This window comes from Silene latifolia, chromosome 10 (genome assembly GCF_048544455.1).
Source record: "Silene latifolia isolate original U9 population chromosome 10, ASM4854445v1, whole genome shotgun sequence".
In the NCBI taxonomy this organism is placed as follows: domain Eukaryota; kingdom Viridiplantae; phylum Streptophyta; class Magnoliopsida; order Caryophyllales; family Caryophyllaceae; genus Silene; species Silene latifolia.
Window position 1 is genome coordinate 140,238,813 of NC_133535.1, and position 72,089 is coordinate 140,310,901.

The 72,089-nt window shown below is 39.9% G+C and overlaps 2 protein-coding genes, 3 long non-coding RNA genes and 1 other non-coding gene across 11 annotated transcripts; 4 read left to right on the forward strand and 2 right to left on the reverse strand.

The window, feature by feature from the left end:
* Positions 1 to 17,963: 17,963 nt before the first annotated feature.
* On the reverse strand, positions 17,964 to 21,681 carry LOC141606041 (uncharacterized). Of its 6 annotated transcripts, XR_012526566.1 has the most exons (6): positions 21,296 to 21,681; positions 20,207 to 20,344; positions 19,977 to 20,083; positions 19,797 to 19,850; positions 18,437 to 18,783; positions 17,964 to 18,317 (listed from the first exon to the last, which is right to left on the reverse strand). It is a non-coding gene; the product is annotated as an uncharacterized LOC141606041 (long non-coding RNA). The 6 variants fall into 6 exon arrangements; XR_012526564.1 differs by having other exon boundaries at positions 19,977 to 20,344; XR_012526565.1 differs by having other exon boundaries at positions 18,437 to 20,083.
* Positions 21,682 to 28,770: 7,089 nt separating this feature from the next.
* LOC141609249 (uncharacterized) lies at positions 28,771 to 29,449 on the forward strand. The gene is made up of 3 exons (XR_012527312.1): positions 28,771 to 29,009; positions 29,156 to 29,240; positions 29,416 to 29,449. It is a non-coding gene; the product is annotated as an uncharacterized LOC141609249 (long non-coding RNA).
* Positions 29,450 to 29,489: 40 nt separating this feature from the next.
* Positions 29,490 to 30,349, forward strand: LOC141608358 (transcription factor LHW-like). Its single transcript, XM_074427719.1, has 3 exons — positions 29,490 to 29,530; positions 29,739 to 29,873; positions 29,966 to 30,349. The coding sequence occupies exons 2-3, from the start codon at positions 29,751 to 29,753 to the stop codon at positions 30,347 to 30,349; spliced, it is 507 nt and encodes a 168-aa protein (XP_074283820.1). The 5' UTR covers positions 29,490 to 29,530; positions 29,739 to 29,750.
* Positions 30,350 to 30,745: 396 nt separating this feature from the next.
* On the forward strand, positions 30,746 to 31,814 carry LOC141609251 (uncharacterized). The gene is made up of 5 exons (XR_012527313.1): positions 30,746 to 30,875; positions 30,993 to 31,112; positions 31,204 to 31,321; positions 31,406 to 31,518; positions 31,724 to 31,814. It is a non-coding gene; the product is annotated as an uncharacterized LOC141609251 (long non-coding RNA).
* Positions 31,815 to 31,826: 12 nt separating this feature from the next.
* LOC141608359 (nicotinamide/nicotinic acid mononucleotide adenylyltransferase-like) lies at positions 31,827 to 33,575 on the forward strand. The gene is made up of 4 exons (XM_074427721.1): positions 31,827 to 31,898; positions 32,417 to 32,500; positions 32,614 to 32,880; positions 33,477 to 33,575. Exons 1-4 carry the CDS (start codon positions 31,827 to 31,829, stop codon positions 33,573 to 33,575), a joined length of 522 nt encoding a protein of 173 aa, XP_074283822.1.
* Positions 33,576 to 39,172: 5,597 nt separating this feature from the next.
* On the reverse strand, positions 39,173 to 39,279 carry LOC141609865 (small nucleolar RNA R71). Its single transcript, XR_012527771.1, has one exon. It is a non-coding gene; the product is annotated as a small nucleolar RNA R71 (small nucleolar RNA).
* Positions 39,280 to 72,089: the final 32,810 nt, after the last annotated feature.

Sequence of the window (72,089 nt, forward strand, 5' to 3'; positions counted from 1 at the left end):
CGGCTATCTAGTGACTTTCACCAGGCTTGGCTTGATAACGACTTGTCATGCTCAAGGCATACACAACGTCGGGACGAGTGCAAATCATAGCATACATGATAGACCCAACAGCGGAAGCATAAGGGACGGTCTTCATGTGTTCAATCTCCTTAGGGATGGAGGGAGACTGTGACTTGCTCAAAGTAATCCCTTGGCCCATAGGTAGAAATCCTCTCTTGGAGTCATTCATATTGAACCGGTCAAGAACTTTGTCAATATAAGCTTCTTGACTCAATGCTAGTATCCTCTTGGACCTATCCCTATAGATCCGGATACCCAAGATTCGTTGTGCCTCTCCCAAGTCCTTCATTTGGAAGTGTTTCCTTAGCCACTCCTTAACGGAAGTGAACGATGGAACATCATTCCCAATGAGCAATATGTCATCCACATATAGGACAAGGAATGCAACCTTACTCCCACTAAACTTCATGTATAAACACGGTTCTTCCACACTTCTAGTGAAACCGTATTGTTTAATGACATGATCAAAGCGATGATTCCAACTCCTAGATGCTTGCTTAAGACCATAAATGAACTTCTTAAGCTTACACACCTTCTTAGGGTTAGATGTATCCAAAAAACCTTCAGGTTGTATCATGTACACCTCTACTTCTAGAATCCCATTCAAGAAGGCGGTTTTGACATCCATTTGCCAAATCTCATAATCATGAAATGCGGCAACCGCTAAGATTATCCTAATGGACCGAAGCATAGCGACTGGAGCGAAGGTTTCGTCATAGTGTAAACAATGAACTTGGGTGAAACCTTTTGCCACCAATCTAGCTTTGTAAACATCCACATGTTTATCCATGCCGAGCTTAATTTTATATATCCATTTACACTGAAGGGGTCGCACTCCCTCAGGTAAATCCACCAAGTCCCATACTTGGTTCTCGTACATGGAATCCATTTCAGATCGCATGGCTTCTAGCCAAAGCGAGGAGTCGGGACTAGACATGGCCGATTTGTAGGTAGTGGGTTCATCACTTTCCAAAAGTAATAAAACACCATCCTCTTCGATGTTACCAAGGTAGCGATCAGGTGGATTAGAAATCCTACTTGATTTTCTAGGAACAATAACCATTTCAGAGGAAGAGGGAATGCTATCCTCCACGTTCTCCTCTACCTCATTCTCGGTTTGTGGCTCTCGAACTTCTTCAAGTTCAAATTTTCTCCCACTCTGTCTCCTAGAAATAAACTCCTTTTCTAGGAAGACAGCATCACGAGCCACAAACACTTTGTTCTCGTGTTTATTGTAGAAGCAATAGCCACGTGTTTCCCTTGGATATCCTACAAAAAGACATTTGTCAGACCTGGGTGCAAGCTTATTGCCAGACTTAATCTTGACATACGCCTCACAACCCCAAATATGCATGAATGACAAATGAGGGACTTTTCTTGTCCATATCTCATATAGAGTCTTATCGGCCGCTTTAGTCGGGCTTCGATTTAGTGAAAATGTTTCAGACAAGAGGGCAAAACCCCAAAATGAACTAGGAAGCTCAGTTAGACTCATCATAGACCGAACCATGTCTAATAAAGTTCGGTTTCTCTTTTCGGACACACCATTTAATTGCGGTGTGCCAGGAGGAGTCCATTGTGATACTATACCACAATCGTTTAAGTGTGAATCAAATTCATAATTTAGATATTCACCACCACGATCGGATCGTAGGGTCTTAATCTTTTTATCCAATTGGTTCTCTACTTCATTTTGGAACTCTTTGAACTTGTCAAAAGCTTCACTCTTGTTCTTCATTAAGTAGACATACCCATATCTATTTAAGTCATCAGTAAAAGTAATGAAGTAGTGAAAACCTCCTCTAGCGGTGATGGTTAATGGTCCACACACATCCGTATGTATGAGAGCCAAAACCTCACTAGCTCGTGTCCCTTTTCCCGCAAAAGGTGCACGAGTCATCTTGCCTAGAAGGCAAGACTCGCATGTACCATAAGATTAGAAACCAAATGGTTTGAGCACTTTTGATGAAGCAAGTCTCTTTATACGTCTTTCGTTTATGTGGCCTAAACGACAATGCCAAAGGTAGGATTCGTTTGGATCACCCGTTTTGAGCTTTTTAGTTTTCACATGATAAACGTCATTAACATCATTTAAAACATAAATACCTCCAATTGAAATGGCCTTGCCATAAACCACATCATTTAAAGAAAAAGGATAACACTTGTCCTTAATCATAAAACAAAATCCTTCCGCGTCTAACGCGGAAATGGAGATGATGTTCTTGGTTAAAGTTGGTACAAAATAACACTTATTTAAATACAACTCTAGACCACTAGCTAAAGTGATCACATAGGTCCCCATGGAAACGGCGGCTACTCTAGCTCCATTGCCCATGCGGAGATCCACATCACCTTTTGCTAGTGCTCGCACGTCCCTTTAACCCTGCAAATGATTACAAAAGTGAGAGCCACATCCGGTATCAAGTACCCAAGTGGAAGTGCAAGCATAATTAACGTCTATCACATAGAGAGAGGAAATCATACCAATAGGCGTCACACGCCCTTCCTTGAGATTCTCCAAGTATTTGGGACAACTCCTCCTATAATGCCCCTTCCCATTACAATGGAAACATTCAGCCTCGGAGAATTTGACACTTTTTGCCTTAGGATTGCCATTCACAATGGCCTTCCCCTTTCCCTTGTCATGTTTCTTTGACGATTTCTTGAATTGAGACTTTTCCTTCCCTTTTCCTTTCTTAACTCCAAGGGACATGTTCTTTAACTTCATGGTTAAAACATCCCCTTTGTCACTCCCACTAGCTTGCATATCCCTCTCCGCTTGGATGAGGAGTGCATGAATTTCATGATAACTCTTATCCATGCCATTCAAGTTGTAGTTTACCCTAAAGTGGGCAAACTTGGTGGGAAGTGAGTGGAGGATTCGATCCACCACAAGAGTCTTAGGAATGTTACATCCTAAATGCTCTAGGATGTCGATAACTTCGACCATTTTGAGTACATGGGAACCAACCTTTTAGCCCCTCTCAAGCTTAACTTCAAAGAAGCGTGCCGCCGCATCGTATTGACGGACTTTAGGTGTTTGTGAAAACATAGTGATCATACGAGTGAATATCTCGTACGCATTTAAAGAAATGCATGATAGCTTGAGCTTTGGGGACATCGACCATATCAACACATTCTTGATATCATTCGACATCCTCACATGGTCATCATAGGCGGTCCGCACCGCCGATGAAGCCCTTGGACCGGGCTCGATGGGAGGAGCTTCGGTCTAGTAAGTGAGCACATTGTCGGACAATGCGACACTTTTGATGTTGGATTCCCATTCAAGAAAGTTACTACCGTCATCTTTTAAGATACATTTGTCCATTACGGACCTTAGCCATGAATCTTTGGCTAGTGAAGTAGTCGATGGAGTTGATGAAGTTGCCATTGCGAATTAAAATGCTACAATAAATAAGGAAAAATTAACATCCATTGTTTTAAGAATTACTTGTAAAAACATGTTTAACAAGTTTTAGCATTTATATAATGATCTCCCACTAAATTATATAAATGATTCCAAGACCCAAATATTAAACAAAAATGAGCATCGCTTGGGCGAAACATCCCATAATTGTGTAAATTCGGTAAGTCACGTTGACTAATTCTACCACTAGAACTCTTGGTCGACGAATTTTCTTAAATTCATCTACTAGCCCCGGAACACAAGATCGTCTTATATCCCGTTGAGTCCAACCAATTTTAGCGTGTGATAACCGTTTACCACCTTATTTACCCAAAGTAAAAAGAGAACACCCCGCTTGGGCGAGCGTGGCTCTAATGAACAAGAGATTCATAGGTGTTACTAATTGGTAAGGCTAATCTCAATTTTAGTTATGTGAGAGATCTTGTCAATTTAGTCATAAATTGCCTATAAGTGAACTAAGTCGGTGAATGTAAATGACGTGAATTGACAACCGCAAAAATAAAATGCATGTGAATGGTGATTTTGGCATGCGCGAAAATAAAACAAGCAAACAAGTAAGCATATGAATAAATCCTAGTATGGCCACCTAGTTAATAAAAACTAGTCTATTACATTTCGGAAACCAACTCCTTGTTCCTTGCCTCGTCATTCCAAAAGTATCTCCTTCTTGTGGGATTTGGAACACCTTCCAAAAATAGACCCCGTCTCGATGTAATCCGTCTTTTGGAAACGCCGGTAAGACTAACTATTACAATTGAATTACATAGCTATTACTATTATACATTAATTAATAAAATAAAATAAAACTATTAATTAATTACAAACCGATGATACGAAATCATATTTAGTTACAAACAAATCGATATTCCCATCCATTTCGGGTAATAACGATTAAAATAAACTAGGCCATACTAGGTACAACAAGATAAATACTTTAAATAAATGACAATAATTCATTCAACTTAAATAAATATGCTTAAAAATGCTGTAAAATGATGCCAAAATCGCCCTATCTATCAATCGTTGGTATCCATCTCGGTTTTTGTGGATTTAATCGATTTTTAACATCTAAAAATCAATAATCAACTCTTAAATCTCATTTAAGTCCAAAATAATTGTACAAACTGTTTTGAACCTCAAAATTAGTCCTCACTAATTTTATGATGAATAATTAGTTTGATTTGGTGATATTTGGCTAATTTAATCGGTAAAATCATAATTTTTAAGTAAAAATCCAAAATAATTGAAAATTACCCAAAAAATTGAAATTTTTTTTTAGTATTCTGGAACACTCCCAAGAACACTAAAATGTCAGAAAAATTGCCCCAAAAATCCGGATAAAATTTATGAAGAAAAAGATCGATATTTATCGGTTTTTAACCACTAAAACCAATAAATATCAAAACAAGGTGAAAACACATTTTAAAATCCACTTTTAACATTTAAATAATATTTTTAAATGTACATAAATTTATCAAGGGTAGAATCAATTGTTTAGAAATTATGATTAATTTATTTCACTTTCATCGACTTTTATCTCCTAAAATCAATAAACATGCAAAAATTTCAAACAAACCTTCAATCTTTTGCATAGAATCAGTAGAAAATATGCATGAAATACCATAAAAATGCCATGGCCCGAATCAACTTTTAACTATTTTTAGTCAATTTTTAACTAAAATACGACATTTTGACTCGGTTTTCTACCAAAAATCATTAAAAATAGCAAAATTACATCATAAATCACCAAACTTAACCACAAATCTTTTGAGATCAGTAGGTATGCATGCCCCAAAAATTTTGTGCTAAAACCTCTTCTAACACTTTTTTTGACTTTTTATAAATTATCTCATAATTTATTAATATGCTTAAAATCAACATGCAAATTACAAGCCTAAACTCTGATACCACTTTAAATATCATAGATCCATATTAGACTCTCTAATAAAAATTAAATTATCTCATAATTTATCATTTTGGTGATCTATGTAACATGCATGCAAATATAAAAGCATAAAAATGAAAGTTGAAGGAAAAACAATTTCCTTACATTGATTTTATGGTAATATGGGCACAAACTAGATCACCTTTCTAGTTTGTTCTTGATCTAAAAAGATATGGATGATCCTCCTTGAAAAACCTTCAAAAAGAAAGTCTCCTTCAAGTAGCACCCAAAAACTACACCCACAAATTATCTTACAAATACTAACTAGATACTTGTAAAATAAACCCCTGATAATATGTAAATAATGCTAACAATCTTAGTTATTATTTTTAGTTTACTAACAACTTAGTAAAAATGATGAATATTATTTTTAGAGAGAAGATAGATGAATTTTGTTCACAAGCAAAATGAAGTGAGCAAGCAAGCAACAATTATGAAAAAAATTGGTCTATATGGAGGGAATGGGGTCGGGTAGGTGAGAGGTTGAGTGAGGGAGTGATTTTCTTATTTTTTGTCAATCTTACATTACATGCAAAATTATTATAAGACTAGGTAATATCCCGCGCTTCGCGCGACCTGTTTTAAAATTTTATTATTATAATTGAAAAAAAATAATAAAATTTGTATATGACCTTTAATATTTTTAACTATAAATAAAAATAAATCAATTTTTCTCAAATTTAATTTTTTAGGTTTAACTTCAATGTTTTAAAATAAAATACATACCGTTTTAATTAAAACTAATAAGTGATAATTAATTATGTATGTTCAATGTTTATAAATTATTTTATGACTGATCAAATATCATATTAATTAAAATAAAATTAATTCAAATAATGCAACAATCAGCATTAAGTTCTCAAATTATATCATTTCACTATACTTTATGTTCCAAATCAATTAATATTTGTTCAAAATAATGTGAATATAATTTTATGTAATTTTTTGTTTTTTTATTTATAACGTATGATATTAATGTATCAAACATATAGAGTTCAAACTCAACTTATTCAAATGTTTTCATTGTGTCTTACACGTGTTATGTGTCAAACATATCTATAAGAATTGCACCTTTTGTATTTTTAAACAACTATATATAAATGATGTTTAAGAGTTTACCTGTTAATAAAATAGGTAAAACTTTCTTAAATAATTTATTTTGAGGTTTAACTTCAAAGTATTCAAAGTATTTAGAAGATGCCATATAAAATATTTAACTAAAAGTAATATTTAGCTAGTCATGATCAATATTTATACTCGACGTATACATATTTTAATTGAAGATATTAAATAAAAATATAACACTTTTTCTTCTTTTTCATGTCGTTTATAATTCTATATTATTTTATAATCATTACTTTTATTTTGATTATTTAAATGCACTCGCGATCACTATGTACATACATACTCGTTATCACGCTATTTAAAGCTATCAAAATCTCACTTATATTCAGTTTTTCGCAATATATTTTCTTTCATTCCCACTTAAAAACTTATATTTTAGTAGTTTTTTTTAAGTTATGTTTTTAAGAAATACAATGACTCTTCCAAATATATTTTTCTTAGGATTTAATGATTTAAGTTTTATAACTTTCTCAAAATGTCCTTTTACGTAAACATAAAACATTATGAGACACTCATTTTAATCATTTCTACAAATAAAAAATATTTCAATAAATATAATGAAAATTATACTCAATTTGAAGCATTTTTCGCAATGAACGTAATTATTTACGTTTTAGAATTTATATCAAAATAATTTTTTTATAAATTTAGAATCAAATCACCCTAATTATTTAATTTAATTTTATAATAAAATTTATTAAATTATAATATATTTTCTTTGAGATTTATACAAAGATTTATTATGTTTATATTTAATGTTCAGCTGTAATTAATACTTGTATTTAATGCTGGGTTGACACGTGGCGCATCCACAACATTTCAACCCAGTTATATATATATATATATATATATATATAGAGGCCGGATCCGGTGAGGCACCTCATTATGGCGAGGCGGCCGGTCTCACCAAATTCATTCATTAAACTTGGGGCGGACTGAATGTGGACTGATCTTAAACGGGCTAATTCAATGTGGGCTGTCAATTCATCTTTTCCTAATTTGTCAGTTCATCTTTTCTAAACATCTAAACAAAATTTCTTCATCAACGATTAATATGTGATTGTAGCGATTGTTCATAGATTCCAAACCCAAACTCCATAAACTAATCAACGATTCATCAATTGCGACTATTGTTCATTCCAATTGATGAATTCCGTGAGGGTTGTGAACCGATTAATATCGTGATTCCAATTGCGGCGATTTGCCGATCAACAAGCTACGACAATAATATCGTGATTTCAGCAATTTGAAAGACTTTATTCGATTAATTTGAAGGTAATTTCATCAAAATAACATACAACAACGTGATTTCAGCAATTTCAGAAGAAGATTTCGAATAATTTCGAGGTAATTTCATAATTTTGATCAAAATTGAGCTCGATTAATTTGTGTTTCAGTTTTAGTTTGTAAAATATTGTGATTGTAGTGGAATCGAAGGCTCGATTTTGTGTAATATGAGGAAAGTGTGGTGGGAATAGGTGATTAATTATCATGTGAGTATTTGGTTGATTACTTGATTGTGCGAATTTTAGTGGGTAATCGAACAAACAACAAAATGACTTTACAAACGTCAACTTATTATATAAAATTTGGCGCAAAAATGTAATCTGTTTGATCTGGTCCTTTATATGTAAGCATTGGTTTATCTCTCGATTCTCTTAAACGGAAACAGTTTAGTGAATTTGGTACTTTAAGCTTGTATTATGCGGTTTAGGTGACATGGTTTTAATGCAATTTTCTTTGGTGTCTCGAGCAAGTGAGCAAATGATTAATCTTTGGTGTAGAGGAAGTAAGGGAGGTGCTCCATGACCATGATGGTGTTATTGGAGTGCGGAATTTACGAATACAATTGTCCCGACTATGGGGATTGAGGCTTTGAAATACATTAGTTATCCTGCTCGGTATTGGTTTCGGTCTCTTTTAAGTCTCATTTGCCATTTACGTGTCACTTGCGTGATTCAAAGAGCGATGATTTGAAATGTGATCATCGTTGTTTGTGATTTGTGTTTGAGATTTGTTCTTGTACTTGTTAGTTGATGTTCATTGTTACTATTAGTTTAATCATGATATTTATTTGTATAATTGAGGGAAACGACACCAAATTTGTCGAATTTGGTGTCTTTGATGAACATGTTGCAAAAGATATCTAACTTCAAAGACATTGCTTTCTATTGCTTTGCTTTTCTGTTTTTCTCACTGAAAATGCTAATTGTGTCTGAAGAATCCTTCTCTTGACCGTGTAAAAGACATTGGCTGCATCATTCTTTTAATTAGTTTAATGTTCTCCGTATGCCCGTAATTGACCAAGATTTCCTTTCCTCATTTCACTAAACAACCTTTTCCCCTTTATCTTCTTTTGTGTAATAGCTCCAAAAAAACCAGGTTGACAAGCCACTTCGTTTAGGGAGATACCAACAAGTGCTCCAAATAGGTGATTTTGTGAATCTCGGTCCTTATGTTGTGAATCGTATAGCTTGTTTTGTGAACATGTAAGATAATTTTCTAAAACTTGGTCATTATAGGTGTTAGGAATCACCTATTTTGTTCTTTGCCTTATTTTGTGAATCTCAGTCCTTATTTTGTGAATCTCATACCTTATTAAGTGAATCTTAAGGCTTGTTTTGTGAAACTTGATCATCATAAGTGGTTAAAATCACCTATTTTGCTCTTTTCTTTATTAGGTGAATCTCGGACTTTGTTTTGTGAATCTCGGACCTCGTTCGATGTGAATCTTAGAGGTTGTTTTGTGAAACTTAGTCATCATAAGTGGTTAAAATCACGTTTTTTGCTCTTTTCCTTATTTGGTGAATCTCATACCTTATTATGTGAATCTCATACCTTATTCAAAGAATCTTAAGGCTTGTTTTTGTGAAACTTGATCATCATAAGTTGTTAAAATAACCTATTTTGCTCTTTTCTTTATTAGGTGAATCTCGGACCTTATTTTGTGAATCTCGGACCTTGTTCAAGGTGAATCGAGAGCTTGTTTTGTGAAACTTGGTCATCATAAGTGGTTAAAATCACCTATTTTGTTCTTTGCCTTATTTTGTGAATCTCAGTCCTTATTTTGTGAATCTCATACCTTATTTAGTGAATCTTAAGGCTTGTTTTGTGAAACTTGATCATCATAAGTGGTTAAAATCACCTATTTTGCTCTTTTCTTTATTAGGTGAATCTCAGACTTTGTTTTGTGAATCTCAGACCTTGTTAAGTGAATCTTAGAGCTTGTTTTGTGAAACTTGGTCATCATAAGTGGTTAAAATCACGTTTTTTGCTCTTTTCCTTATTTGGTGAATCTCAGACCTTATTTTGTGAATCTCATATCTTATTCAGTGAATCTTAAGGCTTGTTTTGTGAAACTTGATCATCATAATTGGTTAAAATAACCTATTTTGCTCTTTTCTTTATTAGGTGAATCTCGGACTTTGTTTTGTGAATCTCGGACCTTGTTCGATGAATCTTAGAGGTTGTTATGTGAAACTTGGTCATCATAAGTGGTTAAAATCACGTTTTTTTGCTCTTTTCCTTATTTGGTGAATCTCAGACCTTATTTTTGTGAATCTCATACTTTATTTAGTGAATCTTAGGGCTTGTTTTGTGAAACTTGGTCATCATAAGTTACTTTGAATAACACTACATGCTCTTTGGAATAACATGAGAAACATATGACTCGAATACTCAGGTGAAGTGGTGACTTATAAACTTATATTGTGGCCATTACATCAACTGTAGTGTGTTGGTGGAATATTCAGTTTCTACTAAACTAGCTCATTAGCTCAATTGGTAGAGCATTTGTGCAATTGCACAAAGGATGTAGGTTCAATTCCTACATGAGCTTCTATTATCAATATATGTAACATAAGTGTTACTTTATCAAATAAACAGTGTTATTATATATACGAAACAATGTTACATTATCAAATAACTAGTGTTATTCTTAGCTAGCATCACTTTGTTCGATAATTATTGTTACCACATAGAACAACTAATGTTACTACAAAGTGTAACTAGTGCTTTATATATGTTCGTCTATGTGGGGCTCGAACCCACACCATGTGCAATAACACATTGCTCTACCTTTTGAGCTAATAGACGACAATGGCCAAATCCGATATGAAAGTGGACAATTATAAGTCACACTTGACCCTTCTACGCTTTACTTCTTCAATCTCCTTCTAATTCACCATCTTAAATTACACACCTCTAATGGAGCTCACCAGTCGCCGGAACCACCGGCAGTACCTCTCGTCTCGTCACGGACATTTTCAATCACTTTTGATGCTAGTTATTTGGTGATTCTTCTACACCTGATTTGATCTCATTGTGATAAATGCAGGACAAGGCGGAAAGTGCAGCTAAAGAGGCGGATCATGAAAAAAAGCGAAAGATGGCAATGATTCCTTGCGGACACGTCCTTTGTCGTAGATCCTCATCTGCGGTTTCCAGATGCCCTTTCTGCCGTCTTCAAGTCTCTAAAACTATGAAGATTTTTCGGCCATGATAGTCCAATTACCTCTATTCACTAGTTTCCATACTGAAGTAAATAACAAGATAGCTCGTATAAATAAATCGAGACAAATAGGAACACAGAACTTCGGTTTTGCAATTGTGCATTATGAATCATGTACAGTGTATAGCTAATTTTATTTGTCTTCCATTTGACTGGAAATAACAGTGTTGAATGAATTATACACACATCCCATTCAGTAAAATGATTGATAACCAAAAAGCCAGAGTGGATTCAGTCAAAGAACAAACTATTATTATACCTCTCAATTTCAGAACAAAACTCAATAAGATTCATAGATTTTCTATCAAATCAAAACACATCAAACTAATAAAATAACATGATAATTCTATCAAATCAAAACACAATTACTCTCCTTCTCCTGATGCTGCATGGGCGTGGAAAAACATCTGTAAAATAAAGGATAAACTGAAGAATGGCTATACTGATAATACCTGGACACCTAACACTAAGGGGTACACAGTTAGAAATGGCTATGAATGGCTTAGATATAAGCATCATCAACAGCACTGGACTCCATTGATATGGAGCACTTGGATCATTCCTAAGCATGCTATCATCACCTGGATCAGTATGCATAAGGAACTAAACGTGAAAGAAAAACTGTTCAGACTGGGATGCTGCTCTGATGACAGGTGTATCATCTGTGACGGGGCAACTGAGACTCAATCCCATCTGTTCTTCGACTGTCAATATAGTACCCAGGTTCTGCAACTGCTAGAACAATGGTGTGGCTTCAATATTCATGTCAGTATACATGGTGGTCTCCAACACGCAAAAAACAGTCTAAAACAACAGGTTCATTACCTGCTGTGGAATGCGCTGTATTACCATGTATGGAGCCAAAGGAATGCAGCTCACTTCCATTCTGTTCTCATCAGACCTCAGAAACTAGCTGCACAGATCAAGGAGGAGGTATGTCGCAGGATAAAAGCCAAGGTAGACAAAAATCCCAGCAGGAATGACCGCAACTGGTTGAAGAAATGGGGACTATTATTATGCTAGTGTATGGAAAATTTGATAGATTGGTAGGATGATTAGCTCTTGTGTTTCTATATCTCTTGTATCATCCATGGTGACAGTTTTTTGTTTGCTTTGTTGTGGCTTAGTTTCTTTACTAAGTCCAAAAATTGTATGAACCGAATTTTTTTTGAGCTTATATATACTCTCTCACATTTTACCAAAAAAAAACATGATAATTCTTCAACAATTAGGCAGAAATATCAGCATACACAAAAATTCGAACTCCTTTTGTTCGATTCAAACTAAAATATTCACAGAATTCTTTTGATATTCAACAAAAAACCAACGCAATTTGTTCGATTCAAACTAAAATTCAAACTTATCTGTATAAATGTTCGTCGCCGCAATTTGTCTCGCCGCATTCGTCAACTCTTTAGAAAGATGTTCATGAATCAATCTCACTACTGATCAGTAGTCTCATGTTCGCTAAATCGGCTCGTCATTCTCATTCTCTTGCCGCTCCTCTCGCTTCTACTGTCGATTCTTCACCTAGTTGATCGATTCAATCGCTCTTCTTCATCTTCATTCATCGATCGACGTCGAGCTTTTGTTGAATTCAAAGAATTCGAGGAAAACAATCCAAGTGTTTCGAAATTGTTGAAGATGTTGATAGTAGTGAAGAACGGAATCGTTGCAGGCATTGAAGATGATCGAAATGCGACGAAAATGGTGATGGAAAGCACAAAATTGAAGAAGTCAAGACTGAGATAAATGACAAAGAGAGAGAAAGAGGAGAGTGGAAGGAGAGTTGAATAAATGATATAAAACGACGGGAAATGAGCAACATACCTGAGATTTTAATTAGTGGGACGTGGCACAATCTGGTGCATTCATTTGTTTTTGATCGGATGGTGGAGATGGGTCCAAATACCTCACCCTAAGAAGGGTGCCTCACATGATTCAATCTCTATATATATATATATATATATATATATATATATATATATATATATATATATATATATATATATATATATATATAAAGATAACTTATGGAAGTATATAAAGTAAGGTGAAATGATTATGTTCCTAATCATCCACAACTCTATTTTACACGGGCCACTTGCCCATTTACGGGTCCATATTGGTTCTTATATTTGTCGCACAAATACGTGTAATTTTATTATAAACATCGTTTCATGTTTAAATACTTCCAGAATTAATTCGTTCAAATCACTCCGTAAATATACATGTACTGCTACACATATTATTTACGTACTAGTATTAATCACATTAATCAATTAGTACATTTTTAGTTAATTAACAATTAATTAACTAAAACCCGTCTCCTAAAATTTATTATTCAATTATTGCATAATTAAATAATAACTGCTGTGCCTCGAGTTCGCAACTCGAAATCTCTCTAAAAATAATCGACTAACCTTTTAATCTATAAATCAAGGGACTAAATAAATTCCTTTAATGAGATTTATTAGGTAAACGCACTATTGTGGAGGACACTAACTCCAACATGCACTATGTATCAGATATGGCATGCTAGAAATGTTTGCAGGATAGAGGGTTATGTCCAAAGACCAGAGAGACTGGAGACGAGTGTTAAGGAGGACAGCATTCGAAGAATGAAGCAGTTGGAACTAAGAAGTAAGGATGGTAGAGTCTTGCAGTGGCTTGAGTACATTATGAAATGTTGTAATAGTTGCAAAAACTGTATGTGTCTATAAAAATTGTGATATAATAGTGGGACTTATTTAATTTCATCAATAAAATGCTTACATTTTACCAAAAAAAAAAAAAAAATTTTATGCTTTACGAATGTAACTCTTGTATTTTAAGAGTGTAACTTTGATTTTTTAAGGCGATTTTATGGATAAAAATTTAAATTTATACAATTTTAAATTTTACAAGTGTAACTTTGATGCTTTACGAGTGTAAAGCTAGTATTTAAAGAGTGTAACTTTGATTTTTTTTAAGGCGGTTTTGTCTATAGTGTAACTTTGGTCCTTTATAAGTGTAACTTTGGTCCTTTACAAGTGTAACTTTGTTCCTTTTTAAGTGTAACTTTGGTCATTTACAAGTGTAACTTTGGTCCTTTATGAGTGTAATTGTGGTCCTTATGAGTAGATCTAAGATTAAAATCAACAAATTATTTGAGATCTATTTAGTATATCTAACATTAATATAAAAGGATCTCACATAAAAAACGAGATTTGAAAAGCGAAATCTGAATAAAAGAAAATGTGGAAGACGAGATTTGAGAAATTAAATGACAAGACAATATTTTAAATATGAAATTTGAAGAAAAAAAAAATATAAGAAGACGAGATTTGAAAAAACATAAAATAAGACGATCTTTAAAATACGAAATCTAAAAAAAAAAGACAAACAAAATAAAACAACAACAATCACGACGACATACAAAAAAATAAAAAAAAATGAAAAACCAAGCAGCGACAAAAGCAACGACAACACCCACAATAAAAGAAAAGAAAAATAAATAAGAAGAGGAGGCGACAGGGAATGATAAGCAGGCGGCAGGGGAGGTGGGAGGAAGACGCGGGCGGTAGATCTGGTGGGTGGTGTTGGGTGGTGGCGTTGGTTGTTGAGGGCGTTGTTGTTGTCGCGGTGTTGTTGTTGTCACGTGTTGGAGCTGTGTCCTCCAGTTAGTGCGGATAACGTCATTGCACATACACTTGTACGGACAAGTGGGAGCTTGTTGGGGCTGGTGTCCTTAACAGTTAGTGCAAGGACTTATAAATCTCTAAAAGGATCAAAGGGTATACTTTTGTATCATAATCAGTTGGTCCACGTTTATCAATAACGGTTGGCTTGCTAGATAAGTTTGACGTTATTGTCATACAGATGGCGGTGATCAACTGGTCCCTAAAAGTCACACCTATAGGATACGTTTGAGAGATGTGACGGTATGAAAATACAGTCATGTAGATGCCAAATTTGACTAACCAGTTAGTCCGAGTTATTTGACTAGTAATTAGTCAAAAATGTGATGTTGAGATATTTTATTTAATACGGATTAAATAAAATTGGCTAAGACGAATTAAACGATTAATTCGTAAAATTGAATATAAACGATTTATATTTGATTAATGTATATTGAATAAATTAATTATACGATATTGTCTTTGTCGGACATGTACTAATAATTCAACTAACCCGTCTTATTAGTTGATGCTTTAATAACCGATAACCGATGACGATTTATAATTAGACCGTGTCATATACATTTAGTAATTTGGATTCGGACCACGAGTTTATATGAAGAGGAAATGAAAAAGCCCATGAGGCTCCCTCTCACTCGGTTTGGCCGAGCCAAACATAGACAAAAGGAGCCATCTCCTCTTTTGTTAACCTAAGCATTTCATTTGTATGAAAACTAGGGTTTTGAGAAAAATTGCCTCTCAAAATTCGGATCTCACATCCAACCAAAACTCACAAAACAATCCTCTCTATATTGCAAGGCAATTAGAGGATTCATTCTAGCACAAGGGCATTTCTCGGACAATCTTGGGTGCAACAATTAGGAGGAGATCTACTTTGATCTCTCATTGCCGAATTGCACTAGGACCAGAGGTTATTGCTTAATCTTTATCGTTTCCTTGTTATTTTCGTTTTATGACTATAAATCACGTGTTAAATTTGCGTTATAATCCTATAAAGAAAGGGTTTTATACGGATATTACCCTACAAGTGGTATCAGAGCGAGGCCACGTAAATTTTCTATGTGTTTTTCATCAAACGAAATGGATCGATTAATTTTTTTATGCAAAATTCCACACGGCAGAATTTTTTTTGATTGCACGATTGTTTTTTTTTTTTTGAAAACCGTGTCCTTTTGTTTACACGGCTGATTTTCTTGGAATTCGTGCCATGTTCTTGTTTTTGTTGTCGATTTGATCTTTGCATATTATTTTGTAATCGATATTCATTGTAATATGTTAGAGATCTATCAATTGCTATTTCATTTCTATACGGATTAGGTGATATCGCAATTGGTTTTTATCAAATCGATAATTTTTGTATAAATTTTTTGATAAACCGTGTGGCTTGTTGGTCTCGGCATTTTTTTTTGTGCCACGGCCTGTTTTTGCATAGGAAACCGTGTCCAGTTTACACGGTTGTATCCTTGTCGATTTTCTGATTTGTATTCCTTTTGTTCTTTGCGAATTGTTGTTTTAAACGATAATTACAACAATATGTGAAGATCATGTCAATTGTAATTTTGTTTTAATCCGGATTAGATTAAATTGCAATTGAGTTTTTGCAAATCGTTTTGTTGTTTGATCACTTGTTTGATCTCGTTTTGAGCGGTTGTTTTTTTTTTTTTTCTCCCTTCTTTTTGCTCACGGCAATGAGCAATTTTATAAAAAAAAAAAAATTAAAAAATTTTTTACGGGTACTGTTCACTGTTCACGTCCAGCAGTGAGGAAAAAAAAAAAATTTGTTTTGTTTTTTTTTTCGGCCTTTTATTGCATAAAACGGTTTTATGCTCTCGCTTGATAGTGAAACGGTTCACCCACGTAAAATTAAGTTACTTTAAAACGATTTATTGTAACGGATTATCTCGGATTAAAATTAACTTGACTAAAGCGGTTTTGTCATGTAATTTTAATTATCTTTGGTGGTTTGGATAAAATTTTAACATAATTACGGAATTATGTCACGAATAAATTTAATTTAGTTGATGCATTTTATTTATCGTTATTGTTAATTGTTTTGAATGCTTTTAATTACGTATTTATTTATTTTGCAAACGGTTGTAACTTAGTGTGGCCTTAGTAGAACGTGTTACCGTAATGATGGAACACGGTCTTGGTTGTATTTTGAGATCTCGTATCTCCCTTTTATTTCTTTTAATTACAGTTTTTATTTAGAATGTAAATAGGTTTATATTTTGTAAATTTTAATTGTAATTTTGAGAAGACTAAAGAAGGAGACCGGATGCTCACTCCCGCTACATGGACAAAGATGGAACATCAAGACAAGCTGTATTTTTTTTACTAGTTGTATTATGTTCTTTTTACTAGGATAGGCCACACTAGGAATTTTATTTACGTATTGCATTCATTTATTTATTTTTCCGTAACGATAATATGCATCATATTCCGCCTAAAAACCAAACCACCTAATAATTGTATGAAAACTGACTCATATAGAGGTCACGCGTTAGTTTTCTATGACATTCGTATGTCACACGATTTAAGCCATCACCCAAATTAATTCATTCACGCAGACGCTAGTTATTCGTTCACTTAAAATGAATTAAAACTGAGTTGATGGGATCTTCCTCGTATAAACCAAAATTGAGAACGGTCTTTATAGGTCAAACTCCAATGAATCCCTTCTTCGTCGGTAGGCATAATATGACCCCTTCTACGTCGGGTAAGTTGGAACCGATTGACTTATTTTATCTCAACACTATGGTCACTCGTACGATCCTGTGATTATGCACTACTACAATATTGATGAAAGAGAACGGTCATGCACCGTTCTTAAAGCTATTTTAGACCGTCCTGTGGCCAAGCGTTCTCTTTTACTTAAGAACACGGTTGAAATAAAGTCAACCCGGTCTCTTTGTAACAACAATCAGGACAGTTGCGCTCCATGACCGTGCTTTTTGATATATCATAGAGAACGGTGGCATATTAGAACCGGTCTCTTTGATAAGGCAGGTCTCTTTGATAGAGTTGTCAATTTTTTGGTGCCTTTGTTGTACCTTTTCAAAGAGAATGGTAGTTATGATACAACCGTTCTATTTGTTAAATTCAAAGAGAGTGGGTTTTACAAGGAACCGTTCTCTTCGATCCTGGAATTTTTTTAAATATTACTGTTTTTATCGTACCCTTATACCATTGAACCGTTTAGCTCATAAGAATTAGACCTGTTACAATTCAGAAACTCCAGCAAGTTTTACGCAACAAAAAAATTACAGATTTGATTTGAATCCACAAGGACAAAACCTTGAAAAAATATACAGAGTCAATAATGTTATTAAGAGCCTACAAATATCAAATATAGGCTACCTTGTACAAAATATAGATAGAAATCCTTCAATCCTCATCAGTTAGTCGCTTCCAAGTGCAAATAAATCGAACTTCAAAAAAATTGTAATCACCATCTTTTCATTCACCATTACTTTTAGGCTTAAATTGGAGTGTGAATTCAACTCAAATATTCCGCAGCTCGTCAATCTGCTCAACGGTATACGTCTTTGAGGCGTTAAGTGTGAACTGTATACACACAACACCCAAAAATATAGTTAAAATATACTATATATGATGTGTAAAGTAAAATAATGACCTGAAGTCAGGACTTCATTTTTGTAATTGTAATTAGTTTAAATAAATACCTCGGTCATGACAGCAACAACAGTTGGATCGTGTTCTCGCCAGATGTAGTCCTTAAGCTTCGTTCCCTCAGCAGCAACACCTTTCCTAATAACATCTATTGCAATAAAAAGCGAAGCACCAGAAAAATCGCAAGTTTCATGTAAACAGAGTACCTTTAATGATAGTTATAACGAGTAGAAAAATCCCTCAAGAGACTCGATCTTCAATGAAAAAGAACCACCAATCATGAGAGCTGCATATTTATTATGTTCGGGTGGCTGAAGAAGACAGAGTAGATTATAGACTTCAATTGCATCTTAGACATGAACCTTAATTGTCTCCAAGGGACAATAGTTACTTAGATTACCTGTGAAGTCCACAAATGTTGTAATTCATGAATTATGGCTGCACCAAAATCAGTGCGGAATATACCAACAGCAGGTATTAAGGACTAGACAAATCGTTGCTAAGAATAGCCATAGCTATAAAAGCATAAAGCAATTGATTTCAATGAAAAAAATAATGTTCTCCATATTAATCAAAATAATAAGAGAAGTGCTTCAAGAAACATATCCTCAAAGGCTCAAATAATCAATACATTGTAAACATAGAAATCCATTCATATTTCAGCTACTACCATTTTAAAATTCTGTCATTTCACAGTGACTACACTACATAGTCCCGTTTCTGAGTTCAGCACTTCAGCAATTTTAGGCCACATTAGCACTATTGTCCCGCACGCACACAAAAATGTCTCTTTGATTTTCATGGTACTATCCTCTCAGTAAAAAAAAAAGACAATAGTACTCGCCAATATTCTTAATGGAAAAAGAAATCTATAGTATAGAGTTCATGATTCATTCTCACTGATGGCAAAATTAAAATAAAGTTACATTATGTGAACACATATCATTCTCCTCAAAAAGCCAGAGCACAAAGAACGGATAATATTTTACTAGTTTTCATTCCTTATGTACTGAACTACATTGACGTATAAGCAAAGAAAAGTACCTTCCATATCAAATTTACGAATTCAACATCCAAATTAGATTTTTTGATAAAACTCAATTAGATACACTACATGTCTACACGGTTAAATAATCTTTCTTACAAAAAATATGAACAAGGAACATAAATAGTAAAAGTACAAGTATTAATTACACTACAACATATATAAATTCCTTGGGCCTGTCTATAGTACTATACGGGCAAACAGAATGAGAGTGATAGTAGTTCCTAGACCATACAGTAAATTCCTCCTTTAGTGGTAGCTCACCTTCTACTTAAAACCATTTTTTGGGGGGTTGGTAAGGAGGGAATGAGAAGTAGATGAAGTCATGAAAGTAACAAAAATATAGTATGTTTCAAAGAAATACGTACGGATGAACAGCATCACGGCCACGCCTTGAGCTACTAATTCCATATGCAAGAAGCCTACAATGTGAAGATGAATTAGTTTCTCTGCACTGAATAATAGATAAGAGTCAATTTAAGTGCTTAGAACCTTCAAATCGAGAACAAATAAAATGTAGCCGCGGGAACACAAGCAATGAAAAGTACCTGATTGGCAAAATTTGCAACAGAATATATGGCTTCAGCCAGCATTACGTGGCTTGAGCGAAAAGGCAAGAAAATTGCACTATAATGCAGTTGTTACAGCACGTTGACTACGACACCATTGTTTAACAATAGATTTCAGTTAGTGGCAAGAAGTGAAAATTCATTCTTATTAACCACTTCAATCACAAACGTCCAAGTATGTACAACTATATATCACAGTAATAAGTCACCTTTCTCATCGTCCTTCTAGAGGAATTGAACGCCAGGTATCTCTATCTATAGCGTTCCAGCATTAACATGTCAGGGGCCAAGGCAATTAAGTAGGGACTCAAGGTTCAAAGGAATTTCATGTGCACTTTGATCTGGGCCTGTTATATAGGTTTGGGAACAGATAAGGAATATCATCAGATGGGAAAGTGTGTTGTGCATGTCTGATATACACAGCAGCAGCATTGAAAGTGAGGTTAAGGGAAGAATAAGATGCAGATTAATATACTCGGATCAATATACCTCTTGAGTATAAGTGATGAGCAATGACTTAAAATAGAAGCTTTTAGAGGTTATTAGATTATTTGGATACTCAATTGAAGCAATTTGATGTTGTAGACCAAGGGTAATTGTTCCTGGTTTATAAACAATGAACACATAATTCGTTTATGATGATTGTTAATAGAAAGCTTACATTATACCAATAACAAAAGGATTAGTCAATTAGATGTATACTTATTATTACTGCAAAACAAACAAAACCTAAGTACTATGTATGCCCCTTTTTAATTTGCTCATACCGTTCAATACTCCAAGAGATAACCTGCTTGCTCTATTTCTATTTCTCTCATAATTTCTTTTCTATTTTCGAATTTCAAACTTTGTACTATGAGCCAAACTAAGACAAGTTAACATTTTGGTTGCCGTGACACTTGACATGTAATGATAATTAGGCACTTCATTTTTAAGGTAAAAATTATATGAGATAAGCGTCTATTTTGCGGCTATTATTACGTAGGAATGACAATGAATAAGGTCTAACTGAACATACTTAAATCCTCAGAAAATTTGCTATTCTGGAAATGTATGTGCATCAATAGTTGATTTCTCATTACCGGTCTCACTATGAATCAACTACAAATTTGAGGCCACAGGAATAAAAGAAAGGAACAATATATTCTACTAATCCACATAAAACTAGGGTTAACGAATTCACTTGGGTACTAAATGTAAGACGAATAATTAACTGGGATTTAGTCATAAAAGAAATCACAATTAAAAGTATTAAATGTTCCAGAGACGAATTAAAGAGTTAAGAAATATGGTCATACCCATAACGATTTTCAGCAGTAAGGACGACGACGAAGGCGTGCACAACTAGGAGCAACGTGAGGTGGTGGCCGAAGTGCGAGCGGCCAGCGGACAATCAAGGGCAGCCAAGGACAACAAGGGATGACATGAGCGACTAGCAGACGACCAAGGGAAATCAAAAAAAGCCAGGGAAAAAAAGGATGACGGACGTTGCAGTAGTTGGTGAGCAACGACTAAGAAGAACACTCGGCGATGGTGGATTTTAGGGCGGTGTGGTGTACAAAGGGATGGCGATTATTGTTAGGGTCTGGTGAAAGCGATGAGTGGTTTTTGTGTTTGAGAGAATTAGAAGAAAGTCTAAACGACGAGTTAATAGATATTGAAAAGAGAACGGTTGAAGACTAAGACCGTGCTCTTTGTTTTTTTTTAAGAGAACAGTTCCTTTTGTAAACCGGTCTCTTTGATATATTAAGACGGTTGGTCAAATTTAACTGTGCTCTTTGTAAATCAAAGAGCGCAGTTCGAATAAAAAATCGTTCTCTATTGGACTTCTATCTGCGCGCCCAAGCTCTAAGTATAAAAGAGACCGGTTCCGCTATTAACCGTTATTTAAGTGGCGTTCTTATAGCCTTAAATTGTAGTAGTGATGGTGGACTATAGATAGGATTTCCAGAAATCTATCGACCAAGAGTTTTTACGGAAGAACTAGCTAAACAGTTGGCTTATCAATTTACGGAAATTGAGTCTTGGGATCACTTGTATTATTCTTGAGGGAGATCAATTATACAAGTGCAATGAGTCTACACGATTAAAATGAATTTTAAAATAGACTTAAATCACCTCGATGAGTTGCTTATTTCGTTCTTGTTTTCCTTTCTTTTTCAGTGTAGATCGCGAACTTTTAAACCGCTAATAACAAATGGTCGGTTCTCACGATAACCCAATGCCAAGTGCCACATTGGACCGTGAGTCCTGCCGGATCTTCATGAATCGGATGAATCGACTACTCGATCAAGAATGATGGATCAAACTTCGCGGATCGGGAGGCGGCATTACGGAATGTCGCGCGCCGCCGACGGAAGCTCAAATATCTATTAGAGCCCATCCCGGCAAAACCCAGGTCCCACTGGCCAGAGTCTTCTTTGAAATCACCAAGTTTAATGATTTCTGTATGGAAGCGGGTGCGATTAAAAACGTACTCATTTTTGCAATGGAACCCAATTTGCTGAAACGCTTCATAGCCCATGGTGCGAACAAGATTTTCACCACGCTCACCAAGGAATTCTCGAAAGCACCGAGAATCGTGACCTATGAGCATACCACTCGCTTCTTTGATGCGAGACTCCGAAAGGGCCAACTCATTAGCCCACACATTCTCGAAAGATGATTGAGAATGTCGAGAAGTCGGAGACCTTTGATTGTAAGATCGGCGAGAACATTGTGATCGACCGCATGCTTCACTCACTCCACGATGGTTTTTCGCAATTTAGAGCGAATTACTATATGAATGATTTGAAGAAAAGTCCCCATGAATCGCACTCCTTCTCGTACATGCACGAGAAGGACATGAAGTTCAGTGGGAGCTTGAAACAAGATGTTCTCGTTGTGACAAACAAGGGGAAAGGTAAGGGCAAAGCTCGGCAAACCTAGCGATGAGGGTAAACCGAAGTTCAAGAAGTCGGGTTCGGGTAAGAGTGGGCCTGGTGAGTCGAGCACCTCATCAGGCGCGACAAAGAGCAAGAATGAAAACATGGAATGCCATCATTGCCACAAGACCGGGCATTGGAGGCGTACATGTCCTGTTTATCATGAGGACTTAAAGGCAGGTCGTGTTAAACCTGTTGGTATGTCTTCTTCTTCTTCTACTTTTATTCATATGATTGAGATTAACCACGCAAGTTACGGAACTTGGGTACTTGATACTGGTTGTGGTTCTCATCTGTGTAATCATGTGCAGGGGCTCCGAAACATCGAACCCCTCGTAAAGGGTGAGGTGGACCTGCGTGTTGGGAATGGAGCACGAGTGGCTGCCGTCTCAAGGGGAACATACGTGATCCAGCTTCCTAGCGGATTTGAGTTATTTTTATATAACTGCTATTATGTACCCAGTCTTTCGAAAAACATTATTTCAGTTTCTGCACTTGATAAACTTGGTTTTTCATTTGTAATAGAGAATAATACTTGCATTTTCTCTTTACACGATATGATTTATGGCAAGGCGGTCTCCATGAACGGAATTTATGTTTTAGATCGGACCACCGAAATATTACACGTAATGAATAAAAAGTTAAAGGTTGGTGACAAAGATCAAACGTATCTATGGCAATGCCGTATGGGACACATTAATGAGAAACGCGTAAAACAACTCATTAAAAATGGAGCTATCTCGGCCTTTGATTTTCAATCATTTGGCACGTGTGAATCATGTCTCATCGGTAAGATGACTCGGATTTCCTTCAAAGGTGTTGGAATGCGCGCTGCTGACCTATTAGGACTCATACACACGGATGTATGTGGTCCTATGTCAATCACCCCACGAGAAGGCTATAGGTATTTCATCACTTTCACGGACGATTTAAGTAGATATGGCTATGTCTAATTAATGAAGCACAAAAGTGAATCCTTTGAGAAATTCAAGGAATACCGAATAGGGTACGAACCTATTGGGTAGAAAGATTAAAACACTACGTTCGGATCGTGGTGGCGAGTATCTTTCTCACGAGTTTGATCAACACCTAAAGGACCGTGGGATTGCCCTACGCTTAACTCCACCGGAACACCTCAATTGAATGGTGTGTCCGAACGGAGAAATCGAACACTACTTGATATGGTTCGATCCATGATGAGTCACACCGTGTTGCCCGACTCATTGTGGGGTTATGCTCTTCCAAATCACCGCTCTAATACTTAACCGAAGTCCGTCTAAAGTCATTGACAAGACTCCATATGAACTATGGAAGGGAACGGTCCCTAACTTGTCCTTTATACGGGTTTGGGGCTGCGAGGCTTATGTCAAGTGGAGACACGAGGATAAGCTCGGCCCGCGATCGGTCAAGACATACTTTATAGGTTATCCTAAAGGAACACTTGGTCATTACTTCTATTCGCCAACCGAACAACGTGTTTTTGTTGCGGCTAGTGCGACATTCTTAGAGAAGGAATTTCTCGAGAATGCAAAGAGTGATAGAACCTTCGACCTGTCGGAGATTCCAGAACCAAATACCGAGCAACCATTGGAGGAAACAATTCCTTCAATCCCTACTGCATGTGAATATTCCCCGAGGAACCTAGGAGGTCGGGAAGAGTCTCTATTCCTCCACACAGATACATTGGTATGGTCGAGGAACATGACATAGATGACGTTCTACTCTTAACGAGTAGTGAACCCGCAACCTATAAAGGTGCCATGACTAGTTCTGACTCAAAGCTATGGCTTGAGGCCATGCAATCCGAGATGGACTCTATGTATGAGAACAACGTATGGGATCTCGTTGACTTACCTGCTAAGGTTCGTCCCCTTCAATGCAAATGGCTTTACAAGATAAAGCATTCGGTGGAAGGTCAACAAGATATCTATAAAGCACGACTAGTTGCTAAAGGTTTCACCCAAGTGCCAGGTTTGCACTACGATGAAATCTTTGCACCCGTAGTCATGTTGCGTTCCATTCGGATTATCTTAGCGATTGCCGCTTTTCATGACTATGAAATTTGGCAAATGGATGTGAAAACCGCCTTCTTAAACGGTTTTTTGGAGGAAGAGTTGTACATGGTACAACCCGAAGGTTTCATCGATCCACAACATCCTAAGAAAGTGTGCAAGCTTAAGCGTTCCATTTATGGACTTAAGCAAGCATCTCGGAGTTAGAATCATCGCTTCGACCAAGTGATTAAAGAAAATGGATTTACTCGATCGGTCGAGGAACCATGTCTTTATATCAAGTCGAGTGGGAGCAAGATTGTCTTCCTAATATTGTATGTCGATGACATACTTCTGATTGGGAATGACATACCTCTCTTAACTTCGGTGAAAGTATGGTTGAAAAACCATTTCCAGATGAAAGATCTGGGAGAGGCACAAAGAATTCCAGGCATCCGTATCTATCGAGATAGATCACGACGGATGTTATCTCTCGATCAGAGTCTTACATAGACAAAGTCCTAGAGAGATTCAAAGATGACTAACTCCAAGAAGGGGTTTCTTCCTATGGCTCCAGGGGTGCATTTGAGCAAGTCTCGGTCACCGAGACACCGGAAGAGAAAGAGCGCATGACACGGATTCCTTATGCCTCGGCTATAGGGTCAATCATGTATGCCATGATATGCACACGTCCGGGCGTGGCATATGCATTGAGTATGACAAGTCGATTCCAACAAAGATCCAGGTGAATCACATTGGATGGTCACAAGAACATTCTTAAGTACCTACGGAGGACTAAAGATTGGGCATTAACTTATGGAGGCGATCAAAAGCTATGCGCAACCTGTTACGCAGATGCTAGCTTCCAAACGGATCGTGATGACTCGAAATCTCGATCTGGATTCGTTTTACTCTTAATGGCGCCGAATCACCGGAAGAGTTCAAAACAAACTGTTACAGAGATTCTACGACGAGTCCGAGTACTATGCCGCGTCTGAAGCTACAAAGGAAGCGATATGGATGCGTCAATTCTTACATGGACTATCTGTAGTGCCTAGTTCGAATGACCCGATCACCATCTATTGCGACAATAGAGGTGCCATCTTCCAAGCTAAGGAGCCAAAGTCTAGCAACAAGTCTAGACATGTACAACGGAAAGCTCATCTAATCCGGGATTACGTGGAGCAAAAGGAAGTAGTGATAGAAAAGATTGCTACAGATGATAACATAGCAGATCCTCTCACTAAACCATTACGACAAGATAAGCATGAAGGGCACGTTAATTCCATGGGAATTAAACGTGTTCCTAAGTTGTAGTACTCTTTTATGGATTAGATTCATCCTCTTTTGTACTCTATACGACATCATCGTTTTGATATTTTATATATATATATTTTGTTTTTCATGTGGATTTGTACGACAAATTTTGAACACCACAAAGTGAACTGAACAAGCATTATATTTTTGGTCCTTAATTACCCACGTGAGCTGATAACTCAAGGTAATTATTTTGTGACGTTGGTTGATGGTGGGTTCAACGAGCCATAAGTCAACAGATTGACTGACCAATCACAGAGGCGATTTATACGGATATCTCGTAGGACACAATTGTGACATCAACGTGGAGTCCTAAATGTTTTACAACATTAGGTGCCCGGTCGTGGATAGGACCTCCATAATGATCCTAAGAGTCGATTCTTTTGACTATCGACTGTCTCTTGAGACTAAGGCAGATTTTGGGTGACTTTGGTTTCTTTCTCACGGTCATCCGTAACAGGGGGCCAAGTAGATTGTTTCTGGGTCATTTCATGCTGTGCTTAGATCGGAAGGAGTTCGAATTGAAGGAAATATTCAGCCTTTATCAGGTAATCGATATTTCTCGGGGCCACTCGAGGAGTCAGAATCGAAATGCATGGCCATGCTCGGATACGGATTCGTTTTATCAGTTAAGTTACTCTCTAGTCGGGGAAACCACTCTTGATCCAGATCGATTGCAAAATACGACCTTTGCGGATCCGGATCTGCAAATTGTTTTACATTGAATGGGAGAAATTTTAAATGAATATGAGAATCGGTTATCGCACATACACTTGTACAGACAAGTGGGAGTTTGTTGGAGCTGTGTCCTCCAGTTAGTGCGGATAACGTCATTGCACATACACTTGTACGAACAAGTGGGAGCTTGTTGGGGCTGGTGTCCTTAACAGTTAGTGCAAGGACTTATAAATCTCTAAAAGGATCAAAGGGTATACTTTTGTATCATAATCAGTTGGTCCACGTTTATCAATAACGGTTGGCTTGCTAGATAAGTTTGACGTTATTGTCATACAGATGGCGGTGATCAACTGGTCCCTAAAAGTCACACCTATAGGATACGTTTGAGAGATGTGACGGTATGAAAATACAGTCATGTAGATGCCAAATTTGACTAACCAGTTAGTCCGAGTTATTTGACTAGTAATTAGTCAAAAATGTGATGTTGAGATATTTTATTTAATACGGATTAAATAAAAATGGCTAAGACGAATTAAACGATTAATTCGTAAAATTGAATATAAACGATTTATATTTGATTAATGTATATTGAATAAATTAATTATACGATATTGTCTTTGTCGGACATGTATTAATAATTCAACTAACCCGTCTTATTAGTTGATGCTTTAATAACCGATAACCGATGACGATTTATAATTAGACCGTGTCATATACATTTAGTAATTTGGATTCGGACCACGAGTTTATATGAAGAGGAAATGAAAAAGCCCATGAGGCTCCCTCTCACTCGGTTTGGCCGAGCCAAACATAGATAAAAGGAGCCATCTCCTCTTTTGTTAACCTAAGCATTTCATTTGTATGAAAACTAGGGTTTTGAGAAAAAGTGCCTCTCAAAATTCGGATCTCACATCCAACCAAAACTCACAAAACAATCCTCTCTATATTGCAAGGCAATTAGAGGATTCATTCTAGCACAAGGGCATTTCTCGGACAATCTTGGGTGCAACAATTAGGAGGAGATCTACTTTGATCTCTCATTGCCGAATTGCACTAGGACCGGAGGTTATTGCTTAATCTTTATCGTTTCCTTGTTATTTTCGTTTTATGACATAAATCACGTGTTAAATTTGCGTTATAATCCTATAAAGAAAGGGTTTTATACGGATATTACCCTACATCACGGTGTAGTTGTGGTGGTGGTTTGGTGGTAGAACTAGTTTTGTTTTTCGTAAATCTAGTTTTTTTTTTGTTTTTTTTGTGGTAGTGTGGTTGTGGGATGTTGGTGGTTGTTGGTTGGTGGCGTTGTGGGTGGTGTCGGGTGGTTGCCGGCTGCCGAGAAAGGGGGAGCCGAGTGGTAGTGGTGTCAGGTGCGGATGGCGGTCGTGGTGGTATAGTGGGTGGTGGCAAAGGTGGTCGTGTGATGGTGGTGGTGTAGAGGTGGGTGGTGGTCATGATGAGTAACTGAGTAAGGGAGAGATGAGGGAATTATTTTTTTTGGATTTTAGAGAGATGAGAGGATGATAATTGTGATGAATGAGAGAGAAGTGGGTGGGAGAATAAAGTATATATAGTGAATTAATGTTTAACTAGGTTATATCCCGTGCTACATCACGACATTTTATAGATTTTATTATATGAAGTCGTTCTTAATTAAATTATTTACATAAATTAACTATATTTGTAATTTAATGTTATAATCTACTAAATTTAAAATATGTATAATAATAGTATTAAGTGGTAGAAAAAAGGATGTTTACTACAATTAGTTGATACTTAAATCATCTTTGTCTTAACCTCTATTATTTTTATTATTAAAAATCATAATTTTATTACATGTAACTAAAAATTATCCATATCTTTACCTCTTAAAAAGAGAGAACTTGGTGTGTACTGTAGCAATGAATAGTACACAACCAAGTTCCTCCTGGTCCGTTGGATTTCATTCTTTTGATCTCCTTCCTCCATTTCTCCTTTAACCCACAGCCACATCTTAATCTACACATTCTCCTTTAACTCACTGCCACATCTCCCGATACCATTCTCTCATCAAACCCTAACAGATCTCACCCAAATCGCAAAAAACGATTATCCTCTTCAAGGTATTTCCTACGAATTTCATTTGGGTTTGATTTAATTATTATTTTTGTCAGGTTGTTCAAATGATTCCTTTATTGAATATTGGTTGATGTTGGTGTTGTGTGAGATCTGGATTCCTTAACTCATCTTGATTTCAATTTGATTTCAGGGTTATTATTGTTAGAGTGTTCAAATGTTGTTGTTGGTTCTGTGTTAGATCTATTGTCGTACTTTGCTCGCGATTCCAGCATCAGGTATACTTAAGCCCTTAATTTTAACCATTTTTTATCTTTTTTTTGGGATGCTTATGTCGTTTTAGTAGTTAGATCTCCTCCCTTAATTCTAACCATTTCAGATTGATTTTGTTATTGTTTTTGAATCCATTTTTTACATTAGATTTCAGTTTGATTTCGTTATTTTTTTTGTCAGGGTATTATCGAAATCGAAGTTCCTCTCTCACAGGTATCTTCCTTGTAAAATCCATTCCTACTTTAAATATGTTACTAAGCATTCTGACAAGCTTAGTAAATGTGCCAAATCTAAGGTATGCCTCTGACCATAGAATTCAGACTTTGGCTTAATGTGCAAATTTTTTTAAGTCTTGTGCTCAAACCTGTTTAATTGTGTCTGTCTGGTCATCTTGATCTCGTTGTGTAAACGTATTTGAGTGAAAGTAAACCATCAAATTAAATCCTCATCGAACTGAGATGATTCTATCATTGATGATTGTGCTTCATCTTCTTTAATTGTAGGGTGGCAGTGAAATGGCGGTGCTAGGGTCTGGTTATGAGCAAGGTTCAAGCTGGGCAGTGGAGGTGGGAGGCCATATGAAAATTTGCCTAATTCTTGTCGAGAATCTCAATATGAACGGACAGATGCTAATAGAGGTGTGTATGTATTCGAGCCTGTCAGAGTATTATAAGTTAAATTTCCTGGTTTGCTTTCCTTCGTCTGATAGTTTACTGGTACATATATGCAGATGCTATGTGATGATTGTGACCATTTTCTGGAGATCAGTGATTCTATCAGGAGTTTGGACCTGACCATTTTAAAAGGCAGTACGGACAGTCATGGAGACAAAACGTGGATGCGGTTTGTTGTTGAGGTAATCTCTTCCTCTGTCAACCGGATTATGATAGCTATGAAGTATTATTTTGTTCAACAAAATTGTTCAGACATGGATATGTGTGTGATTGGCCAAAATTACGTCAGCAAAATGTCAGGCAGTGATATTTCCAGTCGTGTCACTAAGAAAGGTAGTATGCCTATTGGCAATTTCGTAAACAGTTCACAGATCCGAATTCTTTTCACTGCATCATATTTTGCATCCCTGTATAATTCTGTGACACAAGTTGCCTTGTGAGTAGTATTTAAGAAAGCCGATAACCGAACATGGTGCTCAAAAATCCCTGAATAAAAAAAACCGTTTAAAGGGGTTAGAAAAACAAAACAAAGCAAAACAAATCTACGATTCCGGTGTTTTTGAAATAGCTTGTCATGGATACGGGTGACTATATTACGTTCCTTAATAGCTTTTCACCTCCTTTTGATTCGCCAACCTTTTTAACTATGGGCTCAGTTTTACGATATTTTAACTTGTGCTCTGTTGTGTGGCCTTTTCCGACTTTGCTGCCAGGTTTTTATCTATGATTTAAAAACGTCTTCCCTTTTCTCATTCTGAAAAATGTACAATTTTTATCTTTTTTTTTTTTCTGCAAGAGATGGCTCACTATGGACTACTGTATGTTTGACATGCCTTGTTGTTCTTGAACTTCACTACTGATTTTGACTCGTTTAAGTCAAAGTATGAGCAAGTTGCAGCAGAATACAAATCTAATGGTATTAGTTTTTTGTTGGGAGACCTCGACGCTAGCAAGGGTGCACTCCAGGTATATGTTCTTATGGACAATAAGGGCATATGTCAATTTGTGTAGAATTATTTTTTGATACTGTTGCATTTTTAAGTGCTCTTAATGTTGTGGGTATCTTTCATTATGCCTGGGCAGTACTTTGGAGTCACTGAAGAGCAAGTACCACTCATCATTGTCCAGACCAATGACGGGAATAAATATCTAAACGCAAAAGTGCAACCAGATTAGATAGCCGCATGGATAAAGGACTACACTGTAAGTATATAATCTCCACCTTGTAATTTTAATTTTAATTTTTTTCACATGGACACCGATTTCTGCATCTTATTAAAATTTGATATTGCAGGAAGGCAAGGTTTCTGCACACGTTAAGTCTGAGCCTATCCCTGAAAGCAACTCTGAGCCTGTCAAGGTGGTGGTTGCTGACACCCTCAATGAGTTGGTTTTGAACTCGGGGAAAAATGGTGAGGGTTTTTGAGTTTGTGCTTTAATTGCTCGCTATGCCCCAATTCCATTGCATATTTATCTTAGTAACTTGGTTGGCGCAGTTCTTTTGGAATTTTATGCTCCGTGGTGTGGACATTGCCAAAAGTTGGCCCCAATATTGGATGAAGTTGCTCTTTCCTTCAAAGATGATCCAGATGTTGTTATCGCTAAGCTTGTAAGACTTCTCTTTTTAGATGTATATGTACTATATTCTCATGGCGTGCAACTTTCTATACCTTTAAGTAATGGTCGGAAAATATTACCTTGTGTTTGTTAACATTCTCTCTACTCTTCAACCCCTGCTGTGTCGTCCAGGCGTCCACTGATATGCAGTTTGTAGTATATAATTGTAGTTTCTGAGCTTTAAGTAATGGATACAGGATGCCACTGCAAATGATATCACGGATGAGGCATTTGAAGTTAAAGGCTACCCTACACTATACTTCAGAACAGCAGGCGGGAAGTTGGAACAGTTTGAAGGAGATGCAAAGAAGGTATATAGTCAATGTTATTGGAGCCTATATTTCACCAGTGAATGATGGATATGCAAAGAAGGTATATAGTCAATTTTCACCTTATTTCCTAGCAATGTGAAGGAGCTATTTATTTGATATCGTCTTTAAAATCTTTCACCAAAAATTGATGGTCATCTTGTTCAACAAAGAGTGGCAATCTGTTAGATGCAATATGGCTTAACCAATGACCAATCATCATTATTGAGCTTAAAATTTGTAGATTGATGGACACAAATTTCTCAATCAAATTTTGAACGATTTTAAGTTCAGAAATACGCTATGCTTGGTAGCATGTAAAGCTCATAAATAAGAATTAACTTGAAATGGTAGGAGTCCCCTAGGATAACTACATGTTTTGCAAACTATAAGAGTTCACACCCTACCTTGTTGGACGCTTGGAGCTGTTATAACTTATACCCGAATGTTTAAGACTATTTGAGTTTCAGGCTGTGTTTGTATCTGAATTAGTTACAATATTGGGTGAGTAAATCAAACCGAAATCATTTCAGCCAATATAATGGTGGTGTAAGACTGTAAGCAGTACTTTCGTTTCTACAGGGCCTTTTATCTGCTGAACACCGTATACAAATGTGTCAACTGGCTTGCAGGAGTTCAGTCTTCGTGATGGTAGATCCATGGGAGGTAATAAAATCGCCATTTACATTGTGGCTACTTTTCCGTTTACACCGAATTTGGGGTAAGCAAATTTATCAGAGAGATTATCAATTAATCTTTAAGTGTTGATGCCATTACAGGCTAAGCAAAGTACCTACCAACGGACCTTAACTGTTTTATGTAGAGTGAAGAACTACTTATGCGAGAATACTCTTGTTCCTGCTGGTAATAATGAGTTTGATGACATAGACGATAGTTTCAGGAATTTGAGGTTGATCATAAATTATAGCTCCTTGAGCACAAAGTTGACTCTTTTCCTTTTATTCCCAGGATCGCTTAAGGTCATGCTTGTCTATGGTTCCGATTTATTGGTATCATTTCGTAAAAGTTTTTGGATTCCTGAGCAGGTATATTCCGGCGCCCATTACTCACTAGATAATAGTTACAAAAGTTAGATAAAATTGATTTTTTTAATTTTGGTGCCGTGTTTGTAAGTTTAAGTAAAAAATACATTATTTCAAATATAATATATAACTATTAATGTTTTGAAAAAACTCTAGATTTAGCCTGTAATGAATCTCCTTTATTTAGTGAGACGGAATTTTGGCCGTGATTATGGCCGTGATTATGGCCGTGATTATGATCGTAGCAGGTATTATGAATCTCCTTTATTTAGTGAGACGGAATTTTTTGATAGTTTATATTTTGACTCAAAAGGTAATGTCTTTTGGCAGCCGTCGCCAATTTTATAACCGCTAAAACCTAACGTTTTTGAATAAGATCGGATAAAACCCTTAATATTATAGCGCATTCCTTTGTCTTAGTTCAACTTGGTTGTTTTGGTAATCCCTGGATTCTTTCAGCTATGCATGTTTTTATTTTGATCATATAAATTAAATGGGTTTACGTGTAGAATAGATGCAAAAATGATTTGGCAGGTTGATTGATTACTATAATTTGGTAAGTGTAGGTGGTGGTCTCATTTTTTATGTATGTGTCCCAGGTGCATTTATACAGGAAGGAAGCAAGAAAACTTGCTAATGTGGAAGCGGTTAACACATATGATCATGTCTCCGCTGTTCTTACTGCACTCTACCCATAAGTTGTCCAGTCAAATTGCTGCAGCCTAATCGTCTCACCCCGTGTCAACGCTAATAAAAATATTATTAAATATTGTCCCATTATGTGACCTATATGTAACATAAATAATGCTAGATGGCTCCATCTTTAAGCGTTAGTTTGAGAAGTTTCTCTACTGAAGCAGTAGACTAAATGTAAGAAAGAACTATCTCATGTTAGGGTGGCCTAGCAACAGTTGCACGGAAATATATATGAAATTCGGAAGCAAATAAGCAGCTTATTGTGTATAAATAACTACGTCGTTCAACTTTATATATTTTTCACACTGTCCCATTATAATCCTATGTACCGTGTATATTATTGCTTTTATTATGAATTTCACCGTGTATGGTAATGCTCCCCTACTATAATGCTGTCAACCAGCCCATATGGCCGCTACATGGTTTAGGCCAGATTGGCAAAGTAATTCACAAACTATTTTGTACACATATGCACGACACCTACACAATATTACTATCGGAAATTTATAAACAGTGGGCCAAATTGGGGCTCCGCGCCCGGGAGGGCGCGGCGCAACAACTAGTTGCTAAAAGTAGTACTCATTGTACCAAAATAATAATAAAAAAAAACTAAAAGAAATACTCACACCATGGTGTATAATAAGTTGCAGAATACTATTTGCATGTTTATTACTCAAGTTAATTTTGGCAATGATTTTTTTATACAGCATACAACCAATTCTCATGATTTAAAAATAATTATTCGTGAATTAAAACTAATTATTTCATAATTAGCTCAATTAAAACAAACATGCAATTCTAATTTAATAATTTCATAATTAAATTAAACATGTGAAAGACCAGAGTATAAGATTCATACCAAACCCTTATCCAACATGGAAAAACTTGTCCTATAGTACTCATACACGACATACACGTGAGATACGCAAATCGACACAAACAATTCATATTCGTGTGATTTCAAGCAATTCTAATTAATCATATCCAATTAATTAAAATAACATGTGAACAATTAATGTGAAAATTAAACTAACTCATTTTCATTGATTATTATCTAACCTTTGAAACATATGACAATTACTTCATAATTGCAATAACAACATGCTAATTAACGATAAACATGTGAATTCAAATCCGACATAAATAAGAACAAACATGTTTAAACAAATCATATGGCAGCAATAATTGACTAATTACCCTATCAGAAAACAATTCCACAACAATAAAGCCATCCATCGGCATTCAACAATGATAATCCCATCCTCCTTCATTCATCACTAACAATATACTAATTACCGTAACAATTGCATAATTAATACGATAATTAAATTAAAAGCTATAAAAACGATGATTAAAAAAGAGAAAGAGAGTATTTTGGCACCCTCAACTTACATGTATCTCTGACGATGCTCCACGAATGCCGGGATGCAAACTTCTTGATACGTCTACGACGGTTTTCAAAATTTTTCGAACTTCCAAATTGAAACAAGCAAACATGTTTCACGTGTATATGCAAACTTGTGCAGCGATTTTCAAACGATCACTACGGCTTCAAATCTTAACGAATTTTCGATCCAAAAGATGTTTTGGAATCCTTGAACAACAAATTTTTGATATTTAACAAAAAAAAAAAAACTGAAAACGCATTTAAAATGATTAAAATGAGTCACAACAAGGGCTGGACAGAACGCGAGTAAGGGTAAAGAATTGAGCAAATTAATGCTTTAAACATTACCAATACTCTTACTACATGGTTCGAATCAATCAAGGGCACTACCTTGATTATGTATGTCAAATTTGGTGAATTTTGGTGGTGATTTGAATGGGTTTCGAAGGGGTTTTCGAAGGGAGGCATCCCTACTCTGTTTTTCTGGGTTGGTTGCTCGAGGAAGAAGATGAAGTTCTTCTTCGAGTTTCTGGGTGCTTGAGGCTAAGGTTATGTTAGGTGAGCATTAGTTGTGCATTAGGTCTCCATTGTAGGAGTTAATGGAAGCTTATATAGGCTTAGGACGCTAGGTTTCGAAGGTTTAGAAAATAGGAAAGATTTCGAGACAGGTTTTTTGGTTAGAAATTCTCAAGCTTATTTCGTACTCGATTTTCTATATTCTCTAGATGGCAATGGGAGTTATGGAAGGTAGAATATTTCTTACTTGGTAGGCAAGGTGAGGGGAGTTGGTGAAATCGTGTTACCTTTATTTAAAAGTAGTCAAGATTAATCAAAACCGGTGCTTTGAAAACTAATCAACACGCAAGTGGATGGGAAGGAATCAACAGAGGCATAATTGATCAACTTGGATGATGCTCTTGGATTAAGACAACATAAATTGTTTGCTTGTAATTGATGATAGAATTATTGAAATCCATATTGGTAATTGATGTAAAGAAAGGTGAGGATGGAGAATTGGTTTATCAAAGATAAAGGGCATCAAAGAGAAGAATGAAGTGAATGATATGGAACAACACTAGATGGTTTATTAGGGTTTAGTCACAAAAACAATAGACTCAATATTCGGGTTGGGTTTAGCCCATTTCAAATATTCCAATAGAAGTTGTTCGATAAATAACGAGAGAATAAAATAAATCGACTTATTGAAAGTAAAATAATAAATAAAGAAATAATAATGCAAAATAGTAAAATATTTGGATTATAACAAGGCAATCCTTATATTATACTCCCAGGAGTATAGTCCTTCATGTTCCTTATCCATTTAAAAGGAAAAAAAAATTATATATCCTGTAAAAATATAACTACCTTCCCCATTCCTTCCTTTTACTCTTCACTTACCAAAAGTGGTTACCACTAAACAAAACCCCCTTCTCTCCTATATTCATAAAATCCAAAGAATCTATATTTTTGATCGTTTTTAATCGTCTGATTAAATTAAATTTATGTTTCTGTGTCAACCTCCGTTGGTTAAATTGTTTTATTAGGTGGATTACCCTTCAATATTACATCTCTCATTATTCATAGTTAAATTGTGATTTCTGGTGTGATATTCATCTTATGTCACTATGATATTCATTTTATGTTTAGTGAATATGATAGTGTAATGTGATAAATATGTGTTATGTGGTATGATATTCACCAATTGATACTATTATATTCACTTTTAGTTATGTGAATATGATGATGTAATTTGATGAATATGTACCATATAGTGTAATATTCACCATATGATACTATGACATTCACTTTGAATTTAGTGAATATGGTAGTGTAATTTAATGATTACGAACTATAAACTTGATAAAATTCGAGTACAAATAATAGAAAAAATGTTAAATTTTATAGAATTTGAAATTTGATAAATTGAGTAATTTGGAAAAAAAAAAAAGAAACATAAGGTAGTGGGTAGTTAATAGTGTTCCTTTTTATTTTCTTTTTATTTAATTTTTTTTATCGTAACTACTATGGGTGTATACTACTCCCTACATTTGGGAGTAGGATATAATTTACCATAACAAGGGGAGTCGGTGGAGGAGATTGGGGCTCAAGAAACGAGCTCCAAAAGCTCGCAAAAACAGGGCAGAGAAGGGAGCTTTGGGTTGGTGTTTATTTGGCTCATGGGACTCGATTCACGGGTTAGCTAGGCTAGGACTGGGTTGGGGCATGGTTGGGACATAGGGATAGGCCTTAGACATGGGTTGGGTGGTTATGGGTGGGTGTAAACACGGGTTTGGGGAGCTGCAAAGTGGCGGGTTCGAGCTGCAAAAAACATAGTATGCGGGACTGTTTTGGGCTGCTTTGAACGTGATTTTGGTTTGGTTTGGAGAGGTCTTGGTGTAGGCTATGGGGGATTCGAACACTCGGCTAAAGGGGATGGAAGACGGGTTGAAAGTTCCTTCAGAATCGTGCCAAGACTTGGCCCAAGTCGCATAAAAAATCGCTCCTCAAAGCGCCTCTAAAACGGGTTTAAAAACTCGAAACTTCGAATTAAATAAAACGATAAATAAAAACCGTCACAAAAACACATTTTTGACTTTCTAAATCAAAATAAACAAATTTTGAATTAAAACTCAAATTAAAATTTTCAAAACAATTTATAGCGATAAATCGTAAATAAAAGCTCGAAACTCGAATTAAATTTAAATCGAATGAAATAAATTCCATTTATTTCAAAAATCATTAAAAAATAAATAAATGAAATAAAAAATTTTATTTCATAAATTTTCAAAACCAAAATGCAAAGAAACAAATAATTATTTATTTCAAAACATTCAAAATGTCAATTTAAATAACTATTTAAATTAACTAAAACCGTCGACGTAAACTTACTTGACATCCATATGCCATATCCATATCACGAGCACGTCATTTGAGAATACATGTGTCCTATCGTCATCGGATGGCTAGCGGGAATCCTGTAAATTCCAATATCGACAGATACGGGTATCTACACCTACATGAAACTTATTCTTATATCTTCATACATGCGCACGAGGATAGTGATGACTTCCTTGGATACAAAAATCACTTTCATGACGATAAATAAAAGTCAGGGGCAGTCACTTAATCATGTTGAAGTTTATCTACCGAAACTAGATTTTAGTCCTGGCTAGCTTTACGTAACAACGTCAAGACAACATCACTAAGAAATTAAAGTTCTATATTGATGACAGAGAACAGGTGATGTATCACTTTTATATACACTTTTGTAACTCCTTTCATGTTGTTTTATATACCGTTTTCGTGCCTATTATATCATTTATATGCCTTTTATAGTGAATTGTCGATACTACAGCTTCTTTATGTTTTAATGCAGAAATGACGCATTACGAGGTGAATCAAGTTAAGATGAGCATTTTCGATACCTGTCTTACCACTAGCTATTTTGTTAGTTTTGAGATAGATTTATTTTGATATAGGTAGTACGACTTTAGCGCTATCAAATTTGGCACCGTTGCCGGGGAGGCAACAATTTTCTTGTTAGTTTTTGTTTATTTTGTCTTTTTGTATCAGGGAACCTAGTTCCTTGAGACCGTTCTCACACTTTTCTTGTTAGTTTTGTGTATGCCCAGGTCAACTAGGTCCAAGATTCTTTCTATAGATCCCGAGCCAGAGAAGACTTTTTGCTACAGACGAAAGTTTCAGAAAGAAGTGGGTCAAGTAGAAGACTTGAGTATACTTGACGTTGAGACGGAGCATTCTACTACTTCAGAAAATCTGTCCTTTGAAGAGGACATTACTTCTGATCTTGAAATTCCAGTTCCTGAGATTACCATCATGCGTACCTCAGCCAGTCATTCCGAGCCTACATCGGCTTCCATCCCAAAAGGATTCCAGCTTCCTACCTCAGACAATAGAACTTTTGAGATTTTTCCATCTTACATCAATTTGGTGGAACGAATTTTATTTGGAGGAGGAGCTACTGAGGACCCTGCAAAATATATGGAGAAATTCGTCACTTATTATTGCTCCATCCCTTTGACTAACGGGGTGACACAAGATCAGGTGAAGCAGGTACTCTTTCCTTTTTCTCTAAAAGATGGTGCTGCGGAGTGGTTGAGAGATTTAGATATGGCGGATGAAGGATTTACTGACTGGAATACTCTAGCTCTTGCTTTCTACAAGAGGTACATCCCACCTCAGAAGACTAATGCATTGAGAAGTCAAATTACTAGTTTCAAGCAAGGAGCTACTGAAGATTTGAATGAAGCATGGATTCGTTTTAAACGGTTGGTTCGTTCAGTTCCCCATCATGGCTTTTAACAGTGGTTTCTTTGCAACCAGTTTTATAACGGGTTGTACGACGATCATCGTGCTTTACTAGACTCTTTAGCTAATGGGAGGTTTCAGGACAACACTAATGATAATACCGCGTGGAAGTTAATTGATCATATTGCTACCCATACTGCAAAGTATGAAAATCCTAGGGGAAGTACGCGTGGGAATGGTGGAGATAGTGCTCTTGCGGCACAACTAGAGGCTATTTCTGCCCAAATTGCTGAGATGAAGACTACCCAATATTTGGGTAATAAGGAGATGGTTCATACTATGAGTCAACAAGAGGAGTCTTGTGCTAGATGTGGTATGGATGGTCACAATGCAGCTGAGTGTTTGAGCACATTGGAGCAGGTTAATGCCTATCAATATTTTAGGCAAGGTACACCTTTCTCTAACATTTACAATGAAAGAACGAAGGAGCATCCTTTCCTTCAATGGTCTAGTCAGAATGTGCAAAATCCACAACAACAACAACCACAGAAGAATACTTATATACCTCTTAATAATCGTGGTAATCAACCACAAGGAGGTTATCAAAGGCAAAATCAAGGAGGTCAGCAGTTTAATAATCAATATCAACAACCTCCTCAACAAATTCCTCAACAAGCTCCAAACAATGAGATGTCAGAGTTGAGAGCTCTCCTTCAACACACCTTGGCTACGCAACAAAAGCGGACGGCTCAAATCTCTGAGCTGATTGCCCATAATAAGATGATTGATACCCAAGTGGCTCAGATGGCGGTTCATAATTCCTCAAAACAGCCCGGAACTCTTCCTTCTCAAGGTAAGCAAGCTCATGAGCAAGCTAATGTCATTCAACTGAGGAGCGGTACCACGTATCAAAATCCAGAGTTGCCAAGTCATGAAGAAGATTTGCCCACTAATGATGATGAGATACCCTATATGTATCCTAAGGGATTGGGTAATTTGGAGCTAAGTGACGATGAAAAAGAAGTTGACGAAACTGAAACACGAGATAAGATTAAAAGCGAGAAAAATAAAAAAGACGAATCTGCCAAGGTTCCTCGATCGAGTAGCATCAGCCTCGATCGAGGAACTTCAGTACTCGATCGAGTAAAGTCAGGGCTCGATCGAGGAATCTCTCTGGTTGATGACGGTGTTTCAAAAGTTGATTCTAAAGCAAAGGAAGCTGAGCCGATTACTATTGCACTACCTTTTCCGCATCGTCAACAAAAGTCTAAGCTGGATAAACAGTTTGACAAATTTATGGAGGTAGTGAAGAACTTGCAGGTAAGTGTTCCTTTTACTAAGTTGATCACTCAAGTGCCAGCTTATGCGAAGGTTATGAAGGAAATATTGACAAGGAAGAGGTCCTTTGACGTGGTGGAGACTATTGCTTTTACTCAAAAGTGCAGCGCCGTGTTGCAAGCTAATTCACCACCAAAGCTTAAGGATCCAAGGAGTTTTTCTATCCCTTGTCATATCGGTCATCTTGCTATTAGGAAAGCTCTTTGTGATTTAGGAGCTAGCGTTAGTGTAACACCCCCTCATACCAAGGTACCTTGCCAAGGACTACCCTAGCATGAAAGGCTGTTACCATCTCGGTTTCCCGAGGTTAGTATATCAAAGTTACAAATTCCAAACAACATTTATTAAAGTATAAAAGTTAAAGATTACATTATCTCAGACCAACTCAAAATAAACGTACAATGTCTCAATACAAATGAAATCCAAGACATCTAAACTCATAACAACGGAAGCTAGACTTGACGTGATGACTCCCCATGACTGTCCCATAGCTAAACATCTGCATTACCTGTCACAATCTGCTCACCATCCCCGAATGGATCACCGCAGGTTTTACAAAACAACAACACGGGGTCAGTTCTACTCAATCAATATAAGACAACAACAAGACAACCAGCTGACCATCGATCTCACACAGTAACCGACTACACACCGAAGTGTGTAGCCCTGCCAGATTACCCATCGCAACAGGTAATCCTCGCCGCCAGTGGGTGACCGCAGCCCATCCCCACCTAGTCCAACTCATCAACGAGCGACTAACAATCCCTGTCCCTTAATGTGCACATCCCCTCCCGTGGCGGGTTCCACGGAGGGCGAACTAGGGTGTGAAGCCACTCCCGCAAGTGACTCCACCACAATCACAATCACATGACATCACAAACCATCTCAATCTCCTCACACCAACATCGTCACAACAATCTCCATACTCCGATGATCAACAGATAACAATAATCACAACAAACATGTCTTACAAAGAACAGTAAACTGAGTAGGGAAACCCTACCTTTTCGCAATCCGCTTACGCTGCAATCAACCATACAAATGCATAACAAATACCACATCGTCACCTACAACAACAATCACATAGTTCCAATCACTAACTGCAAAACCCCATTTCCCCCAATTCATGATTAAAGGCAAACCCTAGAATTAAACACCAACAATCATGGGAATAAAGACTTACCAACGAAAGGATGAATGATTGAATGCGATTGCTAAGATTGTCCATACATACACAAAGGAGAGATTGGGAGTGATTAGAGCGTCGTACGTTTGATTAGATTTTGTAAAATGATGTTTTAGAAACTGTTTATCGAATAAATAACCCCTAACTACTCCCGCATCAAACCGCTGAAATAACACTCGACGAACCGGATACTCGGTCGAGTATAGAGCATACTCGGCCGAGTATCCTCTACTCGGTCGAGTATTCATCATACTCGGCCGAGTATTCCTCGGCAGAAGCCAAACATAACATGCACTTAGCACTACTCGGCCGAGTAGGCTCTACTCGGTCGAGTACTTAGCTTAATAAAATCCGTAGTATTACAATCTTCCCCCCTTAAAAGAACTTCGTCCCCGAAGTTCCAACCCAACCTATAAAACGTGGACATTTAACACTAACTCCACAAACCACTCTTCCTTCCACAACATGGCTCAGGATATCGTCTCAACTATAGCATAGGCTCCCAATACTGACTCCATAACATTACCAAATAACCACAATATAATGTTGCCAACCTTGTCTCACTTCCATAACACTCAATAGCACTCCATCCACAAAAGAAGATCAACCGTCAAAACGGAATGTTACCTTCTACCATCCTTAAAACGAACTTCGTCCTCGAAGTTTACTCAAACCCATAAACATCATCTTCCAACTGTCAAAACTATCGGACTCATAATCATCATTATTCAACTGTCAACACTATTGAAATATTCTCTCATTCCTAAACATCGAACTACTACAAGCACGGTCATGACCTTTAATAAAATCAAAACAAATATCCGTCTTTTATGCTACACCAACACTCTACTTCCAATTATACTACCATATGCACAACCATCAAAATCTCTTTTATCGCATCCTACTCCTCTTAAGATAAATGTTACGTCCTCGTAACTCATTAATACTAAATCCTAGCTATATTTTCTCATTATCCCCATCACCACCGCATGTCAAAAATGACCACTTATAATCTGAATACCGCCATGCATATATCTTAGGCTCTCTTACTTAAACAACTCTCATCCTTCAATTCACTCGTCACACTCCCTAACCTATACCTCAAAATCTTTAATTTAACCCAAAACTTCAAATCTTCCACATTACCGCAACATGACACACCTCTCTATATAAACTATATAAAACTCATATCACCAAAAGCATAACTCGCACTCCACACTTGTTACGTACACTCACACTAGATCCTCAAGTTCTTTTCTTGCATTACCGCAAAACTCATACATAACTTAACATGACATCAATTCCCAATATCCTACACTCACTATCTCAACAAAAGGTTATGAACCACCTGCCGCTTTCAGATCATTACAACACATATTCCACGAATCACTTGCCATGACTACGACTACCGATGCCTCATCTTAAAACAAGATCAACATTACTGTAACAACTTCTCACAACAGTGTCCCATCAACAGAATATCACTCTACCCTCATTCCCAAACTGAAACTGGTAAGAAACATCAACAAACAAAACAACAGTCTTTATGTTCAACCAAAATTCACAAGGAACAACAGCAACAAAACAACAATCAGGCATAATCGGTCCAGACTTTCAAACTCAAATCGTAACCACCCCGTATACTCAACCACAACCGGTGACGGCATCGCAACACCGCAACCAACAGCCGCACCGCAGCGCGAAAATGCCCGCATCACAATACGAAGTACCATGCCCGGATCACCACCCGAGGCACAACAACCACATCGATAAACATCACAACCACATATAATTCCCATAAACACTTACTCAGTATGACATTTCGAGCAAGAAAACTCATTCAAAACCGTTTTACTAGATTATAACACAACATATTATACGGAATAAACTGACAAGAATCTCATGAACATCATCCTTACCATTTCACGGAATAAACATGTATCGTCAATACACATACAATTTAACTATCCATGCCAGATCAATCAAATTATTACCTTTTGAACCTCATTCCATTAGTATACCGTACCCAACATAAATTACAAAACATTCATATAACAACTTTATAATTATCACACCATACCACTTCTTGTGAGGTCAGAACCTCACACAAACATTTACACATATCATAGACCCGTAATCACATCCAACTAGTCAATCCTGATCACGTAAGTTACCACCTGTTAAAAGTTACCTCTCACCCGAGCTTAACTCGTACACCCCTCATAACATATTCTCCCATCCGCATAACCATCACCCCCTGCCAAATGTAACCATACCATTAATACTCAACTACTAACAACCGCCTCATATAACCACATCTTATACTCTCTCACAACCATACATATTTATCCTGGTCTCTACAAAATCAACCTCATTAGATCAACTAGCTTCCCTAAAGTAACATCATCCTCAACCACTAGTGACAATACTATGGCACCAACATCCTTCATGTGACTACTCTCTGACTATCACTTCTTAATATCACAATCCGTTTTCTCTCTTTGGTTATCATCCCAAATAACGAACATCCAATCCATCAACAAGATCTACCTCAACATTATTCCCAATTCTATTTTTAATCATATCGTTACCTAACTCTCCACCAAATTCTCAGATCGTACAAACACTTTACAAGCTTCTTATTCCCTTAATACCTCAAAACTCACGGCTAACATGTCGTCCTGTTCTCCTATATAACCATTAACTCACACCCTCTAGTGAGGCTATCGTACATTTCCATAATTTCCTACCTTCATGCTCCTTAACTCCGGTCAACATTCTCTCAACTTACTTCCATCCTTATTCCCCCTTTTTACTCAATAATACCAATTAATAATTCATCGCCTTCCTCTCTCTACCTAACTCTTTAGTAATCTGTTTATTTTCCCATAGCTCCACAATTCTAATTCCATTAATTCATATCAATATCTTATCATTCTTATTATCATTTATCATCTCTCATCTTACTTCTCACACACCCTTGTCACCAACAAGTCCCCACACTAACGGTTACTCTTCAATTAGTCTTATCTCCCTTTCGCATCCCTAGAAACCAAAATTCACTTCATACCGTTTGTCCAAAGAATTACACACTAGGCTCACCTCTTGATATTCCAACTTCCCAAACTTAGCCACTATCTACAAATCCACATCGCGACATAACTTCCTTTAAGTTCACTATATACCTCTCTTTCCTATCTTCTTACAACAACCTTCCATTACATACATCCTTAAGCAACTCTATCATAGCTGTTTTCCTCAATAAATCCTTACACATCCAAATATGCCACTATTCGTATCCCTTATCTCAATCTTTCATTCCCATGCTTCTTTACACTTACATCACCCTTGCCCATATACACTTACTTTTATACTACTCAACACACAACTATATCACTCATCCTATCTCACAAAACATGCTCTTTACCTCGATTAGCTCATCATTCTTCCCTTTTCTTTTTCCACTATCCTTCACAACCACATTAACACATGTCTTCCTTACCCAACACATGTCCCTCATAAGCCATCATTCTCCATGTCATAACTTCCTAAACTTACGTATCAAGACCGTCTCACATATAAAAGAATGCATTAAGACTCAAAACATACATGTGTATATACCCTACGACTCAAAACACTGTAAAAACATAGCCACCGGCTCAAAACAAAAGTAAGAACATAGCCACCGACTCAAAACAAAAGTAAGAACATAGCCACCGACTCAAAGTGGCCGCCCAATGAGGTACTCGGTCGAGTACAAGGTACTCGGTCGAGTAACTATATTACTCGGTCGAGTTTCGACTCCGAAGCAAACTCAATTGTCGCAGAAGGATTACTCGGTCGAGTATTGGGAATACTCGGCCGAGTAGACCTTACTCGGTCGAGTATGAGACTACTCGGCCGAGTTCACGACTCCGCACGCTAAACAAGTATTATCACGAGAGAGTACTCGGCCGAATATGGAACACTCGGTCGAGTATAAAAGATACTCGGCCGAGTAGGGACTACTCGGTCGAGTATCGGCGCAGTTCTCAGCACCGTCCAGTTTTCGTAAAACAGTCATATCTCACTCGTTACTTGGTCAATCTGGGCGTGTGACCTATCGTTAGAATCGTAAGTGGACAAGCTATCACCTCAACTTGGAATCACAGCAATATCATTTCTAGAACTCGACTTATGACAGTTTTAAGACAACCCTTCCAAACATCGGTTTGTATACAACTCAAAATTCCTTAACAAAACAACTTAAACATGCATAAAACAAATAATAACGACCCAATACTTCTAAAAACCAGTACATATGTGAACGTTTACCATACCCACATCAAAATTAAACACAATATTCATATGCATAGACGGAAGACCTTAATCACATGCTACTACCAACAACCAACATTAACATCATCATGATTATATACGCATGTATCACTACCCTTTTGAAAGCCACATAATAAACATTTAACATGCCAACATATTTCATACCAAATCCGTTTCAACAAGTTTCACCACGTCTTACACATGTTTCCACACATCTCACTTCCATTCACATGATTCAACCATTCAAGTTCCACATGCCACACACACGCAACGAAAAGACTCACAACAAATTCCCCCTGGTGACCGGCTTGAGATTGTGAGGGCCTTAATGCGACTTCGGACGTCTCCCAAGTCTTTGCGGTAGCTCCAAACAACTCTCCCCGGGTTCATTTTATTTTGACTCTCTAAGTTCATTGAGTTCATTAGTTTTAGGTGCCGGAATCGTCGGCTCTGATACCACTTTGTAACACCCCCTCATACCAAGGTACCTTGCCAAGGACTACCCTAGCATGAAAGGTTATTACCATCTCGGTTTCCCGAGGTTAGTATATCAAAGTTACAAATTCCAAACAACATTTATTAAAGTATAAAAGTTAAAGATTACATTATCTCAGACCAACTCAAAATAAACGTACAATGTCTCAATACAAATGAAATCCAAGACATCTAAACTCATAACAACGGAAGCTAGACTTGACGTGATGACTCCCCATGACTGTCCCATAGCTAAACATCTCGCATTACTGTCACAATCTGCTCACCATCCCCGAATGGATCACCGCAGGTTTTACAAAACAACAACACGGGTCGGTTCTACTCAATCAATATAAGACAACAACAAGACAACCAAATGACCATCGATCTCACACAAGAACCGACTACACACCGAAGTGTGTAGCCCCGCCAGATTACCCATCGCAACAGGTAATCCTCGCCGCCATGGGTGACCGCACCCATCCCCACCTAGTCCAGCTCATCAACGAGCGACTAACAATCCCTGTCCCTTAATGTGCACATCCCCTCCCGTGGCGGGTTCCACGGAGGGCGAACTAGGGTGTGAAGCCACTCCCGCAAGTGACTCCACCACAATCACAATCACATGACATCACAGACATCTCAATCCCCTCACACCAACATCGTCACAACAATCTCCATACTCCGATGATCAACAGATAACAATAATCACAACAAACATGTCTTACAAAGAACAGTAAACTGAGTAGGGAAACCCTACCTTTTCGCAATCCGCTTACGCTGCAATCAACCATACAAATGCATAACAAATACCACATCGTCACCTACAACAACAATCACATAGTTCCAATCACTAACTGCAAAACCCCATTTCCCCCAATTCATGATTAAAGGCAAACCCTAGAATTAAACACCAACAATCATGGGAATAAAGACTTACCAACGAAAGGATGAATGATTGAATGCGATTGCTAAGATTGTCCATACATACACAAAGGAGAGATTGGGAGTGATTAGAGCGTCGTACGTTTGATTAGATTTTGTAAAATGATGTTTTAGAAACTGTTTATCGAATAAATAACCCCTAACTACTCCCGCATCAAACCGCTGAAATAACACTCGACGAACCGGATACTCGGTCGAGTATAGAGCATACTCGGCCGAGTATCCTCTACTCGGTCGAGTATTCATCATACTCGGCCGAGTATTCCTCGGCAGAAGCCAAACATAACATGCACTTAGCACTACTCGGCCGAGTAGGCTCTACTCGGTCGAGTACTTAGCTTAATAAAATCCGTAGTATTACAATCTTCCCCCCTTAAAAGAACTTCGTCCCCGAAGTTCCAACCCAACCTATAAAACGTGGACATTTAACACTAACTCCACAAACCACTCTTCCTTCCACAACATGGCTCAGGATATCGTCTCAACTATAGCATAGGCTCCCAATACTGACTCCATAACATTACCAAATAACCACAATATAATGTTGCCAACCTTGTCTCACTTCCATAACACTCAATAGCACTCCATCCACAAAAGAAGATCAACCGTCAAAACGGAATGTTACCTTCCTTTGTAACACCCCCTCATACCAAGGTACCTTGCCAAGGACTACCCTAGCATGAAAGGCTGTTACCATCTCGGTTTCCCGAGGTTAGTATATCAAATTTACAAATTCCAAACAACATTTATTAAAGTATAAAAGTTAAAGATTACATTATCTCAGACCAACTCAAAATAAACGTACAATGTCTCAATACAAATGAAATCCAAGACATCTAAACTCATAACAACGGAAGCTAGACTTGACGTGATGACTCCCCATGACCGTCCCATAGCTAAACATCTCGCATTACTGTCACAATCTGCTCACCATCCCCGAATGGATCACCGCAGTTTTACAAAACAACAACACGGGGTCAGTTCTACTCAATCAATATAAGACAACAACAAGACAACCAAATGACCATCGATCTCACACAAGAACCGACTACACACCGAAGTGTGTAGCCCCGCCAGATTACCCATCGCAACAGGTAATCCTCGCCGCCGATGGGTGACCGCACCCATCCCCACCTAGTCCAGCTCATCAACGAGCGACTAACAATCCCCGTCCCTTAATGTGCACATCCCCTCCCGTGGCGGGTTCCACGGAGGGCGAACTAGGGTGTGAAGCCACTCCCGCAAGTGACTCCACCACAATCACAATCACATGACATCACAACCATCTCAATCCCCTCACACCAACATCGTCACAACAATCTCCATACTCCGATGATCAAGAGATAACAATAATCACAACAAACATGTCTTACAAAGAACAAGAACCGAGTAGGGAAACCCTACCTTTTCGCAATCCGCTTACGCTGCAATCAACCATACAAATGCATAACAAATACCACATCGTCACCTACAACAACAATCACATAGTTCCAATCACTAACTGCAAAACCCCATTTCCCCCAATTCATGATTAAAGGCAAACCCTAGAATTAAACACCAACAATCATGGGAATAAAGACTTACCAACGAAAGGATGAATGATTGAATGCGATTGCTAAGATTGTCCATACATACACAAAGGAGAGATTGGGAGTGATTAGAGCGTCGTACGTTTGATTAGATTTTGTAAAATGATGTTTTAGAAACTGTTTATCGAATAAATAACCCCTAACTACTCCCGCATCAAACCGCTGAAATAACACTCGACGAACCGGATACTCGGTCGAGTATAGAGCATACTCGGCCGAGTATCCTCTACTCGGTCGAGTATTCATCATACTCGGCCGAGTATTCCTCGGCAGAAGCCAAACATAACATGCACTTAGCACTACTCGGCCGAGTAGGCTCTACTCGGTCGAGTACTTAGCTTAATAAAATCCGTAGTATTACAGTTAGTGTCATGCCTTATTCTATTTGTAAGAAATTAAATATGGGTCAAATGACTGTTACTAATATGACTTTGCAGATGGCCGATCGCTCTATTAAACACCCACTAGGCGTTTTGGAGGATGTTCCTGTTCGAGTTGGGAAATTATTCATTTATGTTGATTTTGTTGTCTTAGATATGGCTGAGGACAACCAAATTCCTATCATCTTGGGTAGACCATTCCTTCACACAGTGGGGGCGGTTATAGATGTTAGGCAAGGGAGACTGACTTTAGTTATGGGGGATGATGCCATTGTTTTTAACTTAGAAAAGGCTTTAAAACATTCCATGATAGAAGAAACTTGTCATAGTATTGATGTTGATTTTACTATTGATGAGTGTCTTGCTCTGTGTTTAAGCAGGGATCCTCTGGAGATTGCCCTTGTTTCCTATTCAGCTGCTGAGACGGGTTCATGGAGTCAAGAAGTTGATGAGATTGAGAAATTGCTAACTAGAGAGGAATGCCCACATCAAAAGGTATACAGTTTAGGTGTCCCATCTAAGGTTACCGAGGTAAAGAAACCTGAACTTAAACCCCTTTCCTCTCATCTTAAGTATGAATTTCTAGATGACTGTGAAATGAACCCAGTAATTGTCAATGCTAGCCTAACTGAAGGCCAACTTTCTGCTTTGTTGACTGTTTTGAAAACTCATAAAAAGGCCATTGGGTATAACATTGATAATTTACAAGGTATAAGTCCTGACTTTTGTATGCATATATCATATTCACTTGGAAGAAGGCCAGAAGCCTAGTGTACATGGTCAGAGATGACTAAATCCTCCAATGCAGGAGGTGTTAAGGAAAGAGGTACATAAATTAGTTGATGCTGGCATTATTTAATCAATATATGATTTTAAGTGGGTCAGTCCTGTCCAAGTTGTACCTAAGAAGGGAGGTACTACAATAGTAAAGAATGATAAGAATGAATTAATTGCTACTAGACTTGTTACAGGTTGGAGGATGTGTATTGATTACATAGAGTCTATTATGGAAGTCTTTATGGATGATTTCAGTGTTTATGGTACTGATTTTGATGTTTGCTTGAGAAACTTGACTAAGGTTTTGCAGCGCTGTGAGGAGAGCAATCTTGTGCTCAATTGGGAAAATGCCACTTCATGGTTACTGAAGGGGTGGTACTTGGTCATTTGGTGTCAGGTAAAGGTATCTAAGTGGATAAAGCTAAGGTTGAGGTAATTGAGCAACTCCCGTACCCGGTTAATGTTAAGAGTGTGCGTAGTTTTCTTGGTCATGCAGGGTTCTATCACCGCTTTATTAAAGATTTTTCAAAAATTGCTCAACCTCTAACACACCTGCTTCATAAAGATACACCTTTTGTGTTTACAGATGAGTGTGTTCAGTCTTTTGACAGGATTAAACAAGCTCTTATCTCAGCTCCTATAATCCGATCTCCGGATTGGAGTCTTCCTTTTGAGATTATGTGTGATGCCAGTGACTATGCAGTTGGAGCTGTTTTAGGGCAAAGAAAAGATAAGGTGTTGCATGCTATTTACTATGCAAGTAATGTGACACCCCCATACTCCAAGTGCCTTACCAGGACCACTCAGTTATAAGAACGTCACCATCTCGATTTCCCGAGGCAATGATAATCAAATGACAATAAAGAAACATAATTTAAATAGACAAACTATTTAAAGTGATTACAAGTCCAAAACCAAACTGATAAAAGGTACAATACATGTTCTCAAAAACCAAAGGTCTAAACAACTAAAGTATGACAGCGGAAGATTCTAATCAGCTCGTGGTGACACATCCCAGCTAGCCCAAATGCCTCTAGTCAAACCTGCTCAATAACTGCTCACCATCCCCGAATGGATCACCACAGTTTTTAAAACAATTAAACGGGGTCAGTACTAATTACACAAAACAAGATATAATACAACAATTACCAAACATCAAAATCGTCACATCAAACCCCGGTCTCCATGAACAATCTCCACGTAACTGACTACACACTAAAGTGTGTAGCCCTGCCAGAGTACCCATCGCAACAGATACTCCACACCGCCAGTGGGGGACCGCAACCGTACCCACCAAATCCCCGCTCATCTCCATCGAGCGATAACCCACGTCCATTAATGTGCACATCCCTTTTGTGGCGCGTTCCACAGAAGGCAAATCATGGGCGTGAAGCCACTCCCGCAAGTGACTCCACTCAGCCAGGGACACGCCCCGAAGAACACAGACAGACAATCAACAATCACTATACAACTCAACAATCGTCTGAAACAATCAACAACACTAACTACAACACAAATCACCACACATATCATGTAACTAATACTGAGTAGGGAAAACCCTACCTGAAATGCAATCACAAGCAGCAGACGATCTAACAACTGTCTCAAAAACGCTCTTCTACGAATCCTCCTCCTATTCACATAACCATATAATTACTAACAATCATAATAACCAGCAACCCCCCCCCCCAATACCCCAAATTAGGGTTTAAACAAACTTAACTAATTACTATAAAATTGGTACGTAGATCTTACCCTCGACGCAAGGATCACAAGGACACAAAGAACGATGAAATCTGACCTCTCAAGCTCCGGGATTTGTCAATAACACGGATGATGCGAAGAACGTAGGTTGAATATCCCTTTTAATATTATTAGGTTTGTAAAAGTGATTTATGAAGATGACGGAAAGAATTATATATTAATCCGTGTTATTAACAAAACCCGTCGAATTAATACCCGCTAACCGAGCTACTCGATCGAGTAACTGACGTACTCGATCGAGTGCCACTTACTCGATCGAGTACCTAGGCTACTCAATCGAGTACCCTACAGACATAATACTGTTTCTAAAATGAAAACACCCTTACTCGACAGAGTAAGGCCCACTCGATAGAGTACCTAGAGACTCATAAAACCGTAGTATTACAAGTAAGACTCTTGATGATGCGCAGATCAACTATGCTACTTGTGGTCATGGGCCACGTCTCGGTCTGCGGATTCGGGCCGCCTACCGGTCCGTAGTCGCGGGCCACCTGCAAGTCCAGTAGATCTGTGGGGATGCAGCGGTCTTTTGAAAGCCACGCTCGGCGGCGTAAAGATGCCTTCGACCGGATCGTTTTAGATCGGTCGGTTTCGTCTCGGTAAGGGTTTCGAAACGAATAGAGATGTTCGGAGTTGCCACCAAGCATTTGTGAGATGCCTGGAACCCGTTCGAATTCCACTTTATACCTCGGTCAAATCGAAGCACAAAGCAGCGTTTTGACATAGGTACTAAAGATAAGGAAATCATCCCTCTTTAGCATCCTATCTCTAGAATGACTCTCGTACGCCCTGGATAAGATCGTCCACTATCCAAAGTTTCTGAGTAAGAGGTGAAGGTACGTATTGGGAAGCCCTTTAATCAGACACCCAATCCCGCCCGCGTTTAGCGGCCTCTACTGATCGATCTTGGTTGGTTGAATGCAAAAGTTGATAAAACGGTTTAAATGCATGAATGCACATCCAATGATTTAAACCTAACATGTGAGAGCTTTCTAAGTCGGTTAGTTTAATCCAAGTATCAAGTATAAGATGTCGAGTTGGATTAATGATTGATTTGCATGCAAGACGGAAATTAAACATCCATTTACCGTATTAGGTTTAGGGTACATAACATGATCCATTTGTCTTAGTAAGGCATTTTGCAAATATGGTTTGAACAAACGAATAGTCATCTGATCCATCCTATATCCGGGTTAACCGGAGTCGGGATTGTCCTGGACTAATGCTGGAAGGGAACAGGCCCTGCACCAGACGGCTATAAGAGGCGCGAGCCAGCCGGCGGTGTAAGGGGCCTCCCTCTGGTTTTGAAAATGAGAAAGAAAAGGCCTGCTTGAGGCGTGGGTTAGCCAACGGTCGTATGCCGTGTTCTGACTATTTAGAAAACGTTATAAAACGTGTTAAAAATGGGTATTTGAACCCGGTTTGATTTGAAAGGGTCGTTTAGACCGCATTTGTCGATTTGAAGAACTAGACTCGAATAATCATCATTGTTTGATAATATTCGGTGTCGGGTTTGGTTTGACAAGCTTGACATGAATAGTTTTGAAAATGATTATGGACTAATTGTTTTAAGTCCATTTTGAATGTAATTAGTCAGTACTTATAATCGTACCCGGGTTAAAATCCGGCATGGTATGTATAACCACGGATGACTTTGTGTTGGTGACTAATATGTTTGTTTGAAAAATGTAAAGAAATGAAATAAAAGGCTTTAAAATAACTCTTAAATGTCATTAACCAAATATTATCACCGAAACACGGATTTAACCGTCATGGTATGAAGCACCAAGTGTGAAAAATGCTTTATGGTTAAAACATGTGAAATGAAACAAAAGGTTTCGAAAATACTTGAAATGGTAAAAACCGATTACAAATATGAAAAATGGATTAAGGGAAATGACGAGAACAAACAGGGTTGATCTCTGGTCTGAGTACCCCATTTAGGCGCGAGCATGTTGGCGACCTAAGGGGCTTCTGTCTCAGACCAAAAATCAGTTTTGGCTCGTTTATTCCATGTTTTGGTTCATGTTATGCATGTTTTAACATGTTAAAGTCATGAAACAAATGAAAACATAATAAAAGAGGATTTTTACACCCTCATACTTACATGTTTGGTTATGGCGAGTGACCGACGTAAGTGTAATAACTCGTTTGATCAGAAAAAACTCGGTTTAAAACCGTTTTGGTAAGTAAAAGAGTGTTTTAAAAGTTTAGTGATGGTGTAGTGGTCAAAGTGGTCGGACAAGTGATTTAATGCACGATGACGGTACCAAACAATGTGTAAGGCTTGTATTTACGATCGGTAGGTCGTAAATACGCGTCGGGTTGTGACTTAAGAAGTCGAGTCGAGAATTTTAAGGGAAAAAAGAAGGGGCGGACACTCGCGTAAGTCTCAAATGGGTGGTATTTGAGGGGTATTTATAGGAGAATGAGTGGTTGTGTGAGTTTTGAGCGACATGGCCACCTGGGCTGCTCAAAGAGGCGCGAGCCACGTCGCGGGTCTTCGAGCTGTGTTGTCGCTTTCACAACAAACGCAATCATGATTTGTTCTATCCTAAGTTTTGTAGTCACATGTTTGGTACTTGACCAACATGAATCCGGGAAAACTTAGCATAGAAGGCTTGAAGATATTTTGTTTTTGTGGTTGACTCAGTTTGACTCGTTGTTGGAGTCGGGATTTGAAGTTTCGAGTCGGTTTTTGGTCCGGTGTCGGTTTTGACTCTAGTTAGTGTCATTGTGACCCCGTCGCCGTGTATTAAACACTCCAGGTATTTTTGAAATGTTTTGAAATGTTTTGTTTTCGAAATCGTTTTAAGTTTTCCGACGTAAAGTTGTACACTAACTGTCGATCAAACGCCGCGATTCCAAAACATGTTGTAGTCCGATAATCATCGGGTGTTTGTTGGAGTCTCGGCGATCGGGTATCTCTGAGCCCCCACTTTGACGAGGCTTGGACAGGGCGAAAGTCAAAGTAGAGTCCCCAGGTCAATCGAAGATTACAACCTGAAGACCCAAGCGACGTCGAGGCGGCTCGAAAGGATTCGGGCCAAGGACCTGCCATCGGGAAGGGCGACGCCGAGGCGACTCAAGGGTATGAGTCAAGGACCTGTCGTCGGGAACATTTTAGAGTCTGTCGACTGTCTATTCGGGTCGTTTAAAGTCCATTAGACTACGTACGAAGGCTCGCTAGCCATAAAAAGGAGTCATACCTGAGGCATCTTCGGATATGTCCTTGCATGGTTGCGGATAAATGCTCGCCAGCTGCGGTGCGTACATGAGGAGGGCTCGCCAGCCGCGGTGCGTTGTAAGGCTCGCCAGCCGAGACAAGGAAATGTACCCGAGGCATCTTCGGGATGTGTCCTTGGAAGGGTGCGGACAAAGGCTCGCCAGCCATGGTGCGTATGTGAGGAGGGCTCGCCAGCCGCGATGCGTTGTAAGGCTCGCCAGCCGAGACAAGGAAATGTACCCGAGGCATCTTCGGGATGTGTCCTTGGAAGGGTGCGGACAAAGGCTCGCCAGCCATGGTGCGTATGTGAGGAGGGCTCGCCAGCCGCGGTGCGTTGTAAGACTCGCCAGCCGAGACAAGTAAATGTACCCGAGGCATCTTCGGGACGTGTCCTTGGTAGGGTGCGGACAAAGGCTCGCCAGCCAAGACAAGGAAATGTACCCGAGGCATCTTCGGGATGTATCCTTGAAAAGGTTGCTGACAAAGGCTCGCCAGCCATGGTGCGTATGTGAGGAGGGCTCGCCAGCCGCGGTGCGTTGTAAGGCTCGCCAGCCGCGATGCGTTGTAAGGCTCGCCAGCCGAGACAAGGAAATGTACCCGAGGCATCTTCGGGATGTATCCTTGAAAAGGTTGCGGACAAAGGCTCGCCAGCCGTGGTGCGTATGTGAAAAGGGCTCGCCAGCCGCGCTGCGTTGTAAGGCTCGCCAGCCGTGGAGCGTATGTGAGGAGGGCTCGCTAGCCGCGGAGCGTTGTAAGGCTCGCCAGCCGCGATGCATTGTAAGGCTCGCCAGCCGAGACAAGGAAATGTACCCGAGGCATCTTCGGGACGTATCCTTGAAAAGGTTGCGGACAAAGGCTCGCCAGCCAGTGGTATGGTCGGTTAATGGAACATGGGAGTAGCCGCGTCGAATGGGCTTGTTTTGAAAGTAACGAGCTCGTGATGTCGCTGGGGAAATAGCGAGTATGGATTCTCACTATCACTGTTTTTGGAATTAGCGGGTTCTGCGAGGAAGCCCCCTGCTGGTATTTGAAGGAATAGTGAATTTGGAATCTTCACCATTCGGTTTGAATTTGCAGTGGCGGTTTTGATCGCCGTTTGTTCTAATTTTGAAGGAAAATAGCAAATTTGAGTTTGCTATAGCGTTTGAAGTGACGGTTTATGTGCCGCCGTTGACATTTTGAAAGAAATAGTGAATTTGGAATCTTCACTATCGATTGAAGTGACGGTTTATGTGCCGCCGTTGACATTTTGAAAGAAATAGTGAATTTGGAATCTTCACTATTAGTTGAAGTGACGGTTTATGTGCCGCCGTTGATATTGTGAAAGAAATAGTGAATTTGGAATCTTCACTATTGATTGAAGTGACGGTTTATGTGCCGCCGTTGCTTGAAAAATAGCGGTTTTTGAGTTTTCGCTGTTGTTTTGGAAAATTTGAAGGAAAATGGTGAATTTTGATTTCGCCATTATTTTTGAAATTGGCGGTTTTGATCGCCGTTTGCTCGAAATTTGGAGAAAAATAGCAAATTTGAGTTTTGCTATTATTTTTTGAAGTTGGCGGTTTTGATCGCCGTTTGCTTGAAAATAGCGAGTTTTAAATTTTCACTATTTGTTGTTTTTTTCGAGGAAATGACGACATTCATATCGTCAACGAAAATTTTGAAGTTTGTTGTGGGAAATTGGGCCAAAGCCCAAATTTCGCTGAAAAAGAAAAGGGGAGGCCTGGTTTAGGCGCGAGCCACCTGGCGATGCAAGCCAATTTCGAGTGAAATTGATGTTTGCATTAGGTCAGAAACCTGTTTAGGAGTACAGGGGTGCTTTTAGTTTGCATTTTGGTCCCCGTTCCCGCTCCCTAGGCTCGAAAAACGTGATTGAGGCGAGAAACCGTCTCATTTCACAATGCCAAGTTTATTTGCTTGAGTAGTGGGTCCCACTAGGTTGCATTGTAGTTGGGGAAACCCGTGTTTGCCATTTAAGAACCTTCGTTGGATGTTTGTGGGCAAAATTGGATTTTTGCCTTTTGCGACGGTCTTACGTCTGACCAAATAAGCGCCTGTCTGGGCTTGAATTGAGTCAGTTTGCCTTGAAATGGACCTTATTGGTAATTTAGGTCGTGTTGAAGCGTGACAAAATCACGTTTGCCTTTTTGCGGTCGTTTTTGAATTTTTGACCGGCTCGGGCTCAAATTAGCGTATGAATTGCCTTTTTGAGCTGCAGAAAAATCCCCATTGTGTCGGGAATGTATTTTGGGTTATTGGCAGACCTTGTACGGGTCTTGAAATGCCGTTTTTGTGGTTTTGACTCGTCTTTTGCTTGAAAAGGAGGGGCGAGTCGTTTTTGTGTTTTTTGTGAACCGTTTTGTTTGGTTGGATTTTGGGCGGGATTGCCCTTGCTTTTGCATTGCAGGTTGTGTTGTTGTTTTTGGATTTATCCATTTCATGCCGTCGTAATGCCGAAATTTCGGCTGACGTTTTTTGCTGTTTTTTTATTGCAGGATATTATTTGGGTCCTATGGGATCCGTTGTCGAGGCTTTGGAGGAGGAAGTCGATCCCGGAGGGGGTGAGTCGACTGTTTTTTGTTACAGGCTTGGTTGTGTTTCTCCCTGGCGGCCTTTGTCCGGCTAATGATCGGGTATCGATCGTTGGTCGTTGTCTGCAGAGATCCGGATAGGCGGCTAATATGGCCGGTTTGTCCTTTCCGTCGTGGCTCATGGGCAGGATGGCTGATGATTGGGGGTCAGCACCGAAGTGGTGCATCGCATCATGGTTCTTGGCCTCCTCATCATCCAAAATCTGCCCGGCATTGTCTTCTTTTTTGTCATGGAGCAGGAGCGGAGGGTTATCGTCATGGTAACCTCCTCTGCTTTCGCTGTTGCTCCTCTGTTTCCCCTGTTGCTCTCTTTCTTTTCCGTTTGAGAGGATAGAGAGTGCTTAGTTCGGTAGGTGGCGGTTAGCCCCCAGTTCGTTGTCTTAGGCCAGTGTCTGTATGATAGACGTTTGTTTTAGGCCAGTGTCTGTATGATAGACGTTTGTTTTAGGCTAGTGTCTGTATGATAGACGTTTGTTGATGTATTTTTCGTAAGGCGGTTTGTATATATGTGTTTTTGGATTGTGGTTGGTTTTGTGATTTTTGGCTTTTTGTGTTGTGTTTCGGAGGAACGCTTGTCGGCGGTTGATTCTCCTTTTAATGTTTGCACCAGTTCCTGCATTGTTAGTGTAGAAAACAGGCAACAGATAGCATATACGCATAAACGTAAACACGTAAAAGCATTTGATTGAAAATCACGTAAAGCATTTGTTTGAAAATCAAAATTAACCAAGATGACTTGAAGTTAAAATTGAAATTTTGGAATGAATTTTGAAGATTCCGTGACAAATCGTCGCGTTTGGAATTCAAAAGGAATTGATTTGAAAATTTGAGCAATTAACTCGTGTCGTGAATTAAATTGCATCAAATTTTTTTGAAAATTGACTCTAAAAAATAAAACTCAAACCGTCAGGAAAGAATTTTAGAAAAGGATTTTTGCGAGTATATTTGGCTTTTGATGTCAAGACTCGAATTTGTGAGTGCTTAAATTTTGAGGAAAATTGATGTCGTGTTATCAATTTTCGATTTTGATTTTTGTTTTGCGAAAAAGCGAAAATTTTTCGGAATTTCGACTGACATGGAAACGATCTGTCGCAGATCGGGGCGACTAGCCCTTCCCCCCTAAAAAAAAAGAAAGAAAAATCCGTATGTTTAAAGCCGCGTCATGTAAACCGTGTCGGATTTCGTAAAACGCGAAAACAAGGAAATGTGAGTGTGAAGAAACACAAAATTTCCAAGATCATCCCGAAGAGGCGCGAGGTTCCTGGCGGGAGGTTTGAGGTGTCAGGAGAAAACACATGTTGAAAGAGACAAGTCATCAGCGGGAATCCTGGAGAAGCCTCAAAGAGGCGCGAGCTGCTCGGCGATGAAAGCCGACTCTCCTCTTTTTCTGAAAAATGCGCTGATTGTTTTGTATAAATAGGGACGTTTGTGCTTCATCGTTTCATCATCCGAAACACAAAAACATCTCTACAAAACCTCTTCTTCTTCCACAAATATATTTCATGGATGCTTTTGAGAAAGCATTGCGACAGTGGTGCCGGGATTTGTCGCCTCCCGAGAAGTATCAACTCGATTGCATGGGAGTCGGTCAATTGTTGGTGCTTCGTCAAGTCAAGGTGGAACCTCCGTTTCTTGAAGCATGCTCTCGGTTTTGGGATTCGAAACATCATGTTTTCGTTTTCCCGAAAGGTGAGATTTGTCCTCTTGCCGAAGAAGTTGGAGCCATTGGTGGGTGGCCGGGTTGTGCTCCGGTGCTTCCTCCGACTCGGTTGTGCTACAAGGAGAAATTCCGTTCCATGTTGGGTTTGTCAACAAGCCAAGTCAACTTTCTTCTTGCTCCACATGGTGTGGATATGTTGACTCTTATCAACATCTTCTCGAATCGGTTAGATGCTAATGTCTCGGAGGTTGCTAGGAGAAGGGCTCTCGCATTTTGCCTTGTCCATGTGTACCTCTTTGTTGATGTCTTGAAGAAGGAGGGGCCAAGATGTCATGGTAGCATGACCCTCATCCATGTGATCGAGCAAATGGAGCATGGTAGAGATCCATCATGGTTGGTGCTTGGAGAGATTATCCAAGCTTTGGACAAGGAAGGCTCTTGTGGAGAAGCTCCCTCTTTTGGATCGCCAAGGATCCTCTAAGTGTGGCTATTGGAGAGGCTAAGGTATGTAGAGCCTCCGGTTAATCCTTCTTTTTACTCCTTCCGTCACCTTACTATGAGAAAGAAGTTGTACCCGGATAGTTTTGCTTCCACCGAGACCTATTGGGCCGCAAGGTTGGCGGAGGAGGGTGGTCCTCATATCCGTTGGGTGGTACCGTGGTGGCACTTGAGGTCCTTCACGGGGTTGCCCGCTTCGGGTGCTAGTCCTCGTTCTTTGATGGTGGTGGGTTTGAAGGTTGTTTCCTTCATATATCCCGAAAGGCTCATGAGGCAAATGGGGCGTCAACAAAAGGTGCCCGCTCAAGATACTCTTGTCCAAGAGAATGTTTTCCGGAACTCCGAGCTTGTGGAATTCTTCAAAAGGTGGTGGGCCACTCGGCCGCTTTGGGAGGTGCCAAACCCCGTTGCCACGACATGGGTGACTCCTGCTTATGTCAAATGGTCACGTGCTCTGTCCTTGGAAGAGAGATCCAAATTCCGTAAGGACGAGGTTATCGACTTGAAGTACCGAGAGGTTGGCAAGGCCAACCGTGCCTTCTTTGAGGAGTATGTTGATGGAGCTATTCCCGATGTGATGAGACCACCGAAGAGGAGGAGTTCCGGCCCAAGGAATATGGTGGGCCGTGCATTGACTCATCTTGGGTCGAACATGGGGTCTTGTGCTAGACCGGAGGCCGTCGCCGTCTTAGATCCGTTGAGGATCCGTTCCGAGTAGGAAGTCCATGCTAGGCGGGCCAACAAGAAGAACAAGGGGAAGATGTACCCCGAAGGAAAAGGCAAGGGTAGAATGGAAGAGTGAAGACCTCCATTACCCGCTTTATTATTATGTTGTATTATTGTTGTGAGTTCGTATTATGTTGTACTAGCTAGTTGTTGTGTGTTTTGTGCTAGTTTTACTATGTGAGGTGTGTTAGTGGACACCTTAGCTTTGACAAGTTGTAGACTCGTCGTGCTTTATTTGTTGTTGAAATTGTAATCTCTCCCGTTATTAATTAAATAAGAGGATTGCTTGTGTCGAAAATTGTGAATGCGTGTTTCTTCCATCCATTTTGCGAAGGCAATTCGATTTGAATCGTCCTCAGCATTTGCACTTGGGAAAGTGGTATTTTGTGGAAAGGGAGAAAGGCTCGTTTTTATATTTTTGTGGGAAAGGGAATGGTTTTCCCTTTCTTTTTTTGATGGGGATGTTTTTTTTTGATTGTGGGGATTTTTGTACGGGGATGGTTGTTTTTTGATTGTGGGAATGGTTGTATCCTCCTTGTGTAAGGAAGGACTGCCTACGTATTCACCTGAAGAGGCGAAATCAAACCATGATCGTAATTCGGAATGTTTTGTGAATTTGATTGGGTTTTGTGGTTGTATCCCTCAGGCATAAGAGGGACTGCCTACGTATTCACCTGAAGAGGTGAAATCAAACCATGCTCGTAGTTCAGGAGGTTTGTTTTTGTAGTGCAAATGGACGTTGCCTTTGACGGATCAAAGGACATTCGAAACGGGCATGGTGCCGCAGCTTAGACTCGATAAAACATGCAATTTTAAATCAGAACATATTGAGGAACTTGACTTGAAAAGGGTTGAGGTTGGTGGCTAGTTGCAAAACTAGGCCAGGCTGTTGGTTGATAGGGCTCAAGGGTAGTATTTCTTGTGTTGGTCTAGGTTGGTCGGGTTTGTGAAGTCCTCCCCATCTAGGTCACTCAGTCTCACTGCGCCCCCCGAAAGTATTTTCTTGACCAGGTATGGCCCGGCCCAGTTGGGTTTGAATTTTTCCCTCGGATCAACGGGTAATGGTGCTCGAACTGACTTGAGGACCAAGTCGCCCTCCTGGATGTTTCTGGTTTTAACCTTTTTGTTGAATGCCCGTTTTATACGTCGTTGGTATAGTTGGATGTTGTGCAAGGCGTTGAGTCGCCGTTCGTCTAGAAGAGTGAGCTGTTCGTACCTTCGACGGGTCCATTCCGCTTCAGGGACTTGACTCTCCAGTAAGATGCGTAGAGATGGGACCTCTAACTCCACCGGTTGAACCGCCTCCATACCGTATGCTAGGTAGATGGGTGTGGCGCCTGTCGGTGTTCGAATGGAGGTTCGGTATCCCCAGAGTGCGAATGGGAGTTTGCTCGGCCAATCGCGGTAGTTGTCTTGCATTTTCTTGATAATGGTAACAAGATTTTTGTTCGCTGCCTCCACCGCTCCGTTAGTTTGGGGACGGTAGGGGGATGATCGATGTCGTTTGATCTTGTATTTGTCCAGCAAAGCCTGAGTTTCCGCCCGGAAGTGAGAGCCTTGATCGCTGATGATTTCATGGGGTACCCCATATCGGCAGATGATGTTGTTTTGAATGAACTTGGTCACTTGTTTGGCGGTCAAGACTGCATATGACTGCGCTTCCACCCATTTGGTGAAGTAGTCGATGGCGACGAGGACGAAGCAATGCCCCTTGGTGCCTACCGGGTTGACTTTCCCGATGATGTCGATGCCCCAGGTTGAGAATGGCCAGGGTGACGTCATGGTGTATAAAAGGGATGGTGGTATATGTTGTATATTGGCGAAGATTTGGCAATTGTGGCAATGTTTGACGTAGTTACGGTAATCGGCTTCCATGGTTGTCCAGTAGTAACCTAGCCGCATGATTTTCCGTGTAAGCATAATTGCACTCATGTGAGGGCCACATTCTCCGTCGTGGACCTCTCCCATGACTTTTTTGGCTTTGTGATGGTCAATGCAAAGGAGGAGAATTCCTTGGGGTGTTCTTTTGTAGAGTTGATTTTGGTTTATCACGAATTGTGATGCAAGTAAACGGATGGCTCTTTGTCCTCTTTGATCAGAGTTGGGAGGGAATTCGTTTTTGGTTTTGTAATTGAGGATGGCTTGGTACCAAGGTTCATCATGGCTTTCCTCGTCTTCGATAATGGCAAAAATGTGGGCTGGCTCGCTCCTTCTCTCGACGCATAGGGGCATCGATGTCATGTCGTCAGGTATGTTGACGAGCGCGGCAAGCTTTGCCAGGGCATCGGCGAATTGATTTTCCTCTCGCGGCAAGTGGAAGTAGTCGACTTGGTCGAAGAACTCGGCCTCTTGATTGATCTTTGCTCGGTAGGGAGCTAAGCTGTCAGATCGGATTTTCCATGATCCGGATACCTGATTGATGATGAGTGAGGAATCGCCATGGACCCTCAATCTCTTGATGCCAAGTGTGATGGCTGCTTGTAGGCCGATGAGACATGCTTCATATTCAGCGGCATTGTTGGTGACGGCGAAGTCTAGCTTGACCGAGATCGGAACGTGTTCTCCCTCTGGCGATATTAGAAGGATTCCTACCCCGAAGCCTCTCAGATTAGATGCACCATCAAAGTATAGGTCCCATGCGTCGGAGTCGGTACAAAGGATGTCTTCGTCAGGAAGTGACATGTGTCGGTCGTTGGATCCTCGTTGACGGGATTTTTCGCCAGGAAATCAGCGACTGCTCTTCCCTTGATAACCTTGAGGGGTACAAACTTGAGGTCAAATTCGGACAGCATGAGTGTCCATCTAGACAGCCTTCTGTTTAGTACGGGTTTTTCGAAGATGTATTTAACCGGGTCCATCTTGGAGTAGATGTAGACCGTGTAGCTGAGCATGTAATGCCGCAGCTTCTTTGTTGACCATACTAGGGCAAGGCATGTCTTTTCCGGTTGGGTATACCTCGTCTCGTACTCAATGAACTTTTTGCTGATGTAGTAGATGGCTCGCTCCGCGTTGCCAACCGTTTGTGCTAGCATTGCTCCCATGGCTGTGTCGGTAACAGTCAGGTACAGGGATAGAAAAATCCCCGGTTGAGGTGGCATGAGGACAAGAGGTTTGGATAGGATTTCCTTTATCCTGTCGAATGCCTTATGACAGTCGTCGTCCCAATCGGTGTGATCGGAGGCACGAAGCTTCTTGAATATTGGTTCACAAATCATAGTGAGCTTGGCAATGAACCGGCTGATGTACTGGACCTGACCGAGAAATCCCCGAATCTCCTTCTCGTTCTTAGGCCGAGGCATTTGTTGAAGGGCTTTAATTTTGGTTGGATCAATCTCAATGCCTCTTTTGCTGATGACATGTCCCAAGAGTTTTCCGGAGGTGACCCCGAATGCACACTTCTGAGGATTTAGTCTCATGTTATATTTTCGCAGACGAGCGAAGAATTTCCGGAGGGCACTGATGTGGCCGTCCCGTTCTTTTGATTTGACAATCATGTCATCGACATATACCTCTACCTCCTTGTGCATCATATCATGTAGGATAGTGGTAGCGGTTCTCTGATAGGTTGCTCCGGCGTTGATGAGGCCGAAAGGCATGACCGTGTAGCAATATGTACCCCACTGCGTAGTTAACGCAGTCTTGTGCATGTCTTCCTCAGCCATTTTAATCTGGTTGTACCCGACATACCCGTCCATGAATGATAGGAGAGCATGTTCGGCAGTGTTGTCCACCAGAATGTCAACATGTGGCAAAGGGAAGTCGTCTTTTGGACTTGCCTTGTTCAGATCCCTGAAGTTGACGCAAACCCGAATTCGTCCGTCTTTCTTTGGTACCGGCACAATGTTGGCCACCCAATCCGAGTATTCAGATGCTTTGATGAACCCGGTTTTGAACTGTTTGTCCACCTCTTCTTTTATTTTTAAGGCCCACTCAGGACGCATCCGGCGTAGCTTCTGTTTCACAGGTTTAGCTCCGGGTTTAATGGGTATCCGGTGCTCTGCAATTTCTCTGTCAATCCCAGGCATGTCTCTGTAAGACCAGGCAAACACGTCCTTGTATTCGTGGAGGAGGTCAATGAACTGTTGTCTTTCCGAGGGGTCCAGGGTTGTCCCTATCCTAAGTTCTTGAGGTGTATTGTCGGTTCCTACGTTAATAGGCTCGGTTTCCTCAATGATGGGGGTTCTGGTTTCCCGTTTGTCAAGTTCTTTGGCTAAGTGAGGTGGGTAGTCACTCAAGTCAAATTCCTCATAATCATTCAGAATCGCATTGCAGTTAAATTGAGACGAGTCATAAGCAAACTTAGCGTTCATTAAGTTGACACGAGCGAAAAGCTCGGAGAGGACAGACATCTCGTGGTCAGTCAGAGGCGACACGACAGAAGAAGTGGCCCCTGGAACAGGCTTCAGGTTGTCACCTTTCATGGGAGTGGGGGTGACCTTAGTAGACTCAGCCTCTGAATCAGCCACGACTTTGTGATAAAATAGTGGGAAGGGGACCTTGACTGGGACTTCCGGAGTGTTAGGAGCTATAACGCACTCGACTCCGACTCAGACTCAGACTCAGATCCTTCTTCACTTTCCTCCTTGAACATAGGGCCTTCTCCAGTTGTGATCATGAGAATGCGGCCTTGGCGATCGGTCCACTTGATGGTCTTCCTCCAGCCCTGGGTGGCTTTCTCCGGGTCAGTATCGGAGATCAAGGCGGTCAGATCAAACTTATTGTCTTTCAGGGCGATGTTGATGATGTCCTTATAGTCGAGGCGTTTGACGTTATCTTCCCCAAAGAGTAGTGTGACAACTTGTCCGTCCAGGCATGGTGACGGCTCGGACTCAGTTGATGCAGCTTCGATGTTGTCGGGGATAAAGTAGCAGTCCTGGAAGACTTCCACTCCCGGGTATCTAGCCCTAGCCACAGAGTCATAAATTGGCTCCGGAAAGCCGTGGTAGAGTTCAGACTCTCCCTCAGGGACGAAGTATCCGTTGAGGGTTAGGTGGTATGGACGGAGGATGACTCCGTGCTTCTTGCGTTTTCGGATTAGGAGGTTCATCTCCTGGATGTCTTTATTGGTAGGTTCGTACCCCAGCCCAAAGGGAATGTTGGGGACCTTAGCCTGTTTCAAGGGAGGCAAAGGGTCCTTTAGTGGATTGAGCGGCAAACCCGGGAAATAACCCTGACGCATCATGATACGGTTGATCGTGAGGTTGGTGAACGGGTCACCGTCAAAGGTTGCCGATTCATCAGTTATGGCGTTTACAGTCTGGAAACCCCACATTTCATTGTCGTCCTCCTCAATGGCTTGGGAGGCTACTCCTCTTCTCATAACTGCTTTCATTGGGGAAGCGGGGATCGTGATCGTTTTCCCGTTGAAGGGGACCCTGATCTTTTGGTGGAGCGTTGAGGTGACCGCTTTGACGGTGTGAATCCAGGGACGTCCCAAGAGCATGTTGAAGGACGCGTCGATGTCGACCACTTGAAAACTGGTTTGTCTTTCTAATGGCCCGGTTGCGACGGTCAAAGTGACTAGCCCAACGACCTTGCGACGAGTGCCGTCGTAGGCGCGTACTCCTTGATTCGTTGGGATTAAATCAGATTCCTTAATGCCCAGCCTGTGGGCAGTTTTGAGAGGGATGACATTTACGGCGGAGCCGTCATCCACGAGGACCATCGGTATATTTTTCTGGAGGCATTGTACGGTGATATACAGGGCCAGGTTATGATTGGCTCCGAACAGGGGGATATCCTCGTCGGAGAAGACGACCGGGTTACTCAGATCAGGGGCGTCTCTCGTCATGTTCCACTATTTCTTCTGGGGAAGAGGTGGAGGGCACGGTTAATTTCCCCAAGGCCTGCAGCAAGGCCTGTCGGTGCTCAAAAGACGTTGCGATCAACTGCCAAATTGAGATCTCGGCTTTTGCTTTCGGAGTCAAGTTCGTGATTGAGTTCTCGGGAGCCTTTGGTTGAGTGTCCACCTCTGGGACGATTTGGTTATTCGTTGTTGGAACGACCGCTGGGTTGCTCGGATTTTGATAGGGGCGTCCGGACCGGGTGAGATGTCCGATTTCCTTCGTCCTCTTTTCCTTCCCCGGGATGACATAGACATCCTCAACATCTTCCCGCCATATACCGTTAATTTCAGGGTCTCGAGGATACCTTGGAGGGGTATTCCTCGGTGGGTAGTTCTTGTGGGGGATATTTTTGTGAGGGCGATTTTTGTGAGGGTAGTTATTTTGAAGGTAATTCTCGTGAAGGTGGTTATTTTGAAGGTGATTTTCGTGGGGTCCATGCCAGAATGGTCGCGGGAGCAATCCATCCTGGAGTGGGTAGTTTTGAATGCTTGGGGAATTCTCCCTCGGACGTGGTGCCGAGGGATTGAAGATGAGTCGTCGGTAGGCGTCGTCGAGTCGGGTGATTCTCTCAGAAAGGCTGGCAATGGCCTCCTCAACTTGCTGAAACATAGTGAGCATAGTGGCGAAGATCGAACACAAACACTCCGTCCCCAAGGATCCTTTTCCAACATTCACCTCATCGTCAATTGGCAAGATGAGATGAGAGCAGTCTAGGGTCGGCTCATCGTCAGAGATGGCGTGAATTCCTAGAGGATTCGTCTTGTTGTTTGGCTTAGTTGGTGGGGGTATAGGCAAATCTCCCTTCTCAATCATGTCTTGAATGAGGTGCTTGAGTTTGAAGAAATTTTCGGTATCATGCCCTTTCCCTCGATGATACTGGCAGTAGGCGTTGTGGTTCCAAAATCGGGATTTCTTGGCGTCGGCCGGGTCCGGGGTGGGCCCGATTGGTTGTAGCTTCCCTTGGTCCATGAGTCTTTTCGGGGCACTTGCATAAGTTGACCCTATGTTGGTGAACACTCTCTGGGGACGTTCAATTTTCTTGGCAGATGGTTCGACGAGGTTAACCTCATCAATCTTGTTTGTCTGACCGTAAGGGCGAGATCCGGTTGAGGTGGATCCTTGATAACCCCTGCCGGTGGTCTTTGCTAAGACACCCTTTCGGAGGTCGTCCTCAATACGTGTCCCCGAACTGCAGATCTTGAAAAGTTTTGATATTCGATACCTCGGCAGGTTGCCATAAACCGGGCGGAGGTTGTTGACAAATTTTTCTACCAGAGTTGACTCACTCGGCTTACTGACCAACTGAGTACTCACCCTCCTCCAACGGGTTAGGAACTCAGTGAATCCTTCCTTGTCGTTTTGGGTTAACACCTCGAGAGTGCGGGTGTTGGCCTGGATCTCGACATTGTCGGCATACTGTTTGGCAAACTCAACCGCGATCTCATCCCAGGTGGTAAGGTTTTTCGGGTCCAAGGAGTAGTACCATTGGCGAGGAATCGGCTCCAAATAGGATGGGAAGATCCTGGTAAAAAGTTTCTGTTTGACCCCCTTAATGGCCATGTAGTCTTTGAAAGCACGGATGTGGTTGAGTGGGTCCTCCACTCCCTTGAACTTAGGCACATCGTCGGGGTGAAGTTGTCGTAATCTTGGTCCCCAACGAGTTCGAACCTTCGGTTATTTTCAAGGTGGATGTTGTTACCCCGGGCTAGGAGTTATTCTTCCAAGAGTTTCAGCCTCTTTTCAGTCTCAGTCAGAGGTGGGGTATTATGTTCCCCAATTTCCTTGTTCTCCAGGGCGTCGATACGGGTCTCGACGCGATCCAGGGTGACCTTGAGAGCGGTAAGGTGGCTAGGCTGATCGACGTGACATCTCTGTTGTTATCATTGTTGTTGTGGGACGAAGCTGAAGACGGGGCCATTGCTCTGAGGCAGAAAAACGGCTCACATTACAACTCAATCCGACACGGTTCCAAGACTGAACGCAGACAACACGGAGGACGAGACCAAGATCGACTCAACAAGACGGGGTGACCGTGTGTGGTACCTCGGTGCTGACTCGATTTATGACGTGACGGTGTTTGACCGAACCTTTGACACGAGTCCAATCATGACGGCGTGACGCCATTGGACGGGTCTCGTGGTGAGACGACTCATAAGTAAAGACCCATAAGTACGTTTGCTTTGACTCGATAGACATGAGGCGGAATTGGAATGGTGGAATGAAGTTTTCGAAAATAGAAATTTTCAAAAAGATTCATTTGTCGCTTTAGTGGGCGGCTTCCGAAGATAGAAATCTCCGCAAGTCGATCAGTTGAAAAGAGTTGTCTTAAGTTTATTTGCAAAAGACGGTTTGAGTTTGAGTCAGCTCGGAAAGCAGTGTATTGTTTCCCAAGACGGTTTTGAAATTCAAAATTGTATGTTTTGAAAATCGAGTTTGAAATGTTTGAAGAGGTCTCGGGGACGGTGTATGATCCTCGGGATCCCGAAAGTGTCTCGAGAAAAGGGTGTGTGCTTTTCTCGGGTTTTGAAAGAGCCATTGTCGGCGCGAAACGGGTTAAAATCCGTGTCTAGACGCGGCGATTATAACGTCGTAAAAAGGTGATTTGAAATGGTTATACAAAACCGGGTTTGAAAATCGTCATTACGACGGCCTAGAAAGGCGTGTTGAAATGGTTATACAAAACCGAGTTTGAAAATCGTCATTACGAGGGCCTAGAAAGGCGTGTTGAAATGGTTATACAAAACCGAGTTTGAAAATCGTCATTACGACGGCCTAGAAAGGCGTGTTGAAATGGTTATACAAAACCGAGATTGAAAATCGTCATTACGACGGCCTAGAAAGACGTGTTGAAATGGTTATACAAAACCGAGTTTGAAAATCGTCATTACGACGGCCTAGAAAGGCGTGTTGAAATGGTTATACAAAACCGAGTTTGAAAATCGTCATTACGACGGCCTAGAAAGGCGTGTTGAAATGGTTATACAAAACCGAGTTTGAAAATCGTCATTACGACGGCCTAGAAAGGCGTGCATTGGTCGGCGAAAGACCGAGGTTTGAAATGGCCATTATAACGGCGCAAAAAGGTGTTTTGAAAGTTTGAAATGACACGGAAGGACTTATGATCAAGTAGCACATAAGCACTCACAGTTTCATTATATTATGCATCATGCTGACACGGGTTTTGGCTTAAAAGGGTGGGTTACACACCAAGCAATCAAACCCCGATTTGCGAGAGGGATACCAATCCAAACAAAATGTGTAAGGAGGGTGCCCTAGCCTCGTGCTCGAAAGTGATGAAAGCTCTTTGACGAAACAGAAATGTGTAACGTCAATGGTATGCTTGACTCAATCGGGATTCAAAACGCGGGGATGAGAAAACTCACGCCGACGGGACAAGCCAATTGGTCGAAAGGGGTTAGGTTGTGGGCCCGGACAAGGAACCCGACCGTGACCGTAATATCAATCAATGCATTCCAACCAAGACCTCGTTCGAGTCTCACCATCTAGGAATCACAAAGACGTAAGTGTCCTAGTTTTTCCCAGCGGAGTCGCCAATCTGTGGTCATGGGCCACGTCTCGGTCTGCGGATTCGGGGCATGCAACGGTCTTTTGAAAGCCACGCTCGGCGGCGTAAAGATGCCTTCGATCGGATCGTTTTAGATCGGTCGGTTTCGTCTCGGTAATGGTCTCGAAACGTTTAGAGATGTTCGGAGTCACCACCAAGCATTTGTGGGATGCCTGGAACCCGTTCGAATTCCACTTTATACCTCGGTCAAATCGAAGCACAAAGCAGCGTTTTGACATAGGTACTAAAGATAAGGAAATCGTCCCTCTTTAGCATCCTATCTCTAGAATGACTCTCGTACGCCCTGGATAAGGTCGTCCACTATCCAAAGTTTCTGAGTAAGAGGTGAAGGTACGTATTGGGAAGCCCTTTAATCAGACACCCAATCCCGCCCGCGTTTAGCGGCCTCTACTGATCGATCTTGGTTGGTTGAATGCAAAAGTTGATAAAACAGTTTAAATGCATGAATTCACTGTAACAATACGGATCTTCTTTGGAGCCTACTCGACCGAGTAGAGCCTACTCGGCCGAGTAGTGCTCTTAGTGCGTGTTATTTCGGTTCTGCCGAGGAATACTCGGCCGAGTATAGCGAATACTCGACCGAGTATTGGACACTCGGCCGAGTGTTCTTTACTCGACCGAGTGTCCGGTTTAAGCGAAGTTATATTTCGACGGTTTGATTAAGGAATGATTAGGGTATTTTATAATTCCGCGTCGCTTTCTAATATCACTTTTCACAAATTAACATTGCTACGTACCCTAATCCTACCCAAATCATTCCCTAATCATCCCTTTGAGCATTTGGTAGCATCTTTGTGTCGATAACTTGCGGTGATTCTTGCGTAAAGGTTCTTGTTGCACTGTTGGTAAGTACATCTTTTTAATTATTGCATCGTTTCGGGTTGCTATACATTTATATGGAAGGGGATGTTGGGAATTGTTCAAAGTGTAATTGTGTTGTATGATCTTTGTATAGGAGAAGACTTCGTAGAGGAGCCTTTTTGATTGTCCGTGTTGCTTACTGCTGTGATTGCTAAGGTAGGGTTTCCCTACTCAGTTGTTGTGCTTTACATGACATATTATTGTATTTATCGTTGTCTATTGATCATCGTAATATGGAGATTGTTGTGACAGTGTTGATGTGAGGGGATTGAGATGACAGTAATGTCATGTGATTGTGATTGTGGTGGAGTCACTTGCGGGAGTGGCTTCACACCCTAGTTCGCCCTCCGTGGAACCCGCCACGGGAGGGGATGTGCACATTAAGGGACAGGGATTGTTGTCGCTCGTTGAGGAGCCGGACTAGGTGGGATCGGCTGCGGTCACCCATCGGCGGCGAGGATTACCCGTTGCGATGGGTAATCTCGCGGGCTACACACTTTAGTGTGTAGTCGGTTACTATGTGAGACAGGGTGATTGGGAGTAGACGATGATCAGACGAGTATTGCATTTGTTTGTCTTGTTGTTGCATAACACTGACCCCGTTGTTGTTTGTGTAATCTGCGGTGATCCATTCGGGGATGGTGAGCAGGCTTGACAGGTTTTGCTAGTGAGAGCTTGGGGATTATCTTGGGAGAATTGCCACCACGAGTCATAGCATCACTGTCTGAGTCTTAGCGAGTTTTCTTTTATTATTAAGACTTTGAAGTTGTATTTCTTTAGACAAAGATTTGGTTTTGGATATTGTAAACTTTGCATTTTACATTACTTTAATAAATGTGCTCAGTTCAGACGCTTTTGATATGTACTAACCTCGGGCAACCGAGATGGTAACAGTCTTTCATACTTGGGTGGTCCTGGTAAGGTACCTTGGTATGAGGGGGTGTTACAAAGTGGTATCAGAGCCGAAGATTCCGGCACCTAAACAAAATGAATTAATGAACCTAGGGAGTCTAAATAAAATGAACCCGGGAGAGTTGTCCGAGCTACCGCAAAGACTCAGGAGACGTCCCGGAGTCGCAACTTGGCCCTCACTAACTCA

Bases quoted from the DNA above. Each gene is read 5' to 3' on its own strand.
- LOC141608358 (XM_074427719.1), top strand. From the start codon at position 29,751: ATGGCGGTGCTAGGGTCTGGTTATGAGCAAGGTTCAAGCTGGGCAGTG. The intron at 29,874-29,965 runs GTGTGTATGTAT...ACATATATGCAG, and splicing joins ACGGACAGATGCTAATAGAG to ATGCTATGTGATGATTGTGA.
- LOC141608359 (XM_074427721.1), top strand. From the start codon at position 31,827: ATGCAAAGAAGGTATATAGTCAATGTTATTGGAGCCTATATTTCACCA. The intron at 31,899-32,416 runs GTATATAGTCAA...TCGTTTCTACAG, and splicing joins ATGATGGATATGCAAAGAAG to GGCCTTTTATCTGCTGAACA. The intron at 32,501-32,613 runs GTAATAAAATCG...ATGCCATTACAG, and splicing joins TGATGGTAGATCCATGGGAG to GCTAAGCAAAGTACCTACCA.